General features: G+C 38.7%; 1 protein-coding gene across 1 annotated transcript; it reads left to right on the top strand.

The window, feature by feature from the left end:
- Positions 1-19,410: 19,410 nt before the first annotated feature.
- mapk11 (mitogen-activated protein kinase 11) lies at positions 19,411-71,718 on the top strand. The gene is made up of 12 exons (XM_003221303.4): positions 19,411-19,848; positions 48,893-49,022; positions 50,790-50,848; positions 53,059-53,170; positions 55,547-55,576; positions 55,774-55,821; positions 59,386-59,500; positions 59,743-59,814; positions 61,415-61,494; positions 65,410-65,488; positions 67,558-67,731; positions 70,821-71,718. Exons 1-12 carry the CDS (start codon positions 19,736-19,738, stop codon positions 70,892-70,894), a joined length of 1,086 nt encoding a protein of 361 aa, XP_003221351.1. The 5' UTR covers positions 19,411-19,735; the 3' UTR covers positions 70,895-71,718.
- The last annotated feature ends 371 nt before the right edge of the window (positions 71,719-72,089 follow it).

The following is a 72,089-nucleotide window of genomic DNA, read 5'->3' as shown; positions in this document are numbered from 1 at the left end:
GGGCAACTAATACACTTTTCATATAAATAAATCATCAGTAATAGGATCCCAGAACTCAAGGGAGCCAGAAGGCAATGAAGAGAAGTGGAGGGAAAGCCGTTTTGTATTTTCCAGACGTGCTTTCCACTCCCCCAACCCACCAGCAATTTATGTTTTCCTGTATTCATATCTGTCTTGGTTGTCAAAACTGTTCCTGCAAGATAATTTTCTAGATTCAAAATGGTTTAGGGAAAGTGACAGAACGCAATCTCTCGTCTCATCTGAGATTTGGTGACCTGTTTCTCCCCTCAAAGAAGAAGGAAGTTGGGTTAAAAGAGGGTGGGGTGCATTTGCTGACTTCTGCAAAAGTCTGGTCTGATCTGGCATATTTCCACCACTTCCTGGCACAGTCTCTGATCCCCCGACAAACACTGTTGCTGCTGCTTTGGAAACCAGCTGAGGTTGGCTGTGGACTGCATGACACAGGCCTGTTTGTGTTGAGTATCTTGTTAAAAGAACACAAGAGAAAGTGGAACAGATTAAAAACTACTCTTAACACATTAGGCCTCAGATGACAATTTTATGCAGCAAAAACAAGGAGCGGATTGTTTAATCTCCCCTTGACAAATATAAAAAGCCAAGTAATGAAGTGAAGGTAATTAAAATAGCAGATAATAGGCGTTTATAAAACAAACAACAATTAGGCAGATTTGCTCAGGACATGCTGCCAGCAGAATTGCATCTATAAGAGAGATTAGTATGCCTTCTATGGTCATTTTCAAAAAGCTATTGCTGACCATCTTTCTATGACAACAATTTCTCTATTTACAGGTAGCCCCGGTGGCGAAGTGTGTTAAAGCACTGAGCTGCTGAACTTGCAGACCGAAAGGTCCCAGGTTCAAATCCTGGGAGCGGAGTGAGTGCCCACTGTTGCTCCAACTTCTGCCAACCTAGCAGTTCGAAAACATGCCAATGTGAGTAGATCAATAGGTACTGCTCCAGCGGGAAAGTAACGGTGCTCCGTGTAGTCATGCCGACCACATGACCTTAGAGGTATCTATGGACAACGCCAGCTCTTCGGCTTAGAAATGGAGATGAGCACCAACCCCCAGAGTCAGACATGATTGGACTTAACGTCAGGGGAAACCTTTACCTTTTACCTGTTTTGAGAATGGGGAATATTGCCCCTTTGGATGTTGTTGGATTACAAATTCACTATTGCCTTTGCTGACAGGGACTGATGAGAGTTGCAGTGCAGCAACTCTGGAGGGCTAGACAATTCCCATCCCTCTTCTGTTTGTCCAGTATATTCCCACATCAACAGTTAGCTCTTGGATAACAACCAAGCAGGCACAAAGGTCATCTGTCGATTTTTACTTATATCATGGCAGCTATTTTACATGTTGCACCTATTTCAACTTTGTACATCAAGATAAGCAACTTTGACACAATTTTGAGAGGTCTGTGTGTTTCGTGTGTGGTTTGTTTGGTTTTTTGTTCTTTTTTGTTGATGCAATTCCTCGGCTTTGGTGAAAGTTGAATGGCCTCATCTAACAATACTATAATTCACTATATCTCAAGTAGGCTGTCTTCAGAACCCAGGTGCTTTTAAAATACATGCTGCCCAGGGCAACTTTCTCAACATGTTAAAGCAAAGTGTTGAGAAGTTTACTTCTGTCGCCTTGACCCAAACTGAGATGGCAGACTATCTGGTTTATGATCAGCAGTATTTTATGAGAGATTTTTGTATTTATTTATTTTTTGCCTTCACCCATGCTCTGAAACAAACTTCTCTAACCTGCTCCTTTCCATCATCCTTACCATCCTTTAAGAAACAGTTGAAAACCAGGATGTTTGGGCTGGCCTTTGGAGAGACAGCCATTGGATGACCAGCCTCATTATAATTCTATTCTGTATGCTATAAGGTTCCTTTCATCGGGGTATTTTAATCTAATGATTTTATCTTATATTGCTGCTATAGTCCTCCCCACCTTTGAAGTTGACTGAATTGCATTGGTGGTTGTTTGATATTATTACTGTTGTATAAACCTTTGTTTTAACTTCTGTTTTATTATCTTCTTGTGTTTTAAACTGTGTATATTGTTGGTGTATTTGCGCTGTTACTTTTGTAACATTGTGAGCCACCCCGAGTCCCCACGGGGAGATGGTGGTGGGGTATAAATAAAGTATTATTATTATTATTATTATTATTATTATTATTATTATTATTATTATTATTACCATTGGTCACGTTAGTCTTGCAGGCTGGGAAAAGGAGTTGAACTACTGCTGAAAAAGCCTTCCCTGGATCCCCTGGACCTTAATAATTACAGACCAATCTCTAACTTTCCTTTTTTGTGGTAAAATGATTGAGAAGGTAGTTGCCTTCCAACTACAGGTAGTCTTGGATGACACACACACTAACTCCATTAGTGTCAATGGAATATTTTTTCTGCCTCTTACCAATCTGGCCCCAAAGACTTTGCTGCTTCAGGTGCAGCAGCAACTGGTGGATTCCATGTCATTGGAACAATAGATCTACTTTGGATTTTAGTCAAAACTTTAAAGGATCTCTTTAACATGCTCCAGACCTATTCAGGAGATAAGTCTCAGTACCTTGGATAGGTCCTAGAATGAACCGCAGAGTGGATTCTAGAGACATCAACACCCAAACTTCATTGTTGAGGTGAAAAATAATATAGCCCCCTTTCCCATTTAGTGCATGAAAGCTGATTGGTCTGGCATTGAATCTTCTTTCTTCAACACTTGTGACAGAACACTGCATTTGAAGGGAGAAGTCTCAATTCAAAGGTATTAGCACACAACTCTCGCTTTCAGCACCTTGTTGCTACCTCTAAGCATATGAGATATATCTCTTGCTCTTTCTAATGGTTGGGCTGGCTTATTGTTCATTACAACATTGGGGAGAGGCACAAGCTTTGCCTTGGTTGTGATGAGAGAGGGAATATTAAGCATTAAGTTTTCCCTTCTCACATGTTGTTGTCCCATTCAAAATGACCTCACTATACTGACTATTATAGGTTGGTAAAGGTTTTCCACTGACGTTAAGTCCAGTCGTGACCGACTCTGGGGGCTGGTGCTCATCTCCATTTCTAAGCCAAAGAGCCAGCGTTGTCCATAGACACCTCCAAGGTCATGTGGCCGGCATGACTGCATGGAGCGCCGTTACCTTCCTAACTGACTATTATATGTTTGTAATAATCTTCACATAGCACTTCAGCTACAAGATGCTGGCTCTCGGTTTTGGATGCATGCTCCACAATGTTTGCCTAATGATTTCATGCTAGTCCTGAGACTCAAACCAGATATTCCTGAATAATATTCAGCTTTACAGAAACAGCTGCCTACCAACTCAATCTTTTTATTCCTCTACATAATTCAGGATAATTTGCTCTATATTTTAGAATGAACCTCTGAAATGGGTGTAGCTTCAAGATGAACTTAATTTAGTGGAAATGCCAGCTCCAATGTATTCAACTCTTTCTCCCTGAAGACACATTCTGAAGCTGAGGTTTGGTGAGCCCTGGAATAAAATGAGGATGCATATTTAGGTAAATCAAATATTTGACAGCTCTTCACAGACCAAATCTGCTGAAGGAAAGAGTTTTGCTGCTAAGACAGTCCTTTATGCACTGCTTGGCAAACAAATTGGGACATTTATATGGATATGCATTGTTGTTCCTTATTTACCTTATGTTTTGTCCATATTGCAAATTCCGTAAAAGTAGGCAGATTTTATAGTTATCAGTTAGCGATTGTCACAATTTGCCAAGTTTGTCTGTTATGGTCATTATACTGGATAAATTGTCCTGTTGCCCAAGCTTACATATTAAAACTTCCCAAATTCTGTTTGCTAGAAAGGCATAAATATTGTTCCAGTTATTCCAAAGGATTGACAAACATGCCAGTTTCAATGTGTTTACAAAATCTGCTGGTGATGTTTTTAGGAGAGTATGCTTTCAGGCATTTGAGACAGCACAAGCTGGCCACGACTGAATAATATAGCAAAGAATTAGCTGAGTGTGAATGCCTGTGAAATATGGTCCGTTAACAACAGCTCAGGGCAAGGCATGTCTCCCATTTATGACAGAATGTACTTGTTACCAAACCCCTTCCTCCTGGCCATGATAGTATTTTGAATCATCTTCCTAAATTCTCTTGCCCGTGAGAGATGCTGACGTCCTGAAGAAGCTTACAGGAACATAAACATCACACACACACACACATACACACCAGCCTGAAGGCCACATTGAGTGCAGGCCAATAGGCAACGCCACATCCACTGTTCTGGGGAGCAGCTACAGAGGTAGGAATTCTGCTCTCCAATGAAATTTTCCTTCTGTTTTCAAATTTTTAACATGGCAGTGACTTGAAATTTCACTTGAATGTTTAGAAATACAGATTAGTCATCCAAAGAAAAAGGTCAGCAAATATGAGAATTATAGGTATGAATTATTTTCAGAGTTTCAATTTCTGCAGTACTCATTTTAGCCCTAACTTGTAGTTCAACCTTGATGATGCTGGCATGCAAATCTAGCATGGATCCCCTACTCTCTCTCATACACACAGACTGGAATCCCATTGGTTAGTATCAATATGAAACAGACCCATAAATGGTGAGTCAACACTAAGGCAAATCCAATCTATACAATGGCTCCATTTCGGTCTGAATACAGGATTTGGTTACCATTCACCGTATTCTCTCTCACACGCTGTATGTTGGAAAGCAGCAAACTACTCATCTTAGCACTCAACACATCACTATAAAAGAACAACTTATGTTTTTATTTCTGATCATTCTGAAACATTTTGAGATAAGGGATTTTTCATGCCTGAGAAGGATGGGCAGGGCTTCTTATGTAGAGACTGCTAAGCTGAATGAAGTTTCTAAGGCATAGACATCTGCAATTGTCCATTTCAGATTCAAAGGACTGTGTTGGGTGGCTTTACATATTATATGATTATATGATATGAGCACAGGAGTGGATGCCAATTCCACGTTTATTGTTTAGGAAGCATATTTTTAGTTCTAAGAATACAAATACAAGGATCAAAGTGTTTGAGGAATGCCAGAAACCTTTGAAACAGAGAGGCAGCTGAAGTAGCTTCAGGAACTTCCAAATCTTGCTCTAGCTAAAGAGAAAGGATAAACTGTGCAAAAGCAGAATGTGCAAAATATACAGTTTATGTGGGTAGGAGGAATGCTGGTTAAAAAAATTCATTTCTTTCAGCACAGAGCCTTGAGAATGTTCCAGTCACAACACTACAGAGTAATCATACTCTACACAAATGTGTCAACCTATTATAAATTGTCAGGGTTAGCACAATCCTTACTCTAAACACCGAGTCTACAAATTGAGACTTTTGCTGTGGACCAACAATTGGCATGTTCTGGTTCCCCTGTCTCCAACACTGCCATATAATCCAGAATATCAAGGCAGAAAATCCCACAATATCTGCTTTGAATTGGGTTTTCTGAGTCCACACTGCCATATATTCCGGTTCAAAGCAGAAAATGTAGGATTTTATTCAGCTATGTGGAAGGGGACATAGTTATGTGGGAGTGTTTGCAGTCAGGTGGCAAACTTATGCCAAAGAAAAGGGAAATGCCCAATCAAACAGGAGGCCCTAGATTTGTATAACACTTTCATGTGCTAATTTCTAAATGCAGTGTTAGAAAGAAGAATGATCAGGAGCCTCCAATGGCCTAGGGGATAAAAGCCTTGTGACTTGAAAGTTGGGTTGCTGACCTGAAGGCTGCCAGGTTTGAATCCCACCTGGGGAGAGCACAGATGAGCTCCCTCTATCAGCTCCAGCTCCATGCAGGGACATGAGAGAAGCCTCCCACAAGGATGGTAAAACATCAAAAAACATCCGGGCATCCCCTGGGCAACGTCCTTGCAGACGGCCAATTCTCTCACTCCAGAAGCAACTCCGGTTGCGCCTGACACAAAAAAAAAACACAAACTTTAATACAAACATAACGGGACAAACTGTGAGCAGGCAGGAGGCATTTTGTCTGATGCTCAGATGTTAATTCTTCATGGTCAACCTCAAGGTCCCTGTTCTCCCTTTAAACTAGGCTTGGATTAGAACAAAGGTATAAATCATGTGGACCACAGAATACACGTGCCCCCTTTCCAGCACTTCTTGTGGCCTGCAGGCTTCCTTGGACATCTCCTCAGAAGAATCCCTTGAACCATGCTAAACAAAATTAAGGGATAATGTTCCCCCGAGAGGTAAATACAGTAGAGTCTCACTTATCCAACACTCGCTTATCCAACATTCTGGATTATCCAACACATTTTTGTAGTCAATGTTTTCAATATATCGTGATATTTTGGTGCTAAATTCATAAATACAGTAATTACTACATAGCATTACTGTGTATTGAACTACTTTTTCTGTCAAATTTGTTGTATAACATAATGTTTTGGTGCTTAATTTGTAAAATCATAACCTAATTTGATGTTTAATAGGCTTTTCCTTAATGCCTCCTTATTATCCAACATATTCGTTTATCCAACATTCTGCCGGCCCGTTTATGTTGGATAAGTGAGACTCTACTGTACCTACAGCTACCCCTTGGAGACCACTAGGAATACCCTGAAACAGCTCTCAAAGGCTAAATTCCAAGCAAAAGACACATAATTGCAAACTGCCCCCCCCCCCGCCCAATGGTGTGGTGTGACTTGTCACAGGAGTGAAAATTGACCTGTGCATGAGCTATATTGCCAAGCCCTCTCCTCTGACAGATAGAAAACAGACACCCTGCTCTATAGTAGCCACCCCAGAATTGATATGAGACCTGACCTCATCATACAGCAAGGGATCACAATTTTATCACATCCAGTTAGTAGGGATCTGTCTCATTTTATGGCTGTTGTAGGTATCAGTCTATCAGCAGTAGGGAAGAGGGACTGAATCATGGACAAAACATTTAGGTCAGATATAAGTGTTGTCCTTCAAATCCTTATCACACTAAAAGTAGGACAGTGTATCTGAGAAACAACTACCTTGTAATCACTGAGCTACTTTTCAGATGGCAACAATATAAGTGGACTTCAGGCCCGAGAAGATGTCAAAAAGACATTTGGCAAGCAAGGAAAGATTAGTATCTTGCCTTCATGGCAGATATTTGGATTTGTTTATTTCAACAGCCGCACGAATTCAGTTCACTTCGTGCTTTTTCTGATGCAGTCACTAATTATGAAATCAAGAATCATTATAAACCATCAGTGGTCTAAGATGTCCTAGCAACTATGCAGTCCCCATGAAAACAACAACATTGCCAGGGCAAATAGATAATGTTTACTGTGTGTGTTTATGTGTAGATGTGACCTACATCCAATAGTGAAGCAGTGCTACTTCTGCACTACATTACATGCTGTTTAGTAAATTATGGGTACAGAGTTAGATGGCTCCCTTTAGGCACTTAGTGTGGACTTGTTTCCTTTATAAAACTGAAGTACTTGTACATTGATGGACATGTTGTGTGTGTGTGTGTGTGTGTGTGTGTGTGTGTGTGTGGCTGGTATTTGAAAGGTTTTGGGGTAATTATTTGAAAGGTTTTGGGGTAACTATTTGAAAGGTTTTGGGGTAATTATCGACAAGGCCTAAAAGCATTTTTTTTCAACCCACCACTGCAATTGTATGGAAATAAATGCAATAAGCACAACAAAACTTAACAGCAGCAGCTGGAGTATATAAAATAAAAAAAATATTTAAAAGGTAAAAATCAGAACATTCAAGCAGACTTTTTTTTAAAGGATACTACTGCGGTTAGCCAAGCATAAATGTAAAGTAATTAACATTTTAGGGGGACAATGCAATTTTAATCTGGCATCCAAAGTCAGAAGAACAGCTGTAAATCAGGCAAATGTTTCATTATATTTAGTTGGGTTGCCATTGCTAAAGCCTTATATTTGTTTTCCAACAATCTCATCTTAAAGATGGAGACATATAGGAGGGGCCCGCTGGCCAGATTTGGCTTTAGAGGACAAAACTAGAATTTTGATTTATGAGCAGAAACAAACTAGAAGTCATCTGCATTCTCTTTTTCCCCTCAGTCTGTTTAATATTGATTAAAAGTATTCCCTTTGACATTTTAAATGAATAATTTTGCCATAATTTTCTGCAGTTTCTAATATTCAAGAGCAGCCCCAAATATAATGCATTGTAGTAATCAATTATGGCAGTTAGCAATATCTGGATAAACAAGGGTATCCAATCTTTTGGCTTCGCACTGGAAGAATTGTCTGGAGCCACACACTGCCATAAAACTTAAGCCAAACAAACAATGAGCGCATATGGTGCATGGTGGTGCTATGTCTAGTACACAATAAATACATACTTGAATTTCACAATTTATTTTATACGACATTGCGACAAAATCCTCTTGTTCTTTATTTTATTAGTAAATTTAAATGGTTTTTCATTTCTTCTGGCCAAACTGTTTCCAATTACTATACAAAATACTGTGAAATTTGTTGACATAATATTCTCTGATTTTGTTGCGTTCTGGTGTCATCTACAAAGTTTGTGCTCAAGAACTATGCAATTGAGTTACCAAAAATTGCACAAAAAAAACCCACCCTATAATGTTTTAAATAAGTGTACAACTTTGTATTGGGCCGCATTCATAACTGTGCTGGGTTGCATGTGGAGTTTGCATTTATGTTTCTTTTGCTTGGGGTTGTTGAATGATTCTTTATGCTACAGGAGTCACTTGGGCCTCCAAAATAAAATCCAAATCAACAGGTGTCCTCATGCTCCCAACATCATGACTGAGGAGGGGCATAATTTAGTCCTGACCAAACTTACTACTAGCCCAGATACCAAAAGTACCACCATCTTGTGTGAAATGAATGTATTAGTCCTCATCTAGCCCAGTACAACCAACAGTTCAGCACTTTGTGTGATCCAAATAAAATTAAAATACAGGAATCATCAAAACATGCTGAGACCTGTAAATATCATTTATTTATTTCCCATCTACCAAGGTTGGGATGCAAGACAGCATAATTAAAATTAGATAAAGCTTGGGATGCTATTAATTAGAAAATCATTATTTATAAAATAAGAATCAGAATGACATAGCTGTTCAGACCATCTAAGAGGAACAATTAATCAAAGAATACCTTTGGATCTCCCAACATGTAAATAACATGAATATCAAGCAATACTATTAAGTTGTCTAACTACTGTACTGGGGCATTATGTCATCAAATTTCATCATAGAGCCTGTATGATAGAATGCTCTTCCCAAGTGATTGTGCCTCCTTCCCTCTTGTTCTTCTATAGCAAGGAAAAACTTTTATATTTGAAGCGGTTTTTAATAACTAATTAGGTCTAAATTGACATGCCAGCCATTTAAGGTTTCCATGTATTCAAAATACTTTGATCACTGTGCTAAAATAATAATTTTATATTTATTGAATTTTATGAATTTTCATTAGATTTTAATTACATTGCCTTTCATCCTAACTTTGGGAGATGGGAAATAAATATATAAATTATATTTGTTGGTCACAGCACGTTCAGTCAGTATATCAAGCATCTGAACAATTTTCTAGGCACAGAAGCAAGACTGGAGAAATCTGAAATTGTAATAGATATAATATGCTAATATAATAACTGCATGCATTGCAGCATTGCTAAGTTGTCTTTCAGGAAGGGCTTTATCTCATGCTTAGTATGTATAGCAGCCCACCACCATTTATGAAAGTAAAATGAGTGACCTCCCTAAAAAGAACGGCATCAATTGCTTCTCTGTAATGTACATGTTTGTAAACAAATGTGCATGTGCGTTGGTGTTTTTTTTAAGCATCAGAAAAGCCACCAAAAATCCAGGATCATATTTCCTTGCTTCATTTACTTCCAAAAACATTTAACTCCATCTGGCACTGTGACACTAAAAATTGCTGCTAAGAAGGATTGAGAGAAGAACATATTTACTTATCCAATTTATATGCACCTCGCTATGTAGGCTGCAAATTAGAAGCAACTAACCTTTGGCTGTAAAACAAGAAAGAAGCAAAAACCACGGGTACATCCTCATCCCAGCTGCCTCAAGCCTGCACATCAATCATCTTCTGATTTTAACAGCCATCAACACTGTTGATTAAGAACGCACAAATTCCTCAGCAGCTATATACTGTTGACCACCTCATGTTGGGTCAGACTGTAATAATGGTTAAGGTGAGATACTGAGAGGGAGATCTTGCTGCTGTTCTAGAGATCCTGTGCCTTGGCCTTATCCAATACCAAATGAGTGTCATCCTTAAGGTAAAAGGTAAAGGTTTTCCCCTGACATTAACTCCAGTCGTGACCGACTCTGGGAGTTGGTGCTCATCTCCATTTCTAAGCCGAAGAGCCGGCGTTGTCCGTAGACACCTCCAAGATCATGTGGCTGGCATGACTGCATGGAGTGCCGTTACCTTCCCGCCGGAGCAGTACCTATTGATCTACTCACATTTGCATGTTTTTGAACTGCTAGGTTGGCAGGAGGTCATCCTTAAACCACCTCCTTAAACCCCCAGGGCCAAATCAAGCTCCCCTTCTTCGGATCTAAATAATGATAATGATAATAATAATTTTACCTGCTTTTCCTCACAAATTGAGTTATGGCACAACATAGTTAAAATTCGTATATTAAACTAAGACTTTTAAAATACATTATCAACCTCTTCTTTCCTCCTTGTGTTGTCCCTCTTTGGGATATTCCTGAGGAATTGCCAGAGAATTGATGCTTCACTTTTACCTAAAGTGTTGTCGAGCCACAATAACCCCACCCCTGGAAGATTTATTTTTCACCAAGGGCTCCATAATAAATATATTATTATCTTTCTTTTAAAAAAAACTTTTCCAGACTTCTATGAGTTTGAAGCATCAGGAGACCAGGAGTGGACCCACCCACCCCCTCCAGCAGCTTTACCCACCCACCCCCTCCAAGAATTTATCGTTTCTAATCCTTCAATAAATTGTATCTATTTTACTTGAATTTCTATATACAGTAGAGTCTCACTTATCCAACACTCGCTTATCCAACGTTCTGGATTATTCAATGCATTTTTGTAGTCAATGTTTTCAATATATCGTGATATTTTGGTGCTAAATTTATAAATACAGTAATTACTACATAGCATTACTGCATATTGAACTACTTTTTCTGCCAAATTTGTTGTCTAACATGATGTTTTGATGCTTCATTTGTACAATCATAACCTAATTTGATGTTTAATAGGCTTTTCCTTAATGCCTCCTTATTATCCAACATATTCGCTTATCCAACATTCTGCCGGCCCGTTTATGTTGGATAAGTGAGACTCTACTGTAACTTGTATCTTTCTGTGTACTGTATTTCTTAGATATAAAAATGTATAAAAGTGCTTATAAAATGTAGCAAGATGTAGCCCGGATATAGCTAACTCTCAGTGATCCTGCCAAGATAATCCCTTAGAAACAGGAAGGTTGAACAAACCCCTTTGGCCATTTCCCAAGCCAGATAATTATCGGATCCATGCTTATGTATATGTAAAGATACATGACTTCCCATGCCAGCTTTGCCCAAGGCAGTTTGTGTAAGTGTATGGTTCACTCGAGGCTGAGAGATTGCTGCCCGCGGAAACAGAGACTTAAACATGTTCATTTGTTAACTCTTTTATTGACAGTTAATTCCTTGATTGCCCAAGATCATCACCTTTGTTTTATTAGTAATTCCTCCAGAATTACTCGCAGTTGAAATCACCACAAGCAGAGTCACTCAGTGAAAGCATTTAGCACTATATAGAAATTCATTGTTGCTGAGTTTGACAACTCCTGAAGAAGGGGTTTTTCCCTGAAACAGGGTCAAAAATACCCGGGACCCCTGTAGACTTGGGACTTTATTTGGACTTTACTTTTGAAGACTTTTTTGAGAGCGGTGCTCCATCATTATTTTCTTCAATCCAGTATACAGCAACACGACCAACCATCTGTTTGGAAGATATTTTCATTGACTGTATCCCTGAAGCCTATATGTATTGGACCCAATACCAGACTTGAACAACTTTTGTGTTAGAGCTGTTGCTCCTTTTCATTTTGTTGGGTACGGCCAAATTGAGCTTTGTACAGGGAACTGTAACAATATATGTCATTTGGACACATTTTCTTTGTACATAGACAATCGTTTGTGTGTATAGATCTTCTGTCCTGGCCCATTTGGTTTAGCATATGCCCGCCAGGCATGGATCCTCTTATCCGTGGTCCTAGTTTAACCACTACAATAGGAGTCTGAGGCCTGAATCCTCAAGCAGATCCACATGCATTGAACAATTCGTTTGATGTACCGTATATATTGTAAATGAGACTCATAGAATTCAGGCCTTGATATTTTCTTACAATCTAAGGTCTTATAGAGTGGAGATAACAATATATTGTAGGACTTGAATAATAGGACATATGCATCCTACCTCATGCAAAGTGATGATATCTGCTGCTGTGCTTTCAGTTAACATCACTTACAAAAAAAAAACATACACTGTAGGCTTGGCTTCTAAAGTAATCTTCCTGCCGCAGCCAGTGCCCTGTGTTCTTTCCAGAGTTTTGTGGTGAGACTTTAACAGAAAGACATGGATCATGATGGTGGGGTCATTCTAATTTTGGATACCTCTCCCCCAGTACTTTATCCATCATCATTCAGAAGGGCTCCCTGAACGCATAGAGTGACATTTGGATGGTTGTAGGAGTTACTGGTGGGTGATAAACTTCCTTAAGTTAACTTATCTTAGAATCCATGGCATAGCTTTTGCCTCAAGCTATTTTTGTCAGTGTCTTTGGACGATAGCAATTTTTCCCATGGCAACGTATGGAATAAATATTAGTCTCTTAGGATAAAGATCACAATAAAGATATATGCCTCCTTTTTATTTGCATATTTCTTATCCTAGCAGCTTTCACATTGCACACATTCAGGAGGTAATTTCCATGTTCGATTATCTGTGCCAGAAACCAAAGACGCAGCAAAATAATTCTTGGAAATATCATATGGGGCACAGTCAATTTATGTGGGGAGCTGTTCAGATCTATAGGGAATCATTACTGTGTTGATAGAACTGAGAGTATCATTTAGAAATCATCAAACACACTCCAGCACAATGCAAGGGAAGCTTAATAGTATCCCGCAGTCTTATGCCTCAGGCCTGTTTTTTCCTCTTCAATGCCAATACTGAACTATTAAGGTTTCCTAAGATTGCCTGTCTTAAGGCAGTATGAAAACTAATATGTAATCCTATTTCACTAAGGAATCTTGTTCCCACAGGTATTTCAGATACAAAATATTTAACTATTTGATGCATATTTCATCTGTATGAAAACCATGGTTTCAACTACCCCTGTTATTCAGACTATCAGTGGAAATGATATTCCAGGAGAATGTTGAGTCATGTACCTTTCTCCACTGTCAGGAATGAGTACCAACTATTTTTTGCTGTCCTTTATAATTCATTGACATCTTTGCCTTTAGATGCTCAAACTGTCTCTGCTCATTTATTTATATTTTAGTGAGACTCTGCAGGGTGAAACACGGTCTTGTTTGGAAGACTAATTAAAACAGTATTGAGCTCATTTATCCCAAATGTTGCTTAAGTGCTATAAAACTAGTCAGTGGAAAATGCTGGCAAAATTAATTTTAAAATGTGCTCAGGGGGTATTCATACTCATTTGGATTGCAAGCCTTTTAACCCCCTCTATGTAAAACTGTATAAACAGATACACTAGCCAATGCAGAAAGATAGAAAACTCACAACATATTTCAAAGAAACAGTTATTGTACTTTTGAGCAGCAAGTAGAAAGAAATCCAGATTAAGACCTGAGCTACTGCTTAGAGCTCACTGTTGCATAAGGACAACCAGCTTTCTTCTGTGCCAAAAATTGGAATGTGGGTTGCAGGATGTACACTTGCACTGATTGTTCTGTGCTATGACTGACAACCATTCAAATACTGACAGACATTCCCAAATCCCTTGAAAAATCAGACAAGAAACACAGTTTCGCCATCTAACAAAGTTTTGGTCCTCCCATTGAAACAGCTGGAAATTGCACCTAAAATTGAAGTGACTGGGATATTCACTTTCATTTCTAAGAAATAACTGCAGTGTACTCCATCAAGGATTGGGAAGTACAGGCTTTTAACCTACTTGTGTTTTACACTTACTTCCAAAAGCTATGCATGCATCAATTCACACAGCACATTGTTTTGCTTCTGTCGGATCTCATCTGCTTACCGTTCTCTACAAGTATGAGAAAAATGTCAGAAATATTAAAAATTAACTAGGTACTTTTAATTACAAAAATGTGAGTCAAGCGCTGAATGGGTTAAATAAGCTAGCATCACCCTGAGGAGTGTGAGTAGGTCAAAGCCTGTTAGAGTTAGTGGGCCAACGCTAGTGTGCTAGTGTCATCCTGAGGAGTGTGCGTGAAGGCCTTGTGTGTGAAGCTCCAGTGTGAGAAGGCCTGTGTGAGAAGCTTCAGTGAGAAAAGCCCTAGGTTGAAGGCCTCATGTGGAAAGCTACTATATAAGTTCGATGTAAGAGAAGGCTCTGTGATAGTGAAGCTGTTTATCTACATGAGAAAGAAGCCTAGCGTGGAAGCAAAGATGGAAGTATAAAAAACTTTATTTGTTATGGAAACCTTGTTTTTGTAAATAGTGCAACCATATTATTTTGCTATAAAGAAAATCCTCCAAAGGAAGCGATAACATTGATCTGTGTGTTTTTGTTCTTTGTATCACTTTTGGCTACTGGTGCTGGGTCACACTGCTGCTAATAAGTTACTCTACTATACGTTTATGGAAAGGGTCTTTTGTTAATAAGCCCACTCGCCAAACAAAAGGTATTGAAACAAAGAATTTACTCAAAGCCCTGGCCAAGGACGGACTGGGTATCATCCCAGGGATGAAGCTGAGGGAAAATGAGGATGATTCTCCTCCAAATTAACTGCCATGGCAATTAATGTGGTGGCAAACTGCACCCATACTCTCCTGTACTTCTTAATATCCTTTGATATAAGGAACACAAGAATGAATGTTTTAAAGTGTTTTGTTTATTGGAAGGTATAGAAAATGGGTCTTCAGAAAGATAAGCAGTTTTTTGTTGGTGGGGTCGGTTGAACAAAATGTTCTGAACAAAATACATGAGATAATAATATCCATGCAAAACTAATGAACAGAGATTGCCCAGAAAGATAAACATCTGGCATGTAAAGGTAAAGGTAAAGGTATCCCCTGACATTAAGTCCTATCGTGTCCGACTCTGGGGTTTGGTGCTCATCTCCATTTCTAAGCCAAAGAGGCAGCGTTGTCCGTAGACACCTCCTAGGTCATGTGGCTAGCATGACTGCATGGAGTGCCATTACCTTCCCCCAGAAGCGGTACCTATTGATCTACTCACATTAGCATGTTTTCGAACTGCTAGGTTCGCAGAAGCTGGGGCTAATAGCGAGAGCTCACTCCGCTTCCCGGATTCGAACTGCCAACCTTTCGGTCAGCAATTTCAGCAGCTCAGTGGTTTAATCCCTGGTCTAACATCTGGCATGTAGGATGCTTGTAATGTAGGAATAAGGCCTGATTTCTCCTTTTAGTAGCATGCTGTTAACAATAGCTTTACTTCCTTGAACAGAGCAATTTTTTTTTTGGTGGGCAGGAAAAGAGATTTATTTATTTATTTATTTATTTATTTATATATAATGTTTATTTATTTTCATTCATTCAAATATACATACATTGCAAGTGTTTGTTGCATACAGTGCAATACTTTCATCTATTAGTCTTTCATAATCATTTCTCATACAATATATTTTCAATAAGGGGTCACAGGCTTCACAATAGCTTTACTTCCTTGAACAGAGCAATTTCATACCTTAAGGAAGCAAGCAGAGTATACCAGGATTTTGTTTTAATCGCCCTGAGGGAAGGAAACTTTTTATGCTGCATTTTAATGTTTATTACTGTCTCTGCATTCATTAATTCTTCATCTGTGGATTCAACCATCCACATCTTGAAAATATCATCTCACCCCTCAAGAAATGCCCAAATAGTAAAGCTTGATTTTGCCATTTTATATATGGGGCAACATTTCATTGTGCCTTGGGAGGTCCTGGAACCAAACTCCAGTAGATATTGAGAGCCCACTGTATTGTACTTTAGGATTAATTTCAGTAAATTGTTGAGCTACAAATGTAGAGGATAAAAATTATGGCCCTATCAAATGTCTCTGAGGGTTTTGGAGGCAGGTGTCTTACCTCTACGCCTTGGTTGTTATTATGATTATTCAGGGTCTCCCAAAGGTCTCCCTCTGCTCCCTCCCTGGGCTCTTCCACGCAGCCATATAACCCAGAATATTGAGGCAGAAAATCGAACATTAACTGCTTTGAACTGGAATATGTGGCAGTGTGGTCTCAGATAACCCAGTTCAAAGCAGATATGGTGGGATTTTCTGCCTTGATAGTCTGGGTTATATGGCTGTGTGGAAGGGCCCTCTCTCTAAAAAAGGCCTGCAAGATCCCGTGATCTTTCCCATTCAACATTTATTTGTTGGACCCTTTAAAAGCCATGGTGTACAAGAAGCAGATGGGAAACATAGATCATTGAAAGGAATGCATTCGAAATTTATCTGCACAACAACTGGCCAGGCTGTGGCGCAGGCTGGTTAGCAGCCAGCTGCAACAAATCACTCTGACCAAGAGGTCATGAGTTCGAGGCCAGTCCAGTGCCTGCGTCTGACTCTGTTCTATGTTATGGCATTGAATGTTTGCCTTATATGTGTAATGTGATTCCCCCTGAGTCGTACTGTAAATAAATAAATATATTGAAATGTATTTACTTTGAGTGAAGAATAGCCAACACATAAGAACAGATTTTGTAATGAATATTTTGCACATGATGATCCATTTAGCTACAATTTCCCATTCCCCCTATGCATGGGGACTTTTGGGACACCCTGCATTTATTTCTATGCTGCTTTTTCCCTCTTGAAAAAGACTCAGGCCCCTTCTACACTGTCATATAAAATCCTGATTATCTGCTTTGAACTGGATTATATGGCAGCGTAGACTAATATAATCCAGTTTAAAGCAGATAATCTAGATCTTATCTGGCAGTGTAGATGGGGCCTCAAGTGGAAAACAGTGCTTAAAAACAATACCATTTACAATTTATAAACTAAATCCTATAAACATGAAATAAAATGAAACATTAATTAAGCAAAAGGAGGGATTACCAAACATCTATGGTTGAGCCGGGGCAGTTAAAAGTGATGGCAGAGTGCATTTTAATTCCTTAATGTGGATGTACTTTAAATCTGAGGCCCTTTCTACACTGCCATATAATCAAGATTAACAAATCAGATAATCAACATTATCTGTTTTGAACAGGATTATATGATTCTACATTGCCATATAATCCAGTTCAAAACAGATAATCTGGATTTTATATGGCAATGGAGAAGGGGCCTGAGGCTGGATCTACAATGCCCTATTTCCAGGAACTGACCCGATTATCTGCTTTGAACTGGATTATATAATGCCCCGTTTACACTGCCATGTAATCCAGATTATCAAAGCAGATAATCCATATGATTTGCTTTGAACTGGATTATATGGGTTTACACTGCCATAGAATCCAGCTCAAAGCAGATACTCTGGATTTTATATGGCAGTCCATATGGGGCCTATGGGGCCTTCCAGACAGGCCCTATATCCATCCCATTATCTGATTCCAGGCTTTCTGCTTCAAACTGAATTATATGAGTCTGCACAGCCAGATAATCTGGTATGAACAGAAAACCTGAGAACAGTTGTGTGGAAGGGCCCACGCAGCTGTATAAAATCCCACATTATCTGCTTTGAACTGAGTTATATGGCAGTGTGAACTCAGGTAAGTCCCCTTCCACACAGCTCTATATCCCAGAACATCAAGGCAGAAAATCCCACATTATCTGAGTGTGGACTCAGATAACTCAGTTCAAAGCAGGTATTGTGGGATTTCCTGCCTTGATATTCTGGGATATAGGGCTGTGTGGAAGGGCTCTATCACAGTTCAAAGCAGATATTCTGCCTTGATATTGTGAGGCCCCTTCATAGAATCATAGAATAGTAGAGTTGGAAGAGACCACATGGGCCATCTAGTCCAACCCCCTGCTAAGAAGCAGGAAATCGCATTCAAAGCACCCCCGACAGATGGCCATCCAGCCTCTGCTTAAAAGCCTCCAAGGAAGGAGCCTCCACCACGGCCCCGGGGAGAGAGTTCCACTGTCGAACAGCTCTCACAGTGAGGAAGTTCTTCCTGATGTTCAGGTGGAATCTCCTTTCCTGTAGTTTGAAGCCATTGTTCCGTGTCCTAGTCTGCAGGGCAGCAGAAAACAAGCTTGCTCCCTCCTCCCTATGACTTCCCTTCACATATTTGTACATGGCTATCATGTCTCCTCTCAGCCTTCTCTTCTGCAGGCTAAACATGCCCAGCTCTTTAAGCCGCTCCTCCTTCCTCACATAAAATTCCACATTATCTGCTTTGAATTGGAATATATGGCAGTGTGGACTCAGATGAACCAGCTCAAGCCAGATATTGTTGGATTTTTGCCTTGATATTCTGGGTTATATGCGGAAGGGACCATATAACTAAGGGCTTTTCCAGATAGGCCCTATATTCAAGAATCTGATTCCAGGATTTCTGTTTATCCCAGATTGTTTGGCAGTGTGGACTCACATAATCCAGTTTGAAGCAGAAAACCTGGGATCAGATCCTGGTATATAGGGCCTGTCTGGAAGGGCCCCCAGACTATCAAGGCAGAACATCCCAAATATCTGCTTTGAATTAGGATATCTGAGGCCCCTTCCACACAGCCAAAAAAATCCCACATTTTCTGCCTTGAACTGGAATGGATAGCAGTGTGGACTCAAATAACCCAGTTCAAAGCAGATATTGTGGGATTTTCTGCCTTGATATTCTGGGATATAGGGCTGTACGGAAGGGCCCTTAGTCCACATTGCCATATATTCCAGTTCAAAGCAGATAATGTGGGATTTTATTCAGCTGTGTGGAAGGGGCCTCAGAATATCAAGGCAGAAAATCCCACAATCTGCGTTGAACTGGGATATATGACAGTGTGGACTCTGATATTCCAATTCAAAGCAAATAGTGTGGGATTTTCTGCCTTGATATTCTGGGATAGAGAGCTGTGTGGAAGGGCTCTGAGATCCGACTTCACAAAGGCGTGGCACTTTGTCCCATGGCATCTATCCTCCCGCCGGTGGGTTTGTCCAGATGCTTTCGGCCTACGGTTCCCATCACTCCTGTTTGTTTGTTCTTCGAGAGGGCTGCTGGGAGATGTAGTCCAAAACAACCCCGAGGTGAAGGGAACCGGTTTCCTGGAGCTGAAAAGAGAGAGACAGAGAGACAGAGAGAGCGAGAAGCCGCCCTGGATGAATCGGTGACTGAGGCGCGGCCTTGAAACCAGTTTTGCAGCACTAAGCCAGGCTAGGCTTCCTTTTTGTCCCCCTCAGGAAACTCCGTGCCTGCTCTCTCTCCTTTTCTCCATTCATTCTCCTGGATTTCCCTCCCTCTCCTTTCTCCTCCCCTGGTCCCTCCCCTTGTCCCTCCTCCGCCTCTTCCTCGGCCCGGCTCGTCGCGCTTACATTTCCAGCTGTGCGGGTTCCCCTCTCGGAGCTGCTCTCCTTCCCCTTGGGCTCCGGGCCCGGAAAATGTCCGAGCGCGGCGGCTTCTACAAGCAAGAGCTGAACAAGACGGTGTGGGAGGTGCCCCTGCGCTACCAGCAGCTCACCCCGGTGGGCTCCGGCGCCTACGGCTCCGTCTGGTTAGTCGAGGAAGGAGGGAAGGGGAGAGAGGGAGGACAGGTGCAGCGCTTGCTGGGCATCCCTCAGGGGACAAGGCCAAAGGGGCGGCAGTGGGGCTTCTCCCTCACGCACGGAGGAGGCAGTCGGTCTACACACAAACAACGCCCCTCGCCCTTCCTTTCGGGTGTGGCCCTAATTGGAGATCTGAGGGAAGAGGGTCTTTGTATCTGTGTGGGGAGGAAGCACAGAAAGACCCCGGATGTGGGCCTAGGCCCAAGCCACAGTGCCTTTAAGGGACAATAACTGTACTCCTTTGCTTCAGGAGGGCCACACATCAGCCTCAGGGTGGCCTTGAATCTATGGAGAGAGGCAGTTACATGGCTGTGTGGTTATATGACTGTCTGGAAGGGCCCTGAGTCCACACTGCCATATATTTATTTTTTATTTATTTATTTAATTTATATACTGCTCTTCTCCCCAAGGAGGATCCAGTTCAAAGCAGATAATGTGGGATTTTATTCAGCTGTGTGGAAGAGGCCTGGGTTATCTGAGGGCCCTTCCACACAGTCATATAACCCAGAATATCAAGGCAGAAAAATCCCACAATATCTGCTTTGAACTGGGTTATCAAAGTCCACACTGCCATATGTTCAAAGCAGATAATGTGGGATTTTATTCAACTGTATGGAAGAGGCCTGGGTTTCCTGAGGGCCCTTCCACACAGTCATATAACCCAGAATATCAAGGCAGAAAATCCCACAATATCTGCTTTGAACTGGATTATCAGAGTCCACACTGCCATATATCCCAGTTCAAAGCAGATAATGTGGGATCCTGTTCAGCTGTGTGGAAGAGGCCTGGGTTATCTGAGGTCCCTTCCACATAGTCATATAACCCAGAATATCAAGGCAGAAAATCCCACAATATCTGCTTTGAACTGGGTTATCAAAGTCCATGCTGTCATATATCCCAGTTCAAAGCAAATAATGTGAGATTTTATTCAACTGTATGGAAGGGGCCAGGGTTATCTGAAGTCCCTTCTACTCAGTCATATAACCCAGAATATCAAGGCAGAAAATCCCACAATATCTGCTTTGAACTGGGTTATCAGAGTCCACACTGCCATATATCCCAGTTCAAAGCAGATAATGTGGGATTTTATTCAGCTGTGTGGAAGGAGCCTCAGAATATCAAGGCAGAATAACCCACCAATATCTGCTTTGAATGGGAATATCTGAGTCCACACTGTCATATATCCCGGTTCAAAGCAGATAATGTGGGACTTTATAATAATAATAATACAGTATTAATAATAATTTTTTATTTATAACCTGCTTCTATCTCCCCGAGGGGACTCAGAGCGGTTCACATGGGGACCAAGCCCGATCAACAGATAAAACAATACAGCAGCATATATAATTAAAACAATAACAGTAAACTAACATTCATAAAATACATAGTAAGCATCAGAACTAAACGGTGAGGCTATTAAGAAATTACAGGGAAGGCATTATTCAGCTGTGTGGAAGGGGCCTGGGTTATCTGAGGGCTCTTCCACACAGCCATATAACCAAGAATATCAAGGCAAAAAATCCCACAATATCTGCTTCGAACTGGGTTATCTGAGTCCACATTGCCATATACTCAAAGCAGAAAATGTTGGATTTTATTCAGCTGTGTGGAAGGGGCCTCAGAATATCAAGGCAGAATAACTCGCCAATATCTGCTTTAAACTGGAATATCTGAGTCCACATGGCTATATATCCCAGTTCAATGCAGATGTTGTGGGATTTTCTGCTTTGATATTTTCTGCCGGGGGCACCTTCCACACAACGAAATAAAAGCCCATATTATCTGCTTTGAACTGGAATATATCGCAGTGTGGACTCATATAACCCAGGCACCTTCCACACAGCTGAATAAAATCCTATATTATCTGCTTTGAACTGGAATATATCACAGTGAGGATTCAGGGCCCTTCCACACAGCCATATAACTCAGACTATCAAGGCTGAATAACCCACAATATCTGCTTTGAACTGGAGTATCTCAGTCCACATAGCTGAATAAAATCCCACATTATATGGGATTCAAAGCAGATATTGTGAGTTATTCTGCCTTGATATTCTGGGTTATATGGCTGTGTGGAAGGGCTCCTAGAAGGTGAGACAACCGGAAGCGAGAGAGCCCAACTCTACAAATTGCATGTCCAGTTACATTCCTGTATATATGCCTTCTTCTGCAAGGGTCTAATACCTGGAATTAGTGTCACCTTGATCAGAAACGAAAGGGGGAAACTCACATGTTAACAGATAATAATGGATAGTGTGGACAGCATGTGGTTCAGGAGATTTGGGGGTCACATGACAAAAAGGAGAAGAGAATACAGACTACCTTTCTGGGTTGAGGCAGGGAGCACTAAATTAGAATATAACCACAAATAGACACATAACACAGTTGAAACACAAGTGCCAGTTAATATACAGGAAGTTCCCGCATTACAAATATCCAGCTTACAAATGACTTCTGGTTAAGAACAGGGGTGAGACAACAAGAAGTGATAGAAATCTACCACCAGGAAGGGAATTTACTCCTCAAAGAGTTATTACAATGGAGGAAAGCTGTCTCCCCTGAAGCTTTGCCACCAATCCTTATTTCCGATCCTTACATCGTAGTCCATGCTCTTTAGTTTTTATCCAGATGTTTTTGTCTGACAACTCCCATCCCTTTTGATATTGTCCACCATGTGAAATGGGGATAAAGGGAATTGTAATCCAACAGCACTTTTGACTCTAAAAGGACATTCACGCATCATGTCCACAAGCCTTGTCTCTAAATTCAAACACCACTCTCCTGACTAAACAGACCAAACTGCAGTCTTTGAGATGTTATTGTCTAATGATGAGGAATTCAGGAGTTTTGGTCCACATCTGGAGGGCCTTGGCAGGCTGGATTCGGCCTGCAGGCCTTGAATTTGACACATGTGGTATAGCCCTAACTTTTAGGGGAAACCCTACTTGAATGAAGTGTATCTGGGGATGCTGGGAGAACTAGGAATCCTGTAGGTGCATCTATACCAAAGCTTTCCAAACTGTGCATCATGGCATGTTGGTGTGTTGCTCTAAAGTAACTGTAAACCTCTGAATCTAGGTGAAATACTGTAAGAATAAATCTAAAAATAGAGGCTTTCATGAGAGATGCCGGATCTCCATACATTTCGTTACTACAGTTTATCTATCTATGGGTTCGTGTCTCTTATAAGGCATTGGTTTGCTAGTAAAACTGAATTACTGTGTTACGAAAATCATACATGTATACAAAGTGTGTCACCAAGATTAAATGTTTGGAAAGCTCTGATCTGTGCTGTGGCATGAATGCATTGTGACACCACTTTAACTGCGATGGAATCATGGGAGCTGTAGTTGTACCTGGTCTTTAGCCTTCGCTGTTAGAGCTTCACCAAACTACTGTAGACTCTTAGTTAACTAGCACTCTTGGGGATTGGTAGATGGTTGGATAAATATTGTTTCTTGAATGTTACTATTAAAATAGGCCTAATCCAGTTGTTCTCAACCTGTGGGTGCCCAGGTCTTGGGCCTACAACTCCCAGAAATCCCAGCCACTTTATCAGCTGTTAGGATTTCTGAAACATCTGGAGAACCACTGGCCTAATCCTATACCCTATACTATACCATACTTTAGACTCTGTATTAACTTGATGATAATGTTGGAATGCATCGTTCAAAGCAAATTAAGACAAAGACAACTTTAATGTCACAGAGTTTTTCTGTATTTACACATGTGCTTTATTATTTATTTGATTTTTTTGGCTGGCTGCTTGAGAGTTATGGTAGCGTGGGAGTTATGGTTAACTGAGAATCTACTGTACATTCCCTCCGCAGTTAAAGAGGTGTCAAATCGCATTTATTCTGTAGTGCAGATCAGGCATGTGCAAACTTCAGCCCTCCAGGTGTTTTGGACTTCAACTCCTACGGCTTTTAGAAATTGTGGGAGTTGAGGTTCAAAACACTTGGAGGGCCAAAGTTTGCCCATGCCTGGTGTAGATGCACCCTGTGTATGGCTGTTGGTTGAATTCTGCTGTTCAGTTGAACCAGAGTAGACCCACTGAGCCAACACATAACTGTTGATGTAGCATGTTACCAGTGGGTCTGCTCCAATTGGGACTAACCATTGCTTTTATTTTGTATTTTTAATACTGTTAGCATTATATTCGTTTATATCCTGTTTTCCTCTCTTAAAGGAAACTCAAAGCAATTTTAGACTATAGTGTTTTCTTGCTGTGTATTTTGAAGTAATTTCAAACCAAAGGTGAACCTGTGAGAGGGGTTTCTTGGTAATATTCATTCAGAGAGGATTTGCCTTTGACTTCCTCTATGGCTGAAGGGGTGTGAATTGCCAAGGTTGCCCTGTGGGTTTCTATTTACTGGAAATATGTATATACTGTATGTACATAACTGATATGTCTTTGATGTTGCGTGAAGGGATGTCTTCTTCCACCACACAATATCCACCCACTGGTGTAGATTATTATTTCTGGACAAAAAAACTTTTAGTGTAGGGAAGATCATCAAGAGATTAATTAAGAAGGACATTGTATCTGGAGAGATGGACCGTGGTTCATGAAAACTTATGCAAATGCCAACAGAGGCCCTATCAGACTACACCATTATAGTACTATTATTCTACTTTAGCTGCTATGGCAACATGATATGGAATGGTTGGATTTGCAGTTTGGAGAGGATTACTTAGGACTCACTAAACTACAAACCTCAGAATCTCACAGAATGTTGTCATGACAGTTAATGGAATAATAGCCCTACAACAGTGTCGTAATAGCGTCCTAGGTTCTTAGCTATGTTCATTCTATTAAAATGCAAATATTGTGTTGTTGTGTGTCTCCAGATCATTTCTGACTTATGATAACCCTAAGGCAAACCTATTGTGAGGTTTTCTTGGCAAGATTTGCTCAGAAGGGGGGTTGTTTTTGCCTTCCTCTATGACTGGGAGATTGTGACTTACCCAAGGGTTTCCATGGTAGAGTAAGAGTTCAAGGCTCAAACCTCAACTATGTTCTTTTAGAAGTGAGTCTTGTGTTTGGGGCATGAAGAGTGTGTGTTTGTGTGCCCGCTCAATCTCTGTGCATTTGTGGAGAGCTGTATGACATTTGCATAGTATAAAGGGGGTCACCCTTCTCCCCTAAGTGTATGTGGGTTGACCTATTGCCCTATGTTCTCTGTCAGAGGGTTTCAGTGTTCATATTTCTGTCTCTGCCCAGCCCCCACTGAGGTTGTCAGTAGAGACTACAGAGCAGAGCTGCTCTCTCAATCCCATTCAGTCTGGAATTCCTCACAGGTTGCTAAGGGTAACCCCGGGGCTGTGCCAGCTACTGAAAGAGGTTTCCCCAGACTATTTTTAAAGACCTCTCTTCACCACTGAACTGAGCCCATGAATGGGTCTTTGGCAGAATGACGCTATTATTCTCCCAGCTATTGTGGCCAAGTTTAGCGTCTTCCTTTGCCACTTTGTGAGACTGGAGGCAATAGAAGTGAGAGCATTGAACCTTATGGCCACTGCAGATGGACAAAATAAGAGTCCCAATTCTGTCCAACATCCTTGCAACCAAAAAAATTGAGTAGTGGTGTAATAAAAACTTTGCTTGAAATAATGTTCTGCTTTACCATCTAAATTGAATGTTGCAAATGTGGGGTGGCCTTGGGCAATCTCTTTGCCAGAAAAAATATCAACATTTATGTTAGCAATTCACACATGTTTAAACCTTTGTTATGGCCTGAGTATACATGGTGTGTTGTGAAAATGAAGCAAATCTCTGAGCCCAGTCAGTAACGGTTTTAGTTTTTACACAAGAAAAGCAACTCCATCTGTAGGCCTTTGAGATTCCTTGGAAGAAAAATATAAAGTATACTGTAAAAAATAGATTACATAAAAGAATGCTTAAACAATTGTTCATCATATGCTCAGTGTCCTGTTTTTGCTTTGCAAAAGGGTATACAAATTAGGAGTAAAGGGACAGTTTTCTCAGTGGAAGGAAAAGAACATTGGAATGCCCTAAGCATCTCTATTTAGGGATGCTATTTACCACATCCATATATGATTTGGAATTAAGGCTGATCAGAGATGTAGTCTTGTGTGCATATGATGCTGAATACTTCATAAAGGTGAAGTAAATAAATGTGTTACTTGAGATGTATAAATCTATCGAGGGTGATTTGATTATGCTTTGCCTGCATGGCAGAGGGTTGGACTAGATGACCCATGTGGTCTCTTCCAACCTATTATTTTATTATTCTATGAACCAGATGGGACCCTAACACTACCAAGATTGTCTTGAGATTGCGGTGGACAGCTCACTAGAGGTAGCAAATCAGTATACAGGAGGAAGGGAGGCAAAAACTGTGTTGAAAATACTGTAATCTGGAAATAGACTGAAGGGAAAACAATAACAATTACAAGGCCTACATGTAAATCTGTAATACAACCACTTTTGTAATATGAGACATGGATGCAACCGTTAGCAATGAAAAAAACTAGAGGAAAACAAATAATGATCAGGAATCTGCAGAACATGATTAAATAATTAAAGCATTTGAAGCTTTTTTAGGGTGGAGAGCATAGCATGGGTTTTTCCACATAAAGGAAGGTGCCTTATAATGAATCAGCTCAGTTAGCTCAGTATTGTCAACTCTGACTGGCTCTGTGGATTTCAGGTTTTCCTAACCCTGCCTGGAGATCCCTGTTATTCCCTGGCAGTCTTCTAACCAGGCCTGTCCATTGACTGTGGTGATTTGGTTGATGTCATGTTGATGGTTGATGCAGTCCAGCAACTTTTGGAGGGCCACACATTCCGCTGCCATGGCTTTAAAGGATGAATAAAGGAATTAATTTAATATTAATTCCTTTATTCTCTTAGGCCAGAGAACCACATGGAACCTCTATGTTGAGAGGCAATATAACAGGAGGTAGATGCATAAAAGGAGGAGGAAGTATAAACATGATGCATGTTTGGTGTTTGGAAAAGTTACATTTTGGATTATTAGATCCTTGAATCCCCTAGCCAACATGGCTAATGACTAGACGGGCAGAGAATTCAGGGAAATGTAGTCCAAAAAAAGGTAACTCTGTAGTGTGATTCAGCAGGACTTCTTTCACATTTTCCTTTGGCTGCTTTAAAGATTACTGCAAAGTGATTGTTTTACTTGAGATACGTTATATAAACACCAAGTGTTTTAAATATTGTTGGCATTACTCAAGCAGATACAGTCATTACATGCTGACTTTTATTGAGACCTTGTATTGGAATGTTGATGCAAAGATGCTTTCTGTTTACTTGTTGCATAAAGAATTCTTCTGACACAAAACAGGCCAAGCAGCTTGCCTAAATGGCTTGGCACTGGAGTTCATTGTACATTAGATGATCCATTTGTGTGAGGTGACTAGCCACTATGTGATGGGTTTAAAAAGCACACAGTTTGAATCCTACTTGGTGTACCCCATATACTTACACAATAGGGACTTATGAGCTTGAAGATTTTAAAAGGTGGAAGTCTTATTGTTATACAGTTACAGAATAATAACTGAAAGGGATATCATGGTCCATCTATTTCAACCCTGTGCTCAGTGCAGGATCTCCAGCTGTAACAACTCCAGCAGATGTTCAGGTTTTATTGAAGATATCCAGGGAAGGAAATTACAGACCAGCCTCCAGTCTTCCATTTTTGAGCAAGATATTGAAATGTGTAGTGGTTTTTTATGAGTCAGATTATCTAAATCCATTTCAGTCTGATTTCAGACCTGGTTATGGGTCAGAAACAACTTTGATCACCTTAGAGAGTGCCTTCTACAGAGAATCAGACAAGGGGAGTATGTTGCTGTTTGTTCTTCTCAGCCACTTTCAATACCATCAATCATGGCATTCTGAGTCGCCTCTGGGATGGGCTTTGGAGGTACTGTTCTCTCCTGGAGAGAGTTCTCTCTTAGAGTGTTGTGCTGAGAGGTTCCTGATCAATTCCCCCTTCAGTCTTATCCCGGATATTATTTAATACCTCATAAAGCCACTGGGAGAGGTCAGGTGTCATGTTGATGATGCCTATCACTTTTATTTCTTCTCACCTAATTTTTTTGTGCTTTTGTTCTGATTTTGTATTGTTTTTAATATGTTGTTAGCCTTTTTGAATCCTGTTCTCAGGAGAAAGATCGAATATTGATGATGGCAACAATGGTGGCAATTATTCCATTGTTGAACCACTTATTGTCAACAAGTTCCTTTGAATGTTCAGTCAGAATTTATCCTCCTATTACTTCAAACAATTAGACCTGGTGCTATCCTCTGGGAAAGCAGAGAACAGGCATACCCCTCCTCATTGTAATAGCCTTGAGGTATTTAAAGAGTACAGTCACCCCTCTCTTCACCAAGCTGAATTAACCTACAGTACTTCCTTCAACCTTTCCTCATATGATTTGTTTTCCATACTTATTATCCTTCTTGCCCTCCTCTGAATTTTCTTCAACTTGCTTATATTCTTCTTGAAATGAGATGACTTCAGTGAATGCAGTACTCCAGATAAGGCCTGAAGTTCTTATTTCTTTCATCTTGAACACTATGGTTCTATTAATGCAAGCTAAAATAGGATTAGCCTTTTTGCTGCAGCATTCCACTGCTGGTTCATGTTCAATTTATGTTCAACAGTAATCCCAAGTTGGTGTTTTGTGTGTGTGGATAGCATTGTTGAGCCATACATTCCTGTTTCCTATACCTGTGAAGTTATCTTTTGTGTTCTCAATGTAAAGGTTTGCATTGCCTCTAGTCAATTTAACTTTATTACTCTCTGCAAAATTTTCTAGTTTATCTGGATACTTTTGTATTCTGTCCCTATTTTTCAGTATGTTGGGTACCTCCCCGAGTTTTGTGTCTTCTGCAAATTGGATAATGATTCCCTCCACGCCCATCATCTAAGTCATTAATATAAAATCTTTAACAGTAATGGTCCTGGGAAAGAACCCTGAAGCATTCTTTCTTGCTGTATGGCATGATGCAGTAAAAAACACCAACATCTGTTCTGTCGAGATGAGCATTGTCTTTAATTTCAAGCAAAAAGTAGCCTGGGGGGGGGGGGAGAGTTGAGGGTGTTAGAAAGCTTGGCTTAGTAATACAGTACTCACTTATCCAACATAAACGGGCCGGCAGAACGTTGGATAAGCGAATATGTTGGATAATAAGGAGGCATTAAGGAAAAGCCTATTAAACATCAAATTAGGTTATGATTTTACAAATGAAGCACCAAAACATCATGTTAGACAACAAATTTGGCAGTAAAAATAGTTCAATACGCAGTAATGCTATGTAGTAATTACTGTATTTATGAATTTAGCACCAAAATATCACGATATATTGAAAACATTGACTACAAAAATGCGTTGGATAATCCAGAACGTTGGATAAGCGAGTGTTGGATAAGTGAGACTCTACTGTACATGCACAAGGAACACAGATTAATTTGTTAATCCACATTAATTGCAGTGTGCTTGTGGTTCCTTGGAAAAATATATTTATCTAATGTATTCTTAAAGTCATAAATGATCAGTCATCCATAGAAAAACCTGCAAAGATATAATAAAACATTTCAAAAAGTAACTAAAACAAAACAAGGCAGAGTAAATGCGCACATTACAATAAAATAGAAGGAGAATTCTGTAATTACACAAAAGTCAGCAAAATTATATTGTTTTTCCTAGCTGTCTAAAGTGAGGGAGCCACCCAAACTTCCCTGGAGAGGAAATTCCACAAAGGCCCTGTTTAAGCCTCAAAACAAAAGCTCTGGGCAGGTTATTTTGCAGGAAGGGTACTTTCATGTACATAAGCTCTTCTTTGCATTAGAATCCACACCTAAAATCTCAAATGTAAAACCTCAAGTAACAGAATTGAGCCACTTTTGCCAGTTGTAGTGGACAAATTAGGTGAACCAGTAGTCTGGCATGATATAAGAGAGTTTTGTATGCTTGAAAATCATTCCTGCCTTAGGACATAGAAAGCTGTTTTACACTAGGCCAAACCATCTAGGTCAGTATTATTTGTACTTACTGGCAGTTTCTAGCGATTTTATCATGAATCTTCCCAATTTTAGCTGGAGATACCACAGGAACTGAAACTGCCCCGATCCTTTCCTTGCTTACATGTTGGTTACTGAGAAAGAAACTTGATCTCAGAGTTACCACAAAGTTTGCAGATCATATCTATGTGTTCTCAAGATTACAGTGGAGACAAAATCATTTGTGATTTGCAAGATTTGGCATCACAGGGATATATTGTTTTGGACAGTACCATGGGAAACAGCCCCTCAAACTTAGGAAAGAAATGAGTGTGTGTTTATAAACGGTCCATCTGTTAAAACATTGATTTCCACCCCCGCTTCCCAACTACTTTGCGCTCATTGATGTTGTAACAGTGCCAATGATTTTGCAGAGTCATTGTTTGAATGAGAAAGTTGAGTTTCTGAGAAGCAAATGCAGCAATCTGCCAATACTCAGAATTGGATTGAAGACTGTTTTAAATCTGATTGATAACATCTTTCTGAGAAAAGTTGTTGCTTTGGGTTCTGCACCTTCTGGTCTAGGTTATTTTGCTCTCCTTGTTACAATGATGTGTTGTATATTTTATGTGCCTCTTAGCAAACTGGTTAATCATGGGAGTGTTTACTTAAGATTAAAGACAGAAGAACAAGGATCTCTGTTGAAACTGGGGGTAACGACTGTATGTAGAACAGAACAGGGAAATCACTTTCCTCTTTCATAGCTAGCTGTACTTTGATTTTCTCCATTGAGTTACAATTTGTCAGCCAAAAATCTCTCTATTTATAAAAGAATAAATTCCAGGTCCCTTAAAACTGTCTATTATTTTAACCCTATGTCAGATGCATTGTCTAAAATTATTATTCTTTCACAGAGGTATTTTTAGTTTTGAAAAACTAAACTGGCAAAGAACAAAGCCTGGAAATTTTTGCTTTTTAGGGCTACAACTAACAGAAAATAATTCCAGGACATATAGTCCAGAAAAGAGCATCACTACGCCCACAAGCAGAAGTATATTTGAGTGAATCAATTTATATTGACAAAGTTTGTGTGAGATTTCAGTTTTAATAGAGGTCTTCATCAGTCACGAGGGAAAAGGAGATAATTCCTTGTTACATAGAGGAATAAAGCTTATTGTAAATATTTTGCAAAGTCAGTTTTTTTTTCTTGTTCATATCATAATACATATTTCATTAATCATTATTCGGATTTTGGTTCTATGAGGCAGGTTGCTGCTTCATAATTTTTACAAATTCTTATTTTAATGTTGGGTTCTTTAATTTTAATTTATGTTCATTATTCAGTCACTTATACACATGCATTGTTTAGAGTGCTCCAAATAGAAAGTGGGAATTTGTGTATACTGTATCTGATAAATTTTAAAACTTCATCTGAATTTATTAAATACAAATGTGCTGTTATAGTGATCCTGGAACAATTTGTTCAGAATCAGTATTCTAGCAGCTAGACTACTGAACTAGAAAGATCTGATTTAGATTCCTTCTCACATATGAAATTCACTAGGCTGTCCTTAAATCTCCTACCTCAAAGGATTATTGTGTGGATTAATTGGGTGGGGGAAACCATACATGAGCCCTCATCACCTTGAGATCCAACTAAGTCAAAAATCCTGATTTGTAATTGCCATGTAATTAGTATATTTCCTAGTGATGTCACTAAAGTTGAGTTTTAGGTCAAAGAGCTTGATAGGTCATATAGGGAGTGGCTATCCCGGCGGAAATGTTTAACGAGTGACATGTTTTTCCTGGCCTAACAATTATTTGGTCTGAATTCACTTTGAGTGACTAGTTTCACCATGAAGCATAAGCATTGAATTAGAGTCACACAAATATAATTACTCTGAAGGACCTATAAATACCTGAAGAAGTTTTATTTCTAGGAATCCTTAGGTCCTCCAGCATGAATTCCACTGAAATTCTACTGGAGGACCTAGAGATTTTTAGACAGACCCTATTAATCAAATCCATGAATAACCAAATCCACAAAAGTAAAGCTCACAAATGTGGTGGATCAACTGTACAGTGGCAAGAATAATTACATTCTCTTTCTTAAGAGACTATAATAGAGCGTTCCCATTCACACTTCCTTCTGTGGCTCCTATACATCTGCTTTTGTGGGCTGAGTGGGTCTCTCAGTGTTACTGCAAGGTATGGTAGGTGACTTCAGATGTTTGTAATGGTAGGCTTGATGACTTCTTCACTTCAAGAAATGGAAGTGTACCTTGGAAGTTAAACCAGTGTCCAGGAGTCAGAGAGATTGCTTTCAAAGAACACCCTTAGACATGGACTTTCTTCATGAACATGCTTTGTGTATGAGCATGAACACTTACGTATTAGCTGAAAATACATATATCAGGAATCTTGAATAGCAGCATTCAGGTGATCATGTGTCCAGTTACCACAGAAGTATAATTTTTATATCTAGCTATATGGAAATGTTATCCTTCTCGCAAATCTGGTATGCTTCAGATGGCTTTAAATTACAAATTTGGGATTTAGGTTTTAGGTTCAGTTGAACCATTTCCATTATGAAGGTCAGAAATATGCAATTGAAGCTTCCTAACTAAGATTTATCCTTTAACAGCTTATCTGTAGCCTATCATTTTGTAATGAAAAGTAAGGAAATCTGTTTGTGAGAGAGTGGATATTTTTTGTCTGGCATTCGTTTTGTGTCCCAGAGTGTATATAATTATTTTCTTGCTTTGTGCTTTGGCTCATATTTGTTGCTGCATTTTGCTTTTACAAACAGTGTCTTGTGCCTATAAGATCATCTTTCTCGCCTTACTTTTGCTACATATTAATCAATTAAAAGAATAAAAGAATAGTAAAAGCAAGAATTGTTGCCTGCATATGTATTCTCAGTTTGATTGAACCTTTCCATTGAACAGAGCAATTCCATTTTTTTTCCATTACATCAAAGGGGATAATTCTAAAGAAAAGGAAGGAAACAGAGAGAGACTTGCTTCCTACGGGTAAACACAGAAGGCTCTTTTTATTGAAGCCATGATGCCTTTTTAGGAAAGTGTTTAAAATCACTCTCAAGTCATGTTGTCCATTGTTACCTGAAAAGCACTTCATTCTCCTAATTGCACCTGATTTTTTAAAAGATGCCAACAGAACGGTGAAAAGCATTCCTGTGGTGAGAGTGCCATTTACCATTCTTGTGTGATGATGGAAGTGGAAGCATGTGGCATCATGCGCATTGCTCAGCAGGTTTGTCTCCAACTGGTTTACAAGCTCATCAGTATATTTGTCTTCTTGCGTTATTCATAAAATGGATCCTTCTAGCTGATGCCTGGGGAACTGATTGAACATGATAGCCGACACTTATTTTAAAGAAGACAATGTTGACAATATGTTTGTTCACACGTCTGATATAGTCCATTATATAGAATTAGGAAATTTGTTACCATTGGCATTGATAACTGAAACAATTTCATTAATTTAAGATGTTAAGTTCTGGGGCATGTTAGTGTATTAAAAGAGATGTTGTCACTATGGACTTTAGGAGCATATCTTGTTATTAGCTCCTTTGAAAAGGCTTTGATTGTCTTTTAAAAGTTGCCTTACTCCAGTCTAGTATTCCTTTCCTAGTACACAATATAGTCCATAATATGAGTGTTGCCTAGTATTGGTCGGAGTCCAACATGACTAGTAACTGCCAGATTAATTAATTAATTAATTAATTAATTAATAAGTGAAGAACCTGCTTTGATTGAAGTCAAAAATCAGAAACTCCTCAAAGCACAGCAGACAAAAAAAAGTACAAGAAACCCGCACTACAAACTAGAGCTGACATCTGGCACAACAGAACATTTCATGGAAAGTTCCTTGACAAAATTGAAGGAAGGCTGACAAGGAGAAGACCTGGCTATGGCTCACGAATGGGACCCTGAAGAAGGAGACAGAAGGCTGATCCTTGCAGCCCAGGAGCAAGCCATCAGAACAAATGCAGTTAAAGCCAAGATCGAAAAATCAGCTGATGACCCAAAATGCAGACTGTGCAAGGAAGCTGACGAAACCATTGATCATATCCTCAGCTGCTGTAAGAAAATCGCACAGACAGACTACAAACAGAGGCACAACTATGTGGCCCAAATGATTCATTGGAACTTATGCCTCAAGTACCACTTCCCAGCAGTAAAGAACTGGTGGGATCACAAACCTGCAAAAATATTGGAAAATGAACACACAAAGATACTGTGGGGCTTCCGAATCCAGACTGACAAAGTTCTGGAACACAACACACCAGACATCACATTTGTGGAAAAGAAAAAGGTTTGGATCATTGATGTTGCCATCCCAGGTGACAGTCGAATTGACGAAAAACAACAGGAAAAACTCAGCCGCTATCAGGACCTCAAGATCGAACTTCAAAGACTCTGGCAGAAACCAGTATAGGTGGTCCCGCTGGTGATGGGCACACTGGGTGCCGTGCCAAAAGATCTCAGCCGGCATTTGGAAACAATAGACATTGACAAAATTACGATCTGTCAACTGCAAAATGCCACCCTACTGGGATCTGCGCGCATCATCCAAAAATACATCACACAGTCCTAGACACTTGGGAAGTGTTCGACTTGTGGTTTTGTGATATGAAATCCAGCATGTCTATCTTGTTTGCTGTGTCATACAATAAAATAATAATCTTTATATCTCACCACCATCTTTCTGAAGGTACTCGGGGCGACTTACAAAGACACTCCAGAATGCAGCATACAACATAAACAATTACATAAGTATAAAACAATAAGACATAAAATTATAACAACAACCACTACCAACACACATAACATAAAACAAAATAGCTCAATTTTAAAAATGCAGAACACCTGTAGCTAAAAGCTAGCTGCCATTTCAGCTTACTTAAAGTCAAAGGTCTTTTTTTACTCAAGGTCAAAGGTACATGTTTTAAGGCTAGATTGGAAGGATTGAAGGGTGAGGGCTAACCTAATCTCTTTTGGAAGGGTATTCCAGACCCGGGAAGCCACCACCAAGAAGGCCCTCTCTCTCGTCCCCATGAACCATGCTTGAGACCGTGGTGGGACCGAGAGAAGTTTCTCCCCTGTAGATCCCAAAGCCTGTGCCAGTTCATAAAAAAGATTCAGTCTCAAAGAGAGGTTGGACCTGAAGCCCAGAAACATGTTGGAATTGAGCCCAGAAACTTGTTGGAAGCCACTGGAGCTGCTTTAGTAGGGGTGTGGTATGCTCCCTATAGGTAGCTCCAGTTATTAATCTGGCAGATGACCTTTGCACTAACTGCAGTTTCCGAACCGTCTTCAAAGGCATCCCCACGTGAAGTGATTACAGTAGTCCATTCTGTATGTCCACTAAGGCGTGGACCACCATGGCCAAGTTGAGAAAGATTACATCAAAGCATGGCATTTAATCTTTCAATTTGTTCAGTGAAGTTCATAATTCATCTACTCTCTTTTCTTTCCACATGACCTACATGTATGCTACATTCACTCTGACAATATTTTGTTTGTTGAAGATTAATAAGAAATTGTGTATTTCCCTTAGAGACACTGAGCCACCACAAATACGGCAATAAGTAGATAAGTAAGAGGATCAATATTGAATCAAGGGTGTAAAATTTATAATTAGACATTTTGAGAGACTCTGAGTATGTGCAGGACATTTTTTTTCTTGCACAATGAAATCACTCATTTTCGCTTCCGTACTTCCAACCAAGTAGTTGGTTTGTAAAGATCAGTTTTTTTGGCCCATATTTTGTTTGCAAGAGCCAGGGATCCCCAGTTATATCTGAGACATCTTCTAACAAGCCCACTTTTCACTGCAGCAGTCTTACTTTAACTGTATAGTGTAACTGGAGTCCAGCCACTGAATCTGCCCCTGGGTGCAGATTTTATCCGGTATTGCTACTAACATAGGGCTCTTCTATATAGCCATATAACCCAGAATATCAATCCCACAATATCTTATTTGAACTGGGTTATCTGAGGCCACACTGCCATATATCCCACTTCAACGCTGAAAATGGGAGATTTTATTCAACTTTGTGGAAGAGGCGATAGGAGGTGCTTAGTTCATTGGTATCATGGGATTACTTTGTAAGGCACCTGCCATTGGAGGAAAAGGTTGGTGGGATGTTAAAGATCTGGTAAATATTTATGTCTTAATCTAGTGCATTTTGCCATTGTTCTTCTCCCATGTTTTGACCTTGATCCCAGAAGGATCAGTTAATCACTAAAAAGGCATGTTTATTGAAATGATTTTCAAGCAGAACTAAAAATATAAAATAAAACAATTTGAACTCTTTAGCTGCTACAGACTAAATATATGTGTGTAAATATCTGTAACCTGATACAGATACAACCATGAAGAAGATCTCTACCATCAGACAGAGTGAGGCAACTGTATAAGGTGTCATGTGTTGCAGCTCTTCTCAGGTCTTCTATCAAAAATACTGTATAGATAAGCTAAAGTCTGCACAACTATGTTTTAAATCATGACATGGTGTTGTCGCATAATGGTTTTGAACTGTATTTATTGTGAACCTTAAATTAACAGTGCTTGAATTGATACATTGGGGCTAGATCTTCCCTGTTCTTCACATAGTATAGACCAGGGGTCCTCAAACTTTTTAAGCCGAGGGCCGGTCCACAATCCTTCAGACTGTTGAGGGGCTGGATTATCATTTGAAAAAAATACAAACAAATTCCGATACACACTGCATATGTCTTATTTGTAGTGTAACAACAACAAGAACAAGAACAAGAACAATGAAAGAACAATACAACATTTAAAAATAAAAACAATTTTAACCAACATACATTTATCAGGATTTCAATGGGAAGTTTAGTCCTGCTTCTGGCCAATGAGATAGTCAAGTTAATTAGGGTTGTTGTTGTTGTTGTTGTTGTTGTTGTGGTTGTGTGCCTTCAAGTCATTTCAGACTTTGGGTGAGCCTAAGTCTAAAATTTATTTATTTATTTATTTATTTTATTATTTACTGCATTTATTTACTACATTTGTATCACACCCTTCTCACCCCAAAGGGGACTCAGATTGGCTTACAAATTATATGTACATACAATATATTATATTATTAGCATAACACAATATTAGCATTATTTGTTACTATATTGAACTATGCCACTATACAGTAATATTATTAGTAATATTACATGTAATATAGAATATATAATTAATATTATTATATGGTATTATTATTAGTGTTATATTGTATTACATTATAATGTTATTATCAATATTATATGTATATACAATATATTATATTATCAAACTGAGGGCGGGGGCCAGGTAAATGACCTCGGAGGGCCGCATCCGGCCCCCGGGCCTTAGTTTGGGGACCCCTGGTATAGACAGTCCTCAGTTCTCCTAAGCTCATGAGCTGAACCTTTTGTTTGCACATAGAAAACCCCAGGTTGAATCATTGGTATCTCCAGATTTCAACAAGTTTGAGTAACAGGGGAGGGAGAGATCTCTGACTAAGTTCCTGGAGAGCTTTTCCCATCCAGAAGAGTCAGTACCATGACAGATGGGTCAATATTATGACCCAGGAAAAGCCTTAACTTTTAAAAAAAGGTGACAAAAACTCTGTTGCTGAAAAAACATTAATCGATTTTATTGATAGCAAAGATTCTTGGAGAGTTAGCTCCCCCTTAATGAGCTTACAATCAACAAAAACTAAACAATAAGTTACTGAACATACAGGACATTCCTGCTATCTCATTAGGAACACACTTCTGAACCAAAGAACAGCCTTGGATTGGCAACAATTGCAGTTGCTTTCCTCAATGCACAGTGCGTCCAGTCCTTAGTGTCATATTGTGTACCAGATATCAGTGATTGTAGTTATGTGAATTGGTTCTAGTTTTCTAGGCTTCCTTTTGATGTGGAACATTACTCTCTTTGCGTGAGCTCTAGATAATATTTTCAGCACATTATTCAAATGGTTTAAGTGTTCTGTTTACACTTTCAGGATAAAATACATTAGCTATCTGACCTTAGCAATACCCCATAAATGTTTAATCCTTATGTCCACAACTTGGTTACATAGTAAAAAAATAAGGAGGAAGCACAATGATTTTGAAACAAACTTGTGTTTCCTAGGAAGGCTGCTTTAGTTTTGCATTTTTCAGCTATTTTGGTTTATTTTGGATAGAGCTTATTTATCCTTTGTTTTTATTCTAAGACCCATAACTGTGATCTTACTAATATGAAATGTTACAGTGCAGATGTATGCACCAGTAGTTCTCAGGTGATCGTTTATGGACCATGGTACATGACCCAAAAGAGGACTGCCGTGATATATCAGTGAGTTTCTAATCTCACAGCTCTACGTTGCTTGCCTTGCTTTTTGACTCAAATAGCAATAAATAAGTGTTTACTTTCTACACTCTTAAGAAACTGTCACCGATGGTACCCTTCACTCAATGCAAGCTTCAAATGGTGGTGTAGAAGTATCTTGTCATTTCTAAAGCCGTCATAAAATGAGGAGGTAATATATATCTTTTTTAAGTATGGCTAATTCTCCTTCAGGTGATGTGGCTCCCACTGAAATAAGTGTTTCAAAAGGGTGCCATAACTCAGCTTAATTGGAAGGATGTTGAGGAGAAACGATGCCAGAAAAGCTGGTTTCTTAAGTCTGATTCCTTAAATCCAGGTCTTATTGAAGGATCTGAGGAGAAATGATGCCAGAAAAGGTGGTTTCTTAAGTCTGATGCCCTAAAAATGATGGAAAGGGGAGCCTGGGAAGTTCCCCCATTATCGCCAGTGGGCCAGATCTTCTCGGAGCAAAAACGGATATTTCGGCTGCTGGATCAAAAAACAGAATTTTGCCTTCATGACTTCAGGATGTGTGAGAAGGTCCTGCATCCTCCATAGGCAGGGGAGCAATCTGTTAGTTGCTTATGGCAAACAGGACTCATATAGCTGTTTGGAATACTTCCAGTAACTCCTTTATTTCAGCCTTTTTCAGACACGCCAACAACTCAGATCCAACGGAGCTTCCTGTTCCGTCTCTCCCTCTTATCTCCCTTCCTTCACTTCCCCCTCCCTCCTTCCAATTACTCCACATCTGTCTTGCTGCTTGTTTTGATTCAGCGTCCTTCGATCTTGTTGGTGTTTTAAAGGAACAGCTTCTTTCCAACTCCAGGGTGGTACCCGCCACTGTCTCCCCTTTAAAAGAGGCTTTTGAAAAGTGGATCAGGGAACACTGAAATCTGGACACCAAACACGGCGCAGAGTTTAGCTGAATTGCACAACCCTAGTATTTTCTTGTCACTGGATGTTCTGCAACAAACATCTGAAAGAAACTCAAGTCCTTGGGAGCTTCATTATATTGCTGTCCTAGTAGTCTATACAGCAACATGAAATAGCTAGAAACATCCACTGATTCACAGCCTCCCCACTCTACAATGATATAGATGTAGGTGTGTGGGGGCTGGGCCACTAAAAAGGTGGGTTTTAGTCGGGCAATACCAGGGGATAAAACTGCAAAGACAAACCTCTATACCAAATATGTATGTCCTGAGGCAGGATCTTACCTATGTATTTTGGCGTGCTTAGGAGCAAGGCTTATTACACCAAAGTAATATTCACTCACAATACCTGTTTGGAAAAATTAGACTACAATATTTTATTGGCTACAGCTACAAAACTGAGTGGGCTTACATGGATCTAGGGGCACTTCCCGACAGCATCAAAATGTGGGACAAAAAAGTGGTGCAAAAAAATGCGGTACCTGACAACAAGTTTAGACATGGAGCTGTCAGTCCCCGTCAATGCTACCCAACGTCCTGACATGTTCGTTTGTTGTGGATTTTAGAAATCCGCAAGGTGGACTGTGGACATCCTCTGGAAATTTACTTTCACCTTTTAAAAAATTGATGCTCTGAAATGCTCTGGACCTCATAAGCGCTGATGCGGATATCTGAATGTGCACACAAGCAGATTTCTTGTCATTATCTCTCCTCATCCTTTTGCTGCCTTTATTTTTTCCTGCTTGAACTCTGCTTCCCTTTGGGGTTGCTGGTGCCCACTGTATAAATTCAAGCTCTGTTTATAATTTCATAAGCATCAGAACAAAGGAATGGTTGCAAAGAGTTCCCATGGGAATCGCTTTCCATTTGTGCTTCTATTTAGCCACCAGTGTCTCTGTGGCTCTATTTGTTTACAGTCTTCATAAGCTGTTTCAGGATTTTAAAATGCGCACATGCGCTGGAGCAGTTTACACAAACATATAGGGACGAAGTCAGGTGTTTCCTTGAATGCAGGAATATATGCACATTTTCCCTCCAAAATCGGGTTTTAAGCGCACCTTTTTAACACATGTTTTTTGGACGTTAATGCAATCCATCACACATTTGCAGCAAATGTCATTCTTTTATCCTGGTTTCTTCCGCATTTTAGAGCTTGTGTAGAAATACCCTGGATCAGGCATCAGCCAATTCACTTGTTGACCAATGAGCCTAATACTCTGGTTCACTGCCGGAAACCTAGAGATAGCAGGGGGGAAAATAACCAAAGCAGATGTCCCCCATGTTTTCCCTGTTTAATGAGCGCAACCCCAATTTAGGCCCATTGCCTGGCAGTTCTTTATCCAGGGCTGCCTGAGGCTGCACAGACCCCAGGAAGAAGGAGCTAGGGATCCCAAGGTAGAAACTGACCAAGTGGCTCTGCTGCTGCTCCAACCCTGCAAACGCACACAGTTAGTCACACAGTTTCCATATTTATCCCAAAGTACTATTATTTGATGAAAATACATCTGCTTTTAAATAAAGACTTCATATCAGGGATATGTGGAGGATACTAGTTGTCAGTTTCTGTTCATAAACATTGTTTCAGTAATGGGATATGCATATTGCTGTGAATAGTCATTTGTACAAAACAGTTGTTTTTCTTTCCCTTCTGTTATTACCTTCTACAAAGCTGATAAAATGGCACATTTTATCACTTTTCACCTTCAATTTAGTATGAGCTAATCAAAGCCTTTTCTGGTCCTGAATTGATATCTTCATTTCATCATTGGAGATTCATTTCAGCTAAATGACCCCAATTTTTGAGAGTAAAAGTAATAAATAACAAGATCGAGATATCTGTTGGTACTTTCCATCTCGTAAGGTGAAACAAGGGCCAGTACTCTGGCAGAATAATTTATAATTTGAAATCCATTACTGATCTTTACTCCTCTGTCTTCTTATTTCATCAGTATATATTTTTATATAACTCTAGTCTGCTAGACAGCACTAGCCATGCTTGCCCCCAAGCAGTGGAGATGTGCAGCTAACAAAATGATTTGTTTTGTTGGGCCAGGATAGGGTAGTACAGGACTGTGGATATTCCCAGAGTTCACTGAGTACAAGTTTCTGTTTAGCAGAAAGGTTTTTTCAAGTTTTAAAGCTGCTTTGTTCCTACCACAATGTTTACCCTTGTTCAGTGAAATATACTGCATGTAGATGTTTAAATTTAACTCCCCATGCTTCTTCTTGAGCCTGGTACAGAGTTAATATTTCCATGGGTTTTTTTAACCATAGTTGCATGTCTGGTAACTCCACCAACATTCAGCCATGGTTTCACATGCTAAGGGGCAAACTGGAGAATGGCCTAAATCCAGTTATTGAATATAGTTGAATCAATGGAGTTTACAGAAGTTTGGCTTAACATTTAGCAGCTAATCAGTAGGCCAACTATAGGCAATTGCAATTGGATTTAAGCCAATATGTGGGCTGCATAATTGTATTTTCCCTCTCCATTAGCAGCAGTGGGAATCCTGATCAGGGTTAGACAACAAGGAGATGGTATTTTCCCTACGCCCTTATATATGCAGTGACCCCTCTACATATTCATGCAGAGCTGTGATCCAGGTGAACACTGCTCCTTCCAGAAAATGATATTTGCACCATAAGATTGCTGTTTTGAGGGTCACTGACAAATTTCCTTTGGAATGAATAGTACTTTTAACCAGGAAGAAAAGTGAAAACCATTTTTGTGGTTTGTTAAGTAGAAAGGTTCTGATATCATGTGGTCCCAATCCTGGCAACATCATATGATTTTCTGTTGTTTTTTTTTTAAGGCACATATAGATTTCATAGTAATATAGAGTTGAAAGAGAATTCAAGTGTCAGCTAGTTCAGCTTGCCAGTATAGGACTTTGCTACCTTCCAAGGCAGTATGTTTTCACTGCCTTCTAGTTTAACTCTGACTTCTACCGGGTTTTGGACTTCTTGACAGGTTTTACAAACCTGCATTGATTTCTCACTGTTGTCAAATAGGAATCCAAACTAGACACCAAACTTTGTTGGTGCCAGAATAGAGAGACATGGCTCATACATAAGCTGAAGACCTAATTTAATGCACCAACTATAGCTTAATTGAGCTAATATCTGCTTAATCAGCGTATTAACACATTCATTCCTCTCTGAACAGGTGAGTGAATATGCCATGGAATAGTAGATAAACAAAGCTTTTCATGATTCATTAAATGGAAACTAACGTTAATTATATCAAGGAAGCCATAGGCTTATAAGTTAACTGTAAACCCTAATTTAAAACTGGTTTACAATCCTGGTTTGTTCAAGGTTTTAATATCATGGGAAGTTATGAGCAATTGCTGAATCTTGGCTTGTTGCACCATGCAAAAGAGGCACAAAATGCCTCTGAGTTCAGTGTACACATGCATATCCTGACTTGCCCATTGAGCAAGTTTTTGGCTTTGTGAAAATGCAGAAGTAATCTTGAGGTAAACCAAAAGAAACGTGCAATGCAGGGAAATCAGCATAATTGTGTCTACGCCAGACATTTGTTCTCTTTCCAAAACTAGACATTTGTTCTCTTTCATACACAAGAAAGCTATTTATGATTTTACATTTCATTTAACATCTTGAAGGCTACAGCATACACCTGTTTCCTTAAAATCCCACAAAACAATAAAATATTTGTAGAATTGGCATAAAGGAAATATTTCAGGAAACTGTTTCATTTTTTAAATTAAAGAATTTGCTAATGATAAGTTTATATATGAGAGAATGTTTTCAACTTTTCTGTTATTTGTAACCATTTCCAAGAAGCTCTTTGTGGGATTTTGGTGATGCTTCACTGTATCTGTAGCATGCCTATGTATGACTTTATTAGGATAGTTGCTTAAACTGCGGTACCCATAGAAGCCACAATATTTAGTTTTATTCTTGAGCTTGTGACCATGTTAACAGTATACCCAAGGCACATGCTGGGTGTTCTGATAAGATGAGAGGAGAACTCCAGAATGAACATGTAGCAAGAACAATCTGTGAAATGGACACCAAATTGAGATTATTAGTTAAAAACAAATCCCAGTGCATATTGAACCTACTTGTTTGTTACCAGGAGATTCTATGTAAGTTATGAGAGTTGATCTCTGTAAAACTCAGTGAAGCTGTTTTCCCCTGCCTGACTTGCTTTTGGCCAAGTGTATATGAGTGAGCTCCCATGCTTGGCTGAGGAAATATTGGGAAATTTCGCTTGAAAAGGAACTTGAGCAAGTCTTGGCCATAAGGTTCTTGCCATTATCAGCCACCATTGCTCAGTTGGTGCTTCGCCTTGGATTCCATGGCTTGTTCTGCCTCATAGAGATAATCCCTGCTTCCAAAATGATAAAATTAGTTGTACTGTATTGCCAAAATGTTTCAGGATCCCCAAGGTTTAGGATGGATGATATGTGGAAGTGAGAATCTTTTTCTTTTTTTTTAAGTCCCAGTGAGCTTTTATTGAGCCAATTCTGTTTTCAAACCACTCAGGGTGGCATCCTTCATCACTCCTGGACTCTGACGCAGCGGCCACCGGCCTTCTAATACATCATTGCGTACAGAGAGAATACACCGAACCAAAACCGAGCTCTGCTGGAAGTGAGAATCTTGAAAGGATTGTGATAATATTTGGAATGATGCTCAGAAAAAGGCACAGAGAAGTTGAATGAACAAAAGCAACTCTTTGCGTCTTGTTCCAGATAATGAGGGCAAAGCAGATAAGGTGTGGATATTGTTTCTTCACAGCTTAAGATAGTTACTTATTTTGAATTCCAACTCCTAGTAGTTCCCAGCACAGTTAGTTCTGCTCCAAAGTTGTAGTCTCCCATAAAAAAAAATTCAAAGGCTTCCATGTACACATTTTTAGTTATATTTTCTGATTCTTTTCTCTCTCTGTTTTTCTCTTGTCCCTTCCCTTCAGCTTCCTTTCTTCATTTTCCCTAGGGATAAACCTTGGGGGAAAAGTTTGGGAAGGGATTTCAGGGTACAACAAAGCTTTTAAAGCAGAACACTTAAAATGACAAGCTTTAAAATACGTCTTTTGAACAAACCTCATCAAAACTTCCAGTTATGTTTTCTGCTCAGTCCCACTAGAATAAAAATGAAGACTTCAGAGCTCTCTGCTGTGAGGCAGTGAAATCCAAAATGATTCCACTTATACAATACAGCTCAGGCAGTATTAAACCATGTATAAAGTGACCCTGAAATCAATAGGACTCAAGTAGGCAGTTATGTACTAAAATACTATTGATTTTGATAGGACTTAAGTGCACCTATTTTTTAAAAATTGGAAATTTGCCAATTTTATTTTCATTTTTACCCCTTATTTTTTCAATCAATTCATTGAATGCTCAGGTGGGGAAGAGGTGGTTCTTTGTTGAATTAAATTTTTCATCAGACTTAGATAATGGATGAATGATAGGAGTTATAGATAAATTATATCTGGAGGTTCATGTCTTCCCCATCCTTGATCTAAATAAAGATATTTTCAGGAAAAATTGCTGTCTGGGTGCAAGGAACCATTAGATCTCTGCTAATGGTTAGGATGATACTATGCACATTGAAGAAGGGGATTGTGCAGTTCTTCCTGAAAAAGCATGAAGGATTATGAAGATTTTGGGGGTGACTTCATATAATCATACAAGGGCCATCACATCTAATCCCATTCTGCTAGGCAGGGTCACACAATGGCAATTCAGTCTTTGTTTAAATACCTCCAAAGAAGGAGACTCCAACATACTCAAAGGCAATGTATTCCAGCAGATCTTACCATCAGGAAATTCTTTGTAATATGCAAATGGAATCTTTTCTCCTGCAGTTGAATCCATTGCTCAATTGCAGTCTCCCGAGCAGCAGAAAATAAACTTGCTGGGTGCTAGGAACAATATCTTTCCCAAGAACCTTCTTCCAGGCAAAATTATCCCAAATTTCTTGGCAAATGCAAGAAATGTCTTAGGTGTTGCCACCAAAAATCATGACAGTCCTGGGTGAAACTATTATATCTCTTTCAGTTTTTCTTTCAATCCATTTCTGGGAGTGTAACTGGCCAGAGAAAAGCAGAATGAGTAATATTATTTATCCAGAGAATTTGATATATTTAACCATGATGTCCTTCTCAATTGATGTTTGAGTTGGGGGCACTGTAATTATTCTGGTAATCCGATATAACAGATCAGTTTACCCTACAGAAAAAGCTGTGAAAGGCAAGGCTATGAACTATGAAGGACATCAGATGCTGTTAAACTGTACGTCCCAGCATCCCTGGCCAGCATAGGCAATCGTGAGGAATATTGGGAGTTGCAATTCAGCATCATCTGGGGAGCCATAAAATTACCATGATTCGATTATGTGTGTATGTGCTTTATTTTAAGGGGTGTTAAAGCCAGTGTGTAAAGCAATGTCCTCTCAAGACTGCTTAAAAACATTGTACAAGAATAAGAAATAATATTGGGAGAATTTGATATAAATATGTCAAAAGGTTCAAATATTTCCCGAAAACAAAAGTCTTACCAGAGTAGACCATTTAATCAAGGGGATTTGCATACATGTTGATTTACCAAGCAGAGATTAATGCATTGGCCCTGGTTTAGACTCGCAACTGTATTAGTCCAGAGAGCAGGCCACAGCTTCATTAATGTTCATTTTAGAATAACTTGGCATAAACTTTAAAAATCTGAGCCAATAATCTAAAACTAATGACCTGAAAGCAGTGACCTAAAAGCTAGAAGCATTCTTAAAATAAAATTAGTAAAAGTAGCCAGGAGTCTCAAAGCTTTTTTAAAGGGCAGTTCTGTCTGAATTCATGGCACACCCCATGAGCGATAATTCTATAAACTGTAATGCACTATCATAAAGGACATGTCTAGCTGATTCCAATAGTGTAGTAACAAGACCGTAATACTGAACTTATGGTATGGGCACGTCAGACCTATATGGGTGCAACAGTCTTTGAAACATCTATCTGAATGCATTCAAAGAGATTACTCAGAGATCTGTAGAGTCATCAGCAAGTCACAACACTCAAATCTGAACAGTGGACTGTCTGAACAGAAATGTAGAGTTGCTGTTGGAGTAGATGAGAATCACATTAGTGAATTGGTAATGGCCAAGTAACTGTAGCTGTGTTTTCTGTTTGAATCAAAAGATATACAGTACACAGCAGTTAATGAATAATAGCAGGGCAAGCTATTGTAGCTGTACTTTCCTGTTCACATTAGAAATTATCCTGCACATAACAACGAAATGGAGCCAGTATGCACAGGGGCAGGATCCTTAGTTTTACTGTCCTTTTTAGCATGGTGTGATGGGTGGCAGTTTACACAGTTTCTAACTTGTAAGGAAGATCTCTGTCCAAACTGTCAGCAGGGAAGAAATAGGATTTACAAGCAAATGATGAGTTTTCTGAGCCCTAGAACAAATGACCAAATCCTCATCCATTTGTATTGAAAGCTTGTTTATTGTCAGTGGCGCCCAAGGCAACCTTTTATAGCATTGTAAGTTGGTAGGTGTTAATTAATGATGCACCTGAGATGAGTACATATAGCATATCAGTGGTTGACAGGCATGATGAACGCTTGGTACACCTAGACAGAGTGGCAGACTCTATAATTAATAGCGGCTCCTGTCTGTTCACCAGATCCCCTGAATTCAGCTCTGATTGCTCCCAAAGGAGTCCTGACTTGGAGACAGGGGAGACAGGAAACCAAATTAATGAAGCTCATTCTCTGGTTATTTGTCATGGCAGATGGGAGAAGGATATTACCCTTGGGATGATCCTTGCCTTGCTATTACAAGAAATACTAATTTGCTGAGAGGAGAGTTGTCTGTGGAGGGTTGCTGTCATGAGACAATGAAGGATACAAAATAATAGATTTTCCTGCTTAATCCGCATGAAAATGCAAGTAATGTTTGCTTTAACCCAACTGCCAGAGTTTGGAAAATTACTTTGTAAAAGAAATACATTTCTGTTACCTCTCAACAGTGTTGGAACCAAAATAACTTAATTTACTCGATGCCTTCCATTACTTTCAGTTAATTTTCTTAGGCAGAACAGAAACATTGGTTTTATAGCTGTTTTTTTGCATATCTTCAGTTGTTGGTACTCCTCCTTCCAATTCGCATGCCTCCTTCTTCCAAGTCTAACCCTGCTTTCCACATGATGTGTTCTACATATGAATCAAACTAATGTGATAAAATGAAGCCTTGGCTGATATCCTTGTTAAAGGGAAAGCATACTTTTTCTGGGATGTGTCCTGACACTGGCTTCCTGTCCAAAGCAAAGCTTATGTGTCATAACAAATGTGGCACGACCCCTTTGTTTAGAACAGTCAATAGTTTTTAATCATCTATATCAAAGGCTTTACTATAATCTATGAAACATATGCTGATTTGTTTTGCAATTCTTTAGGTGTGTCTCGTTATCCAATTAAAGATTGCATTGTTATCCACTTGGTCCTCCAAAAATAATATTGCTTACTTGTAACCATCATTTCCAAATCCTACCAAGTACTTGGGTCTGTTCAGTGAAAGAAAAAGTAACTTTTTCAATAGAACCTGATAAAATTCAAACTGTGTCCATTTGGCTATGGGAAGAACAAACCTGTCAGTGTGGGTTAATGGGTGTCACTTTCTGATATGTTTCCTCTGGTGTGGTGTTGTTGGCTTTGAGGTTTGTTACTCATGTTATTGAATTAATAGTCCCTTGTTCCATTACATTTAAACTTGTGCTTGTGCAAGAGGTGTCCTTCAAACAGTTGATACTGGTTGAATTCTATTTAGTATTGCTGAACCGAGCAAATCTCTGGAAAATTTTTGTGGTATGGGGCAGGTTCAGCCTCTTGATGCAACAAATCATTGACCAAGGAGCAAGTACATTAGTTTTCACTTTTCTTCCCCTCCTTCCTCCTCCTCCCTTTGTTGCTGCTTCTCCTTCTTCTTTTCCCTCTTCTTGTTCTTATTGCTCATTCTCTTCTGGATGGGCCCTCCAGAAGATCCTAGAGCTCTAATGCCCTCACTGGACTCAAACTGCATATTTTTTACAGTAGATACTAAGATCATAGTAGGTAAAGGTTTTCCCCTGACTTTAAGTTTAGTTGTGTCTGACTCTGGGGGTTGGTGCTCATCTCAATTTCTAAGCCAAAGAGCCGGCATTGTCCATAGGCGCCTCCAAGGTCATGTCACTGGCATGACTGCATGGTGTGCCGTTACCTTCCCATCAGACCGGTACCTATTGATCTACTCAATTTGCATGCTTCTGAACTGCTGGGTTGGCAGAAGCTGAGGCTAATAGCAGGAGCTCACTTTGCTCCTGGGATTCGAACCGTCAACCTTTCAGTCAGCAAGTTCAGCAGCTTAGCAGTTTAATCCACTGCGCCACCGGGGGCTCCAAAAATCAGAGTATTAGAATAAATTCATTTACACTAAAAGTTTGAGATTGCCAGTTCAGTAGTAATCTATGTATGTGTGTGTATATGTACAGAGGAAGTTTGAATGTGGTACACAGCATAGATAATGCTAAAGGTTTTGAGGCACCGTCCTCAGTGAAAGAATACAACTATGGCTGAATTTTAAATGAATTTTAAATCAAAATCTAGATAGCGGGAAACCCAAAACTTTAAAAGTGGGAAACTTATCAAAAGTACTTTTCATTGTATTTGATTTTGTTTCAGCTCAGCATGTGATACCAAAACAAGACAGAAGGTGGCAGTCAAAAAGCTTTCGAGGCCTTTCCAGTCCCTTATTCATGCCAGAAGGACCTACCGGGAGCTTAGATTACTCAAGCATATGAAACATGAAAACGTGAGTGAAGATAATATGCTACATCGGTCTTTAATAGGAAGCTCAGGCTTTAACTTTCATTTCTTTTTTCCATCAATAAATCACATGGAAGGAACCCCAGTCTATTGGCTATGCATTTGGGACTGTGCAGTCCTTTTTGTGGAATATACACTTCCAAAAAGTATGGACTTCTTGATGAAAAACATCGAACAGAAAAAGTAGAACATTTGACTATAACTGCATGAACAACTAACCTTTAATGTTCTGTAACAGGAAATTAGGTCTCCTGTATCCTACTATCAGATAACCTCAATTCCATTTTGGAACATGTGGGAAGTTTATTTATTTTTGCTTCAGTGAGGATTATTTTAGCTAAATAGGTCTGGCTCGTATCAAGGCACTAGGTCAGGTATCGCTCTTCCAAGTGGGTTTGAGTTTTGCAAATATAGGTCACATTCTCTCTCCTCTTGCCTTATCTTTTCATGCCCCTCCCCTTTTTTTGGCAAACCATAATTAAACCAGGGTTTGGAAACTGTAGCTCTTAGAACCCCTCAGCCTGTATATCTTTTAAAAGAAACTTTTCAAAACTGTGAGACAAACTAGAATTTTTAAAAAATTATTCTTAAAGTGTTTCCAGCTTTACTTAGCAGGATTTCGGGGGGGGGGGGGGGGATCAAATTATATCAATATAAAACAATTTAAAACGATTTCAATGTAAAGCAATCAGGAATAATTTTATCCATACTAACAAGCAATTCAGAATGAAACGATTTATATATAATCACCACTTTTCTGCCAGCATAACCATAATAATAGTGATAAAACATAATTTGAGTAGTGAGTATCCTGCAAAATAAGCTTACTATGTTTTATTTAGATGTATGGTCTTCTTTCCCATGGGTGCATGGGAATCCAGTTCTAGGATTCTTCCCCATGCAGAAACTGTTGGGCTTACATCTGGTAACCTCATTAGCCCATCTCTCACCTTGATCCTGTAAATGTTTTTTGTGTGTATTTTATAAATTTACCCTATGGTTTAATTTAAATGGAACATTCATGTAATTGAATAAATATATCTATATGGGCTTTCAAGTCATATATGGATGACGTCATGAATTTCATAGGGCTTTCTTAGGTAAGGAATACTCAGAGATGATTTTGTCAATTCTTTCCTCAGAATTATAGCCAGGGGTTTATTGGATATCTCCCATCCAAGTACTAATTAGGTCTGACCCTGCTTAGCTTCAAAATCAGATGTGATCTGGTGCCTTCCCCTGAAAATATATACATGTGGCATTTAAATAAAATAAAAGGATATACTCAAGGAGTCGGGCCAAAAAAAGATGATTTAACCTGCATTTTCTTTGTTGGGAAATAAATCAGTGAAATGTGTTGAGAAAGAGCAAGAAGATATGTCTGAATAAGATGTGGCATGGGAAGCAAGTCCTTATTAGCATATATTTATGTTTAAACTTTTAGGAGGCACAAAATATAAACACAGAGTTGGATGTAGTAGATTTTATTGGACTGCTCTATTATTGTCTTCATCCTAGGATGATTTACAGTAAAATAAAATTGGTCCATTTAAAAAGATATGAACAGTACAAATCATTTTCAAAGGCTAAAAACAAAGCCATTTAAGTTTGGAGTTTCAAATGACTTAAAACCATGTGTGTTATATAAGCATCATAGGCTTCAAAAGCTATAATAAACATCCATAGTAGTTTACATTCTGCATTGCCACATACATTTCTCTGAGTAAAATGGATTTTTTCCTTTTTCTTTCAGGTTATAGGGTTACTAGATGTTTTTACACCTGCAACATCAATAGAAAATTTTAACGAAGTGTAAGTTTGACATAAACGTTGATACCTGGGAAACTACCCAACCAATGCTAAATACTATGAAGGTTTAGGAAAGTTACTTCAATTGCCAGAAAGCCCCAACTAGAATACAGGCAGTCTCCAAGTTACAAACAAGATTAGTTCTGTGGGTTTGTTCTTAAGTTGAATTTGGTTGTAAGACGGAATAAATACATTTGTTAAAAGTAACTTCAGCCAACTATCTTATCTATCTACACACACACACACACACACATGCCTTAGATTGCATAAGGAAGAGTTAACACCCTGTGTCTTGCTATCTGTGCCCGTGTTCAGAAGATTTCTGTCCCTGTGACAGTTGGATTTTGAAAAATTTGGCTTGTTGTGGAAACAAGGATGGGTGGTAGAGCTTCAGTGGGGACCCCTTTTCCTTATGATAACTCTTTCATGAGTGAATTTCCCATCCTAGGGGTAGATTTCTCTCACTTCATGTTGTCTCACCCCTGTTCTTAATTAAGAGTCGTTTATAAGACAGATGTTTGTAACTCGGGGACTGCCTGCAGTCAATGTTTTCCAGATAATAAATATTTCCACTTTATTTATCCCGTATTTTTCAGTGAGAGAGTTACATTTGTGCTTTTTTCCCCATTTGAATTAGAATTTCAAAGTACTTAAGTTTGGCTCCCACAGTATTCTTAAATAAAATGGCATGTGATTTCTTAGTATGAAAGCAAATAAGCTGGGTTGTAGTAGGTCTTATTATTACAATTACAATTGTTCTTTTAATGTTATGTAGGAGGATAAATTATCTTTTGGTTCTCTTTTCCCCTTTTTCATTATTCCTTTTGGTACAAACTGGTGAAAATGATATTTGTGGGTTTTTTAAGCTGCAGGCTAATTCTTAGGTATTAAGATTTCGTAAGAATCTAACTGGAGCAAATAAGATTATTTTGTCTGTATTTAACTAGCCCCGGTGGCAAAGTGTGTTAAAGCACTGAGCTGCTGAACTTGCGGACCAAAAGGTCTCAGGTTCAAACCCCGGGAGCGGCGTTAGCGGCCGCTGTTAGCTCCAGCTCCTGCCAACTTAGCAGTTCAAAAACATGCCAATGTGAGTAGGTCAATAGGTACCGCTCCGGCGGGAAGGTAACGGCGCTCCATGCAGTCATGCCAGCCACATGACCTTGGAGGTGTCTACGGACAACACCGGCTCTTCGGCTTAGAAATGGAGATGAGCACCAACCCCCAGAGTCAGACATGACTGGACTTAACGTCAGGGGAAACCTTTACCTTTTATTTAACTAGAACTATTCTATCTGATTTAAGTTTCAGATAAGTTAAGATACTTATTAAGATAAGTATCTTAATTTGAATCTTTTACTAGGAGAGTGAGCTACTCTCAGACTGGAGGTATCCCATGCACTCCATCAGGAATACTGAATTTACAGCTACAATCTACAACTGCTAACAAGTGGTGCTTTTATGAGTAATAGGACATCCATCAGTAGTCCTTTGCTTGCATTAAAGAAAGCTACTTTGAAATGTAGTTTCACTGAGTGACTCCTTTCATGCTTTTTCTTAGAAGGTATTTTTCTATATTTCATGAAAAGGGAACTTATTGTTCCAGGATATGGTTGTACTACAACCTCAATCATCCATGCTGGCTGGGGTTCAATAATATCTGAAACACCCCAGATTCTCCATCAATGTTTTTCTAGGTTGTTCACTAGGTTCCTTTTGCTTTGACTTTTGCCCTTCACCTTTAATACATTGTAAGCTAAGATAGCCATTGTATTCTGTAGACTGGATTCGAAAGCTTCATTCCTACAGTAAAATGGATTCTTTCACAGTGGAAGGGAAAGTTGGAAACCAGTACTATAATTACAGAAATATTGTGCTGCCTTCAGTCACATCATTTTTGGGTCATAATGGCCATCAAGTTTAGCTGTTCCTCAATTCCTCAACCATATAAAACATCAGTGGCTCTCAGTGGTGCCAATTCCTGGAATGCTAAATCGTGCTAATATTCACTGATACCAGTGTGGTCATTATTTATACTATTTACAAAGAAGATCACTAAATGATGGGATTTTTTTAAGTAATAATTCAGTTTGCAGTCTAGTAAATGTTTGCTTGAACTCCCTGAAGTGAGTAGGACTTACTTCTGTGTAGCTATGAACAGAGGTACAATGTAAACACTTCTGTCAGTCACAAGTAAACTTGTTTTGTATTTGCAGATATCTTGTCACAAATTTAATGGGTGCTGACCTCAATAATATTGTGAAGTGCCAAAAGTTGACAGATGACCACATACAATTTCTTATATATCAGCTACTACGAGGGCTTAAGGTAAAACATTTGTGTTTTCAAAAAACTAGGGAAAATACTGTTTTTAATAAGTAATATCTATGAAATTGGGTTCCCTTTGTCATTCCTGATTAAAATCTGTTACTCGGTTTTAAAAAATTAATACATTACTTGGTTACTGAGTTAACACATATAATCACGAATCCTTCTGTCTGTCTTCTGTTCCAGAATAAATTAGCCAGCTCTGGGTTCATTGCGTACTGCAGAGCAGTATACTACATTGTATACTAACATCACAACATTTTAGTGTGTCAGCTGCAGTGTGTAGATGTGTCTCCCGAATGTAATGAGATCATCATAAATCGTGTGTGTGTGTGTAAAAGGTTCCATTTTATTAAACATTATGTATGTGTTTGTATCTCTCAGGGGAGTGTTTTAACCTACAATTTGCTAGTAAAACTGAATTACTGTGTCATGAAATGTTGCATGCCTAAAAATATGTCGCCAACATTAAATGTTTGGAAAGCTCTGGTATACATATTGGTTTTGTAACTTTCAAGACTAATCTGTATTATAATAAAGCTATGGGAGCAATCAGCTGCCTTTTAGTAGCAGATAGTAATGGGAAGGGTTTATAAAAGTCCCCTTTGAGGCACTATTGCTGCCAGAATTCCTTAATCAGTATGGCCATTAAGTATGCTGACTGAGAGATTCTGGAATATATAATCCTCCAAAGGTAACTTTCATTAGCTCTGGTATGGCGAGACCAGAATGCCCAAGCCCCACTATACTATCAGTATGGAAGAATCCTTGTGTTACCAACCTAGCATCTAGCTACAGCTTTATACATAGCTTTGGTGGCAGCAGACCCTTTTCCTTTATGGCAGAAGCGGGGATTGTGTGATTCCTGAGATATGTCACCTTTGCAATCCTTGAAGGCCAATGTCAGTTCCACAAAGATTCCCACCAGCTGTTTTGGGGATTTTACCCATTCATCTAAAAATTATGACAAAATGTGTAAAAACACTGTAGCTCCCTTAAAAAATAGCTGTGTATTCACTTGCCAAAATGGTAGTATCTGTTCACTTCTGGTTGCCATTTTGTCTTGATACAATTGAAAACTGAGCTGTATTTCTGCCTTATGATATGGGTAAGGCCTGTGGGAATTTGCCCTCAGACCCTGCACAGTTATCCATCCCTGCTTTTTTGGAAATGCTGATCTGAATATTATTTTTAGTAAATCCATTTTTATTTAACTCCAGATAGAGAGCTTGGAATGAGAAATAAAATACTCTAATGCTCACAGCATGGTCAGGACTTGATTGAAATACGTTTGAAATCCTTCTGCTGGATTTCATTTTTATCTTTGAATATAAACCAGCACCCGATGAGTTAGTGGCTCTATTGATTTAACTGACATTCGTCTTATAAGAAGAATGGCAGGATCAATGATTTTATGGTGTTTACTTCAGTTTTTGTCCCTGCAAAAAGAAGTCAATAACTTTTCTCCCAATAGTCTTTGTGTCAGGTTTAATGATCCAGTTTGGAAAACGTGAGGTTCTGTTTTTCAGCATGTTTTATGATTAGCTCAGTATCTGTCGAAACCATGTGCACTTGGAAGTCCTTCCCGTGAATCGAATAGGTCGTTGTGGGTATTGATGGTATGAGAGAACTATTGCAATCATGCTAAAATATACTCATTGGGCTGAATCTGTGGCATTTTGCTCAAGCAATGAGTTCCATTAGTGGATCCTACAGGTGAATGATTTCCTTTCCCCCCTGAATCTTAAAAATCTGCTCCGGTGGGATGAGAAAACTTCTGGAACAGATTTTTAAGTGTTCTTCAATATTGGTTGTAGTGTAAGTCTAGCACAGTGCTGAGATCAAGCCATTAATGAATCAGACCAATTTTAAACCTTGCCCATAGTAAGCCATAACTAATTTGAAGCTGTCTCTGTGTTTTGTGTGCGTTGAATTATTTGAAAACAAAATATACTTTTATTTTGCATGGGAATCCCTTGCATGTCGTGTGTGTTGTAGCACTTGTGAAAATGCCATCCATGTTGCTATCATGTCTTGTTTGCCAAGAAAGAATTAATATTCCTTTGCAAGGGGCAGAAAATAAAGAACGAGATGCATCAGACAATTCTTGATGCTTAGTATTATAACGGGAAACCCAAAATACATGAAGATCTAAATGACAAGTTTAAAGTACAAGTTTCAAGGAGCTATTCTGTGGTTGTTTTTTCCCCTTACTTAGATTGCTGTATGCTTGCTTTAAAGGCAAAATGTGAGCAAATCTAAATCTCAGTGTTATGGCAAACCCCAGTCAAGGTGAATGACAGCTAACAGCTATCTTATAATTACTTGCGTTTGACTTGAGTGTCAGACCTTATCCATTTTCTTTCTCTTTTGCAGTATATTCATTCAGCTGGAATCATTCACCGGGTAAGTTGTATCCATGATATAACACTCTTTGGGGATCATTGGTTGGACTTTCTGTCCATACCTATTTAGAAATAAGTCCCATTAGTTCAGTAGGGCTTCCTTCTAGATAAGTGGGGGTAGAATTGCAGCCTTGAAGACTACTTTCATCTTAATGATGTTAGCCCTGTTTTGACACTCTTAACTGTATTCCAATACAGGACCTGAAGCCGAGTAACCTAGCTGTAAATGAAGACTGTGAATTAAGGGTAGGATTCATGCTATTTGATTATTTCAGTGAAATTGGGCCACATATATTTTAACACAAATATGAAATAGATCAACTCCTGCTTTTATTCTGGAATCAGTTTTTATTTTACTTTTCTAATATTGAGAAAGAAAGTAAAATAATGTCAGATCTTCACAAATTAGGTTTTGTGTGCCATATAAATTGCTGTTCCATATAAATAGCATGTGATTGACATGGGGGGTGGCACAGTTGTAAAGCACTTACTTTGTCTGCAGAAAGTTTCTGGTTCAGTTCCCATCAATTTCAGGTCTCATTGGAAAAATTCTGCCTATAAAATCCTGTAGAACTGCTGCTAGTCAGTGTTCAAAATACTGTCTCAGTCTAAGGCCGTTTCCTCTGTTCCTATGCAAAATGTTTGAATTTTGCAAATCTGTTTAACAATGAACTCTCTGAATACAAAGTAGAATGCAAGTTTTGGATTTTTTTTTCCCCTTCGAGGCAGACATGCTCCTAGTTTCTACAGTACCTTTTTTGGTCGCATGAAAAGTTGATAAAAAAAGCTATTAAAGCAAGATCTACCAGATAACAAACAGCTGCTACAATTATAGTTCAAGAATCGTCAAGAAAGAAAACATAATAAAACTATTGTGAGGATGCACACACCAAAAGAGTGAAATTGTTAGAGGGATCTTATTTGGCAGATGAAAGAAACCCATGGTTTGTGTTGATTTTATTATGGCTGCTCATATTTCTGATTCTCTTGCAATACCACTCTGGGATGTCTTGATTAATAGTGCATATGTCTCACATTTTAACCCATAAGTTAAAAAGAAATGCCTTCTGTTCAGAAATATTATTTATGTGTATTTTTCTCCCACACTGTTCCGAATAAGAAACGATCAGTTTAAGAACAGAGAGAAGTATAAAATTATACATATAGGCCCCAGACCAGATATTATGACAGTGCTGAGTGCGTGTTCATCATCACTACATATACCATTCCAGTCTGGCATGGAAAATAGCAGTCACAGCTAACAAGACTGATTTGCTTCAATTGAGTGGGGAATGTTAACTCCACAAAAGAGGTGCCATTCTTCTGAGTGGACCACATCTAGAATGAAGTCTATGTTTGGAAATGTTCTTCAGCTCCCTATTGATGAATCGCAGTGGCTGGCATTCTACAACAAATACAGAGGGTTAGTTTTTCTCTCCTGGGATTCTCTGAGATACATAGATAGTTAGCTAAATAGATACACATAGATAGCTAAATAATTCCTTAAAGACAACAAAAATAAAGACAAATCCAAAGATGGCTGGTAATTCATGGATGTTAAACTGTGCAAGGAAACCTACATTCTCTTTAAAATAAAATTTACTGCTCCTGAAATAGTAGGAAAAAGACCATTTTGGAAGCCAAGGGTTGAAAAAAAAACCCCTTACGGATGTAAGGTAGCATTTTGCTTGCCATACTATATAGAATCCTCTCCCTTTATGAAATTGCTTTCTCCAAGTAATTCCCACTCCACATGAAGTGAGCATCTTTTTTTTTTTTCAAAAGGTGTTTTGAACTATTCACTGATTTTTGGAAGGTCGGGATATAAATATTGAAATAAGGATAATATTCTTCCTGGATTTGGTAACATTTTGGGGGAAAAAGAGCGCAATTCTGGAACTGCTACAAAAGTACCCTTCTACATTCCCAGATTTGCACGTAGCTGGTTATGTTAAAAACTAAAAAAGCTGATGGCTTTCATATTACCTGGAAGGTTAAGGAACCCCAGAGACTTTACTTTTTGAAGGAGCTATCCAAGGTGCTGAACTTCCACCCCCAAACAGTTCATCACCTTGAATAGCACTTCTAAACCCAATATAAGCATGGAATGCATTCCTCACCTCAATGGCATTGAAATCATTAATCACAGCTGTCTTAAGGGACAAAAATGAGATATAAGAAGGTAGACACTACAAGATGTCTGTTCACAAGTTAGGGATGGATCAATATTTCTGCTTGAAATGGAACAGCAAATGGAGCTGCCTAGTCATCCCAGTCAAGGTACATAATACCTAAAGCCAGCCAAGTTCTTCTGGGTCATAGGAAGAAAAAGACAGAAACGTGTAATTCCATCTGGAGCAATAAACTACAGTAACAAAAAAGCACATAACAAAGTTAATTGCTGCCTTTTCTTAGCAACCAAAATGAGCTGCCTGAGGCAGCCATCTTGTACTGCCTTGTGGGCATCCCTGAAGCAAACAACCCCGAATATACTTTGTCATACATTTGATTTCACTTGTGGGTTATCCTCCTGTCTTATACACTTATCTCAAAAGTAAGTGATTGTTTAGCTGGTTAAGGAATGAAAGCCGACTGATTTATGATGCATTTTCTATTTTACTAATTTATTTATTTCATTTCAAGGTTAGATGTTTTATTTTTTCCCTTATTCAACTTCATGGTTTAAAATCTGTATGCCTTCACTTTATTGTTTTGGATCCCCCCAATTCTGCACCTTATGCACGCCTCTCTTTATGTAGTGGTTCACACTCTTATATTACACCAGTCAGGTCACCTGATATCTAAATTACATTAATCATACACCCACCCATCCAAAAGCAAAGCACCCATTTCACATATAAGGTCGTCTTTATGATGAATGGGAGCATTAAACCTACCTCTCCACCCTATGAAGAAAAGCACTATTACAGGTAATGTATGGACCTGGGCTCAGTACTACTGAATCTTGTGGCTTGTGACAGGGATAGGGAATGTGTGGTCTTCCAGAAGTTGTTGGATTGCAGTGTGATTTCTCAGCCTTGGCCGTGCTGGCAATGCCTAATAGGAACTATTTTATTAATTACAAATATACCACTATCCTCGATATTCTGTGTCTTGCATGATGTACCATCAGGACGTCTCATTTTTCTGGTGTCTAACAATCTATACTGGCCTTTAGTAGTAAATACATCAGGAATCAAAGAACCAGTTTTGGCTCCTTCAGACCCTCAATGAGTTGCTACACCACTATACAAATGGTTACTGAACATAATATATTTACCTTCATGGGTTTTTTTTTTCTTTTTCCAGGTGTGTGTTTGGAGGATGTCATTAAAAGTCCAAAACAGGGCTACTATTTTTAGCAACAAAAAAAGTTGGATTAGGAGGCTGAAATGTCAGGGGGCACAGCTCCCCCTAACCTTGCTTTCAGCTTCTTCCAAGAAGAAAAAGAAAGGAAATTATCATTCATTCATATTGGATGTTTACATAGCCAGGTGTTCCATATCATTTCTGGAGCCCTATAAGAATTGACAAAGATGTATGTTGTGTAGCAGTGCCACATATGATTTTTCTCTAAGTCATCCTTCTATTTTCTGAAATATGCCTGAAGCCATTGCAAAGATCAAAGGTTTATAAGAAAACTTGTTAAGGCAATAGATATCATAGAATTCTCTTGTGGTCAGATATTTTGACCAGATGCTTATAATGCTAGTCTCTTTATTAGATTAGTCACAGTTGATAGAATAAAAGAAAGGTATGAATGTTTATATAATAAAAATAATTGGAAAATTCGTATTAATTATTCTGTAGATATTAGACTTTGGCTTGGCCCGACAAACTGATGATGAAATGACAGGTTACGTAGCAACACGGTGGTACAGAGCACCAGAAATCATGTTAAACTGGATGCATTACAATCAAACAGGTAAGACTAACAATATTAACTTTCCCCCAGAGCTTGGGAACATTATGGGTTTTACCTGTAACTCCCAGAATCCCCCAGTGAGCATGTCCATGATAGCTGAGGATTAAGGGAGTTAAGTCCAAACGCTGCTTCTTCCTTGCATTACATTATGAAGAAATGTACTTTAATGCCTTGAATGGGATTTTCTTTTTGTTATGCAGAGGCCTCCAAACTTCTGTCTCATTTGTTTTGTGTTTTGGCAGTTGACATTTGGTCGGTTGGGTGCATCATGGCAGAGCTGCTGAAAGGGAAAGCCCTGTTTCCTGGAAACGACTGTATCCTTCCCACCCAGTGAAATGACGCAAGTGCAAATACACTCTGCTCTCATTGCTGAAATTGCTTTTAAGGCAATGTTTAGTCATTTAACAAAATTGGTACAACAAACATGTTGCTAATAGTTGAAGTGACTGTTTTTCACAGCTGGACACAAAGTCAAATAATTCAACCATAGCACTGTGTCCACAAGGCACTGCAGGGTGCTTTAAATCTTTTGTGAGCTTCATTTAAATAATGACCCAAATATAAGCACATCTTGAAATCATAGTTGCTGGGCAGATATCAGAAAAGAGAGCAGCTGAGAAATTCAGAATCCACCCGGAAAACGTAGAATCCCTCTCTGATTCCTAGAACTCAGCATTATGAGAAAGCAACCTTCCCCTTTTCCTGTTTTTGAGCCATATTGAAAACAGCCAATTTGGGGATTAGAGCATGGATACCAAGGCACGAACTGAAGTGACAGACTGTAGGGAATAATGGCAGTTTCATCTGAAAAGCTGCAAGGTTTTCATTCCCTATTCTATTCCATGTAAAAACTAGGCATCTAAAAGGGACAGATTACTAGTGTAAAGACATGGAAAGATCCCTCTGTCATTGTTAACCTGTTAACTGGGAAAGATACATAATTGTGGTTCAGAAGAGCATGTGTCTTCCTTTTCAGCTGTGGAGAGGGATCTGTTGATAATTTGTTTCCCATTCAATAGTTACCTCTAGGTATATCCAGTGTTTCAGTGGAGCCCCTAGTGGCGCAGTGGGTTCGTCCCTTGTGCTGGCACCACTGATGACTTGGGTTGCTGACCTGAAGGTTGCTGGTTCAAATCCAACCCAAGGAGAGCACGGATGAGCTCCCTCTTATCAGCTCCAGCTCCATGCAGGGACATAAGAGAAGCCTCCCACAAGGATCGTATAAACATCAAAACATCTCGGTGTACCCTGGGCAACATCTTCGTAAACGGCCAATTCTTTCACACCAGAAGCGACTTTTTTGTAGTTTTGGGTACACTTCACATTTTCTGTGAAACTGTAATAGGTGATTGTTTGCACTCGCATAATGACAACTTAAGATATTTACTCAACCTGTGTTCTTAGCTGATGCCTTGAAGCAGGGTTGGACTTCTTGTGGTCCTTCAGATATTGTTGGACTGTAACTCCCATTGGCCTCAGGCAGTATAACCAGTGGGGTGGGAGTAGTAATCTGACAGCACCTGGATTTCCTTAGACTTAAAGCATCCTTGATTTTTGTTGATGTAGTTAACCATTTAGTCCCATGCATCAATTTTCCCATTTCTAGTCACACAATGTATGCAAATAGATGTTGCAGGACATGAGAAGATGACCTGCCTCTTCACATAAAAACACTTACTTCTCCCACTAAAATTCACATCAGCATTTGCATATCCATGATTCTTTCTTCAATTCATAACAAGGCAAACAGGAGAGCTAACTGATTAATTTAAGGTATGTCTGTTTAATCTAGTTCCTATCAGCCCCCACTAATCTGGCCAGTGATATTTTCAACATCAGCATCTACCCTGATTTAAGCAGATGGCTCATATACTAGTTTCCTGCCTTTTCTTTAGTTTTCTTAACATTTTGTAGATATTGATCAGCTAAAACGAATAATGGAAGTGGTTGGCACACCGAGTTCTGAACTTCTCAAGAAAATCTCATCAGAACACGTAAGTGTGCCATTTTGCTACCACAATAATGAATTCTTCCTTAACATGTATTAGCTTGCTCATATTCATTTCCCTTTAAAATACTATTTAAGATTTCAAATATGTATAGTAGAAAAAGAAAAATACATAATGTGAAAAAGAAAAATGCCAAGAAAAGAGTAGAAGAGAGATCAATACAAATGCTGTTAAGTCCTGTACTGTGTGTAATGCTTTGAATGTTGACCTAGGACTCTGGGAGACCAAGGTTCTACTTCCTGCTTAGCCATGAAAATCCACTGGGTGACATTTGGCAAGTCACATTCTCTGAGTCTAAGATGCAACAATTGCCAAACCCTATGATGGGATCACAATCAGTTGGAGACAAAGGCATGAAACAACAAAATAGTGCTGTTTGAAAATAATACAATTGCATAGTCCATTGTTAGGCAATGTATTGCATAGTCCATTGTTAGGTAATGCATTGTTGATGGTCTCTTTAAATGAGACTAGACCTGTCATACAAACCCCTTGAGAAAAAATGGAATTGTACAAGATCTACAGTTGATTCTTGGGGAGATATTCCACAATTTATGCTGGAACTGGGGAATATAATGGACTAAACTATAAATGAACAGGTTGAGCATACGACAAGGGTTTTATCTTGAAATACCCTGAATCTGGATTTAACACTGTAAATATTGTCATTTGCTTTGTTTTATGAACTGGCAGTGTAAACATGTCCATACTGACAATGTTTGTGTGTATATCCTTGTTCTGATATGAGATCCCTAGAGGATTTGAATTCACACTCCTCCAACAAGAATCACTTAAATAGTATTTCAGATAATCCTGCTTCCATTTCTAATAATTGCATAATAAGCTATATAACACACACAGTCATTGGAAATGTGATCCTTAAAATATTCACCATACTCAGGAGGGTGTGTGTGAAAGCAGTTAAAAGTCAAACATGGCTTTGTATTGAGTTAAATGCTCACCTATAGCCTTTTTGGAATAAAAGCCTGTTTGCAAATCACACATTTAAATGCCATTAAATATATTTTGTGAGATTAAAGGGAGTAACTGAAGGATTAATAGTAGTAAGATTAAAGAGGTAATTGAGGGATTCATTCTCTTTCCATTTGGGGAAACAAATAATGATTGCATGCAATATAAAGTATGACTGTTACGACTGTTGAAATGATGGCAGCTTTGATATAAAAAGCATTAAAATTGTACAGAAATAAATTACAGTACGTAGGCAGAAGCGAATAATATTGTGCAGATTAATTACTGCTTATACACACATTTTTATTCAAAAGTGCTTTGCTCTACACTGCACTAACGCAACCTAAAACTATACTTTCTGTTAGGTGATAGGTGGATTCACCTACAGTCGATTGGACATATATGCCTTAACCTTCTTGCCTCCCTAAGATACCCACCCAGAACTCTCACTAGCATGTTACATTTTTTCAAGCCTGAAATTATCCAAATCGCCAACACAAACTCTCCAAGATGTAGTGGAGTTTTTGCTTTCATTTAGGGCAGTGGTTCTCAACCTGTGTGTCCCCTGATGCTTTGGCCTTCAACTCCCAGAAATCCTAACAGCTGGTAAACTGGCTGGGATTTCTGGGAGTTGTAGGCCAAAAACCTGGGAACCCACGGGTTGAGAACCACTGATTTAGGGAGAATCTGGTACATCATTCTATGTGGTTTCGGCAATCTCAGAATTTAATGGATTCAGAGAACACTCTGTGGTTTCTATCATGTAAGAAAAATGTGATCACCATCTGAACAGAAGCCAGCTTTCAATTGAAGACTGGGAAAGCATGCTGTCTCCTAAAACACATTTTCCAAATTTCTCCAGTTATTGTGAATACAGATGATTGCCATAATTTGCCATAAAGCTGTATGGAGTCAGGAAAGTAAGCAATTTAAAAAAATCTCACTATGTGCAATGAGTGGGAACAGATTTCTCTTTCAGAGTCCCGGATGCACTCTCCTGGCAGCAAACATAATTCTCCATGCATTGTTTCTTTTTTTCTGTGCTGCTAAGATGAGCATATCCTTACACGCTCTAGGATGGTTGGGTTTGTTACCATTGCATGGGCAGATCACCACCCAGACTAAGGGGAACTATAATCTAGAAAGAATATAGAAATAGAGAAATTGCATCTCTTGTTCTTTGAAATCAATCAATTAATACCCCCTTTCTCCAAGCACAGGATTCAAGGGGGTTACAAGTTGAAACTAAGTATGTCATACACACACACATATATACACAGACATACACACAGTGTATATATTTAAAAGTGTGCTAAACATTTAAAACAATAAAAATGCATATATGCCACACTATAATAAAATAAATAATATTTTATTTTTGTAAACACCCCCCCCCAAATCCCCGAATGGCATCGGAGCGCCTCACATGGGGACGAAGCCCAGTACATCGTAAAATACAGTATAAATACATATAGATAGGTGTCAAAGAGTGATTAACTCTCTCCACCCCCAATTTAGTCTGTCCTAAGATAGATAGATAGATAGATAGACACAATAATAGCTTACAGTTTGACTATAATCGTAATTTTTAAAGCAAGTCCTATGAAACACTATATCTGCTGCAAGAAGTTTGGAATGCATGGAGAAAGATGTTCTCTGGGTGCAGCAATCCCAGTTAAAGAAGAATTATTCTGCCCACCCACTCTTGCAACATCTGTGAAATCCAGTTGTCCATGGGCATATGTTCACAGAGCTGAATTTGCCTTACTCCTACTCCAGATCTATTCCAGTGCCCCCACCCCCTACCCTCCAGAGCAGATGGGCATCTGCTTTGAGAAGGGAGAACCCACTCTGCTATCATATGTCATCCCTGTGTTCACACTGGAGGATTCCTCCATTGGGAGCCAACTTGTTGTTCTTAATATTAATTACCTTCAGAAGAGAGTAGAGAGACTTTCAGAGCTGCTTGGAGGATGTAGCATAATAAAACAGGGTTTGCTGTCTTGAATTAATGCACACAGTGATTCTGTTTGCTGTCCCTTTATTAACTCAGGTAGAGAGCCATTCTAAAACCTTTGATGGTGTGCCTGGAATCAGAATCATTGAAATGTTCTGATTTCTAAATAACCGGTGATCTCTCGAGAATATTGGAACAAGGAAAAGAGACCATCCCATAATCAAGATATTACAGAACTCCTCTTGAATCTTAATCAGAAGTCACACTGAATGATAAATTGAATGTCTAGATGCACATAAGAAATGCTCGGCATGCTGTGATTTTTCTTCATGAAAAGCAGCCTCAAGAGGCTGTTCTTTTGAAGACCACCAACAGGAACAAGGGACAGGGAGAGATGGGATTCATTGTTTTTGAAATAAGGCATCTTTGACATGCATAAATGCATAAATTGTGAACAGAAAATGATTGCTGCAACTGGTCAAAATTTAGCTTGGAGATTCATTTTCACATGAGAAAGAATGACATTCCACTAATTTTTTTATTTGTGTGGTATTATGTTTTGACATTTATAAAGATTGTCCCTGTTAAATGATAAAGTTTATACACGAGTCACAATGATGCCACTGGGAACAAGGGATACAAGCATTGCTATGGAGGTCATGATTCTCTCAGTTTCCTTCTCCAGAAATGTGGAGATTCAATAGCCATCAATTTTCATTAAAATGTTTATATTAGGACATGATAGGGTCAATTTCAAATCTATAATTAGAAAAAATGAACTAAATGATAAGAAATGATAAATATACTATCTTCTGATTGTAATTCTACTTTCAGGAATGACTGGTTTCATTTAAATGCAGTTCTGTTCTTGTCTAGATACTCTTACAGTTATCTGTAAGAGGTAATCCCAGGGTAAATAATTTGTTTCTGATTACAAAAGTTATTCTTTACTTTACTTTACTTTACTTTAGGCCAGAAAGTATATAGAATCTCTGCCCCATATGCCACAACAGGATTTGAAAGCAGTGTTTCGTGGCGCTAACCCACTGGGTAAGAATGTACAAGATATGAATATTTAGTATGATTGTTTTGAGCCAGCATGGTGTAGTGGTTTGAGTGTCGGACTGTGACTCTGAAGACCAGGCTTCGAATCCCTGGTCAGCCATGAAAATCTACTTTGGGTGACCAAGATAAATCACAGTCGCGCAGCTTCAGGCAAAGGCAAATCCCATCTGAACTAAACTTGACAAGAAGACCCCGTGATAGTTTCGCCTTAGGATTGCCATAAGTCAGAAACTACTCCAAGGCACACAGTAACTACAAGGATAGTTGTTTACTGAAAAAATAACCAGCTGAAATGGGAAAAGTACAGCATTCCAAAATTTCAAATGATCTTCCGTATAACTAGGGACCAGTATGAGCATTGGACTACCACTCTGGAGATCAGGGCTTGACGTTCCAGGCCCTCAGGATCCTAGTCCAGTGCCCAAACATTTACCAAGATCAGTTCTCAAGATTCGGGTCATTACTGTTAATGCTATAAAGTTGATTTATGCCCACAAATACCTGTGTCTTCCTATACCATCTTGACTGTTTATGACGATCTTCAGAAGAAGCACATCTCTAAATATCTTAGATGTAGACTGTCCACTTCTTTAAAAGGCCCTTGTCAGTAATGCTTCTCCAACTTGATAATGTGATCTCTAGGGACATATGATTGGGAACAACTTTGCTCTCAACATCCTTTTGGACCAGGCTTTTTAGAGTTCTTATTGATTCATTTTGTGGTTTATGTATTGATTTTGTGTGCTGTTTGAATAGCAGCTTTTATTTTATAGTTTTAATGGTGTTGTTTTTCATAAACCTATCCAACCCATTATTGATAAAAAAAGTTTTAAAATAAATAATATAGCATCAGTTATATAAGAAACATATAATTAAGATCCTACCTTGACCAGCATAGTGTGAGAGTTCTTCAGGTGGAACTCTCCTCTGTCTCCTCATTCACTATCCCCAGGATATTGAATGGCTAGCCAATGGCTGATGTGCAGTTAGTAAGATCATCAAGTGTCTGTCTCTGCCATCATTAAATGATTGTTTAGGATCTACTGTTTTTTATGGTGAGTCTATATCTTATGGTGATGTGTTTTAACTGTGTTGTGCCCTTCCTTGGGCCATGAGGAGAGGCCGGTAACAAAATTTGTTATTGTTGCTGTTACAGCAAAACTATGAGTTGTTTGTCATTACAGAGTGTGGAAGAGAATACTAACTTCTGACATATGCAAACATCCAGTTAATAACATACATAAGCACTTGCATATGTCACTAAAAGATGCCAGCCTGTGCACATAAATCACTAATATTTTTAAATGCAAAATCCACATTAACATTCCCATTCTGATATTTCCCAATTCAGCATATATCATCTGTGCTTTGAAGGGGAAAGCCATAAATATTACTACTGGGTGCCCTTCATAACTGGCAGCATCAATTTTGTTCTTGTAAATTAATTCATGAATGCAAAATGTGTTGTGTAAAATGGTGCTAAATAAATATGTTGGTTCTCTGCTGTGCTTTCCCTCCATTTATTTTTTATATATTTCTGCATTTTGAAAAAGAAGCAAATTATTGTCTTGAGATTAGATTGGGCAAACCAAGTCAACCAGTTGAGAGTTGGTTTGAGGGTCAAAATTATGAATTTTGATATGACCCATGGATAGGTTGAAGTCATTCCACAGAGAGGAGAAAGTACCAATACCACCTCAGGAGTCCCACATCCATTTTCCCACCCGGGCATTCAAAAAGCCAAAAGCAGTGCCTTGGCAGAGATAGTAGAGGGGATAGGTGCTTCTTTTAGGTTCTCCCAGGATGGGCTAAGCTCTTGCCTTTCACCACTGTACTAAGAGGAGGAGATTTTTAAAATAAAATTTAATGTACAGAATTCAAACTGACTTGTGGATAAGTTGAACCAGGTTTTGACTAAATCTTAGACTAAATTTTCTAGACCTATATGTGAGTATATAAAGTAAGATTTTACTTTGATGTCTAAAGGTTTGATTTTTGCTTAAGCTAAAATGGATTAGCAATTGGATTCTAAGTCTAATTTTTTTAAATCCCAGCTGTGGATCTTCTTGAAAAAATGCTTATACTGGACAGTGACAAAAGAATAACTGCTTCAGAAGCACTTGCCCATGCTTACTTTGTACAGTATCATGACCCTGATGACGAACCTGAGGCAGAGCTGTATGATGAATCAATAGAGAATAAAGAACGGGTTATAGATGAGTGGAAAGGTAAGCAATTGTTTTGTTTGGAGTATTTAACAAAAGATAATTTTATATTTAAGAGATCAGGTCACTGATCTTGTCAGATAAGATGTACAACAGAAGTAGACAGAGCTGATATAGGGTGTGGTGAGCCCTGTCTCTCATCAGCTCCAGCCAGTGTATCCAATATTTGGAAATGGTGGGTGTTATGATCCAAATCTGCAGAGCAACTGGTTCCCTTCTCCTGCTACTTAGACTGTTGGTGATATTAATATATCAAGGGTTTATGGAACTGTATTAAAATGCCTCACATCGGCATGACTTGGATTAGACAGCCCAACAAAAAAAGTGTCTTGTTTTTACGCCTGTTTTAGGTTATTTGGGGCACTAATTCAGAACATTGCATTGAACAGACCACATCAGCTCTAGTTTTGTAGATATGGTTATGGTTTTCTATGGATGAACAGATGAAGACTGATAGATGGCATATGTTCTGTATCTCAAATACTAAAGCTGATGAGGGGAAATTGGTGCCATTTTTGGAATTAGCAGGTCAAATATACATTTGCGGCACCAAAATGTGTGTTGGCCAGTGTTATATTGAGAGTAACCCATTTCTCAAACAGTTGAGCTGGATTTTTACAAGTCTGTGAGCAAATCTGTAAACTTAGTTTGTATCCTTTTATTTTTATTATTTTGGAGGACTTTATGCCTTAATATGCATTTCTATTTAAATTCATAGTCCTTGTGGGAACTAACAAGCCAAAAATCATATCCTCCCTGAATAGTGATATCCTTCCTGAACAGTAACAGCAACAAAATAACAGCTAGTATTCCTGTTATCAGCATTATCACTTATGCTGCTGTTGTTATTCCCTTATTCCCCCTACATGTTTAGATGGCAGTATGTTATCCTTCTCTCCTGCATGATTATTATCTTCCATGAAGTGGAAATACATTTCAAATCATTTATGGTGTGCTATTCCTCCTGTTGTCTGTATCTTTAAACAGAAAGGCTTCACCATTTCCACCTCTCTATTTTTCTTAACAAGCTGTATTACACAGTGCATGACTTTCTTGCAACTGCTGTGTGTCCAAATAAAAGAATTACAGTCAATATTGAGTTTCTTTTAATGTCTTTCTAAAGAAAATGAAGTTATTTTTTTCCTTTGCATTTAGGCTACTGGGATTTTTTTTTAAAAAATCTACTATCAAAACCGTTAGTTTAATTTCCATGCACTACCTAGATGTTTTCAAAATTGGGATTAGAGTAATGGAATTGAACCTTACTGCTGACCTAGTATTCAACAAGCAGGTGCTCGAGTTTTAGTTTGATATTTAGACAGCTATGATCTAGGACTATATTTGCTGTTGCAAAATAGGTCAGCAGAATGAACCCATTAAATTTTCATCCATAGCTTGTTACAAGAGCATATAAGTAGAACAGGAAGATTATGTTTATAGACTTAGAAAATAGTTTCAGATACATCATTTTCCTCTTTAAAGGTGAAAGGAGTGTGTGATGATATATTATTGTGACATTTCATTTTCGTTGTTACATACAAAAACCTTGGTCCACATATTTTTCTCTAAACAGCAGCTGAATTAATATTTCAGTAGCTGTATTCGAGCAAATGTATATGCTTTCATTCCATATGGTGAATAATTGAATACCTTGGCAGTGTTACATAAGACTTCTCTTTAAAGACTTGTGCAAGTAGCATTTTTATCAGCTTCTGGGAGTCTACTCAAAAATTCTAAAAGGCAAAAGAGAAGATTGGGGTTTTATGACTATTTTTAAATAACTCTTTGATTCCATTCTTAGGACTAAAGAACTGCAATGAAATGCCTTTGCCTGGTTTAGCACAGTGATTCTCAGTGCCTTAGAGGGATTTCTTTCCTTAGCTTTATTTTGAAATATAAGGAAGAAAAAGCCATTTATGTAGGACTTTTAAGAGAAACCAACCCTTGAGAGAAGTTACAGATGCTACAGTTCACAATATGTTAGGGATGTTTCAGATATTTAGGACCTGAAATAAAGCCACTTCATTTAATGAAATGAAATGGACTTGCTACGTGATCATGCTGTGGATGAGAGATCAGTAAAAACTCTGCTTAGGTCAGTCTATACTGTTAACCAGAACCTCCCACAGGATGGTAACACATCCTGGGCATCCTCCAGGCAACATCTTTGTAGATGGCCGATTCTCTCACACCAGAAGCGACTTGCAATATGTTCTCAATTTGCTTCTGACATGATTTTTAAATTCATAGATAGTAGGATATAATGACCATCTTAAAAATTCCTGCATAGAAAGTAAAGCTTTCATGCCTTTTAGGTCACTATATAGGGCCAGAACTGCCATTTTGGGTGAACTGAAGTTCTGTCATGTCACTCTTAGTTGGTTAAATGTTCTAGAATTCAAGTAATTGTTTTTCAATTGAAAAATGGCGACTTTTAACACCAATTTTGGGGGTTTATGGAGGTCAGAAGAGGTCCCAGGCATCATGGTGGATTCCTCCAAGCCAGATGATCCACCTTACAGATATAAGATAATTTGATCTCTGAGCAAATTCAGAGCAAGATGGGTATCCCTCACCCAATCCATTCCATGTTACAAATCAACTAGAGTGGTAGCTGGATCTTCTTTCAACACTGGAAATGGGGCAGCATATTTCATCTAATGACAAGCAGACTAGCTTATGTGGCATAGAGCAAACTGCATGAAATCACATGGTCCTGCCTCCAACATCTTCATATCACTCCAGACCTCTCAAAAATATGAAACTAACATGTGTGAAAATAACAGATTTTCATGAATATATTGTTTTTCTCAGATCATGGAGCATGGTTTGTGACTGTCCAGCTGTGATATGGACTGTGTCCATATCAGTGAAGTGGTAAATTTGTTCTGAACTTTAGATCAGAGGAGTTATCCAAGGTGCTGCCCTTCTTAGCAAGGATAGGGTTCAGCCTTTCAATAGCTACTTCAAAGTTCAAAGAGGATCGACAACCCCAGTGCCATCAGTCATGCCTAAATAACTAATATATCACATTACAATACATCATGTCTTAATATATATCTTTGTTCTTTCTCTTTCTCCCTTTTCAAAAGAGCTTACATATGGAGAAGTGATCAGCTTTAAACCGCCCGATTTAAAGATGGACAGCCTTGAAATTGAGCAATAAATCCCGACAATCCTTCTCTTTTTGCCATGCTGTACTATGAAGACTATTAAACACATAGCATCGCAATGTAATTTCATATACCACACGCATAGATTTTACTATCCAAAGATCTTGGGAATTGTATGGAAAAGCAGATAAATAATGCTGGAGAAACATTTATCATGGGATTTTTATTTGTTTTGGCCTTGTACTACGAATGTAACAATTACAGAACATTAAGAACTGCTTCATTCTGACAAATGATGCACTGAGGTCTTTTGTTTTAAAAGAAAACTGTGTCTTTTTTGCATGTCTCATTTTATCAGTTGTAATGCCAAAAATGGTGTTTTTTATTATTTTGAGGTTGTACAGTTAAAGCATGAATGTATGTTGAAAAAAATAGAAGTCCATATAAGCAATTTATTGTTTTTAAGAGTTACCTTGATTTTATGTTGTGATATTTTTCTTTTTAATTTATAGTTAGTGCCTTTAGGAAAGGGGGCCACTGTAGAATTTAGTCATAATATATTCCAGTAATTATACATGTAGCAGTTTCATGAACATGGGTGACTGAGCAACAGTTGGAAGTCCATTAGTTAAATCATTGTTTACTGATGTCATTAAAATCTGCAGTCATTTTCCTCTAGCTATAGAAAGCTGCAGAGCACAGTTTTATTAGTGATCTATCCCTAAAGTGGCCCACAGTGTTGAGTCCTAATGAGTGGAGAGTTTATCTCACACACTTGAGTGCTTTGAAGATCTAACTTACCACTAGAGCACTTTCTCTGTACTTTTGGAGTGCCTGACTTTTCCCTTTCCCTGTCAATAAAATGTTTTAAAAACAATGCAAGTCTTCCTGTGGCTTCTTAATGACAGCAATTAATTTTAATCTAGGTTCTAGAGACAAAACACAATCAAATGCTTATGAATGTTGTTGTTCATGAATTAAAAGCTGAAGATTCTCTGGATAATCTTTTGATCTCAAGGATGTTAAGCATTTATTAACGTATTTGACGTGTTGCTTAAAGTGGTTTGTAAAAAAACCAGCTAGAAAAGGTACATATCAATATTACAATATTAACACAACTAGTGTTTATTTTGTCCTTTTAAAGAGGTTAGAGGCAAATCAATAAAAAAGGATAGACACATCCTCAGCAACCAGTAAGTGGAGAAAAGTCTATTTGAAGACAAAGGCACCCACAACTAGCTGAATAAC

This window comes from Anolis carolinensis, chromosome 5 (assembly GCF_035594765.1).
Source record: "Anolis carolinensis isolate JA03-04 chromosome 5, rAnoCar3.1.pri, whole genome shotgun sequence".
In the NCBI taxonomy this organism is placed as follows: domain Eukaryota; kingdom Metazoa; phylum Chordata; class Lepidosauria; order Squamata; family Dactyloidae; genus Anolis; species Anolis carolinensis.
The sequence above is the reverse complement of the archived record's forward strand: the minus strand, read 5'-3'. Positions and strand labels throughout refer to the sequence as shown.

Excerpts from the sequence above, each read along its gene's own strand:
- mapk11 (XM_003221303.4), top strand. The coding sequence starts at position 19,736 with ATGTCCGAGCGCGGCGGCTTCTACAAGCAAGAGCTGAACAAGACGGTG. Across the intron at positions 61,495-65,409 it reads AGAAAATCTCATCAGAACAC|GCCAGAAAGTATATAGAATC; the intron begins GTAAGTGTGCCA and ends ACTTTACTTTAG. Across the intron at positions 65,489-67,557 it reads TCGTGGCGCTAACCCACTGG|CTGTGGATCTTCTTGAAAAA; the intron begins GTAAGAATGTAC and ends TTTAAATCCCAG.